This window comes from Aedes albopictus, chromosome 3 (assembly GCF_035046485.1).
Source record: "Aedes albopictus strain Foshan chromosome 3, AalbF5, whole genome shotgun sequence".
Lineage (NCBI taxonomy): Eukaryota > Metazoa > Arthropoda > Insecta > Diptera > Culicidae > Aedes > Aedes albopictus.
In genome coordinates this window covers 85,979,518-86,051,606 of record NC_085138.1, presented here as the reverse complement: position 1 = coordinate 86,051,606, position 72,089 = coordinate 85,979,518, and the positions used below count along the sequence as shown (strand labels likewise).

The 72,089-nt window shown below is 40.6% G+C and overlaps 3 protein-coding genes across 3 annotated transcripts; 2 read left to right on the top strand and 1 right to left on the bottom strand.

The window, feature by feature from the left end:
• Window positions 1-15,050: 15,050 nt before the first annotated feature.
• LOC115266378 (probable cytochrome P450 28d1) lies at window positions 15,051-16,956 on the bottom strand. Its single transcript, XM_062856211.1, has 3 exons — window positions 16,511-16,956; window positions 16,203-16,449; window positions 15,051-16,146 (listed from the first exon to the last, which is right to left on the bottom strand). Exons 1-3 carry the CDS (start codon window positions 16,693-16,695, stop codon window positions 15,079-15,081), a joined length of 1,500 nt encoding a protein of 499 aa, XP_062712195.1. The 5' UTR covers window positions 16,696-16,956; the 3' UTR covers window positions 15,051-15,078.
• An 8,416-nt stretch (window positions 16,957-25,372) lies between these two features.
• LOC134290271 (uncharacterized) lies at window positions 25,373-26,011 on the top strand. The gene has a single exon (XM_062857370.1). The coding sequence runs from the start codon at window positions 25,373-25,375 to the stop codon at window positions 26,009-26,011; it is 639 nt and encodes a 212-aa protein (XP_062713354.1).
• A 1-nt stretch (window position 26,012) lies between these two features.
• Window positions 26,013-31,466, top strand: LOC134290270 (uncharacterized). Its single transcript, XM_062857369.1, has 2 exons — window positions 26,013-29,723; window positions 30,711-31,466. Exons 1-2 carry the CDS (start codon window positions 26,013-26,015, stop codon window positions 31,464-31,466), a joined length of 4,467 nt encoding a protein of 1,488 aa, XP_062713353.1.
• Window positions 31,467-72,089: the final 40,623 nt, after the last annotated feature.

Below are 72,089 nucleotides of genomic sequence, written 5' to 3'. Positions count from 1 at the left end.
ACGACATATGAAACTTCATTATTTTGAAAAATAGGTCAGCACTTAGGGATTATTTAAAACCTTCATATTAGTTATTCAGGGGATACTCAAAATAACTGGGATAGGTAAAATTTTCACTTTTCAAAAAAATGTTCAACTAGCTGTAACTTTTGGAAAAAGGCATCCAATATTCTCAAATTTTTACTGTGAGTTCATCAACTAGCCATGTATTAGTGGTCCAATTTTGGAAAAGATCGGGCTTTTAAATATGAAGTTAGAAAGATTCTAGAAAAAGGTATAATTATCCGATAGCCAACTTTGAGCTGTTATATCGCCGGATCCAACCAACCGAATGCAATAAAACTTTGATCATTTATTACTAATATAATGAGCTTTCAAAAGCATTTGACTAAACTTAAAAATCTTTACATGAAAGAAAATTAAAATGATTAGATTATTTTTCTAATATAACACCAATTAATCCGAAAATTCATCCTTGTTTCAAAATTATGGATAGTAATTATAATTCATTTCAATTCCCTCTAATTGACTTAAATATATTTATGTTTCGAAGGAAAGCAACAAAATTGCCGGCATTAAATTGAAAAAGTAATGGGATGGATATGAAAAATAGATAAATTTACTAAAAAAACATAGAATAAATGAAATCGCTATAACTTTTTTTCTTATATATAATTTCAAATAAAGTCAAATGTTTTTCAAAGTTCATTATATAAGTCATAAGCGATCAAAATTTCATTGCATTCGGTTCATTGATTCCGGAGATATAACAGCTCAAAGTTGACTATCGGATAATTATACCTTTTTCTAGAATCTTTCTAACTTCGTGTAGAAAAGTCCGATCTTTCCCAAAACTGGACCACTGATTCACAACTAGGTAATGAACTCACAGTAAATATTTGATGCCCTTTTCGAAAAATTACAGCTAATTGAACATTTTTTTTTAAGTGAAAATTTTACCTGTCCCAGTTATTTTGAGTACCCCTGTAGCTAGTTATAGCAGAGGCTCGAGTATTCTTTTTCTTTTTCTTTTGACGTTTTACACTAGCGACTCCTACTGATGTTGATGCACAACGGAGTATTCCGTGAAACATGTCCACAAGATGATGGTAGTGTGAACTGGACGAAACTTCTGGATTTCGGAGGAGTCTTTCTCCAGAAGCAAGAGAGTTCTTCTCAGGGTTCCAGAGAATCCCTCTCAGGATTCTGGAGTTATTCCTGTCAGAGGAGATTTAGGGAGGATTCCTCCAATAATACTGGACCAGTATTCTGGGATAATCTCACTCAGTCTTCTGGGAGAGCCCTTCTCAAGAGTCTGATGAAATTTCTTTCAGTATTCTGGGAAAAGCGGGGAATACCAGTGCTTGTGGGAATGTGAGAAAAATATGAATGTAGAATAAAGTTGGCTTGAAAGGAGTGGTTATCACCCAAATGCGCAATGTTTGGCAGTGCGCGAAGTTTGGTGTCTACACGGTACGTCTCTGGATTCTAGGATTCTCCTCTCAAGAATTTAGGGGTATCTCTCCTAGGATTCTGGGAGGAGTCCCTCTGAAGATTCGATGAGAATTGCTCTTAAGATTTTGCGTTTGACTTCGATTTAATTTGGCCATAACCCAGGGATGCCAGGTGAAATTTTCAAATGTCTTCCTAAGCCACGCTAAAATGTCTTCAAACTCCATATTATTGCTTTAGTATAAAATAAATGCTAAAAGTCAAAATTAATGCTATGTTCTCACTGCGCTCTATATCAAGTAATATTGTGTGTGATGGTCCTATATCAAGAAATAAGGCGTTCATACTACGCCGACATTATATAGCCTAACGATTATGTTGACAAAAAAATCGTTTGCGCGTAAACTTACAGAAAAAGTGTAGGTATTTCTGTCGCTATGGAATTTTCTTATCAGAATCCACAAGAAGGGATTTATCTAGGACTTTCTTTTGTAATTTCTCCAGGAGTCTGGAATTCCTTCAATAGTCAATGTTTGAATGCCTCCAGTTTTTTTGTGATTCCATATAAAGTTCTTTCTGAGATTTCTCCAGGAGTTTTCCGATAATTTCCCCAGTTCACGGGAAGTACACCTGGAGTTTCCCAAGAATTAGTCTTGGTGCTCTTCAGGCATTCGCATTTCTCCAGAAAAAACCCTGGCAATTGCTTTATGAGTTTCCAGGCAATTTCTACAGAGGCCCCCAAGAGTTTAACTTGGACTTCTCAGGGAATTTGTACAAGATTTTCCGGGATTTTTTCCAGTAATTTCCTGGGAATCCCAAAATGGCTCCCCCATGAATACCACGAGAATTCATAAAGAAGCTTCCGAAGAATTCATACAGCATTTGTAGTAAAATCCTGGATTTACCTGGGAATTTCCTAATATTTTGACTGGTAACTATCCGAAAATTTCATCCAGAATTTTCACGAAATTTATTTTACTAGTTCACCAAAAAATCCTGCAGCAATAATGCATGGTTATCTCTGGATTTCCCTGGGATTTTCCAGGTTTTCCCGGAAAATTCTTAAAAAAAATTCCTCGGATTTATTTCCATGAGTTCCGGGAATTCCTCCAGGAGTTCCTCGGGTATTTCTCCAGGAATTCCTCGGAAGTTTATTCTGGAGTTCGTCGGAAATTCCTCCAGGAGTTTCTCGGAAATTTCTCCAGCAGATTATCGAGAGCTCTTCTAGGAGCTCCTCGGAAATTCATCCTGGAGTACCCCGGGAATTCTTCTAGGAGTTCCTCGGGATTTTCTCCAGAAGATCCACGAAAAATCCTCCAGGACTTCATCGGGAATTTCTCCAGGATATCCTCCTAGAGATCCTCGGGAAACCCTCCAGGAATTCTTCAGAAATTCCTCCAGGAGTTCCTCGGGAACTCCTGCAGAAGATCTTCGAAAAATCCTCTAGGAGTTCATATGGAATTTCTCCAGGAGGAGGAATCCACAGTTCCTTCAGGAGATCTACGGTTATTCCCACAGAAGTTCCTCGGCAATTCCTCCAGGAGATCTTCGGGAATTCCTCCAAGAGATCCTCGGGAATTCCTTCAGGAGTTCTTCGAGAATTCCTGCAGTAGTTTCTCGGAAATTCCTCCAGAAGTTCATCGGGAATTCCTCCCGAAAATCGACAAAACATCCTCCAGGACTTCTTTGGAAATTCCTTCAGGAGATCCTTGAAAGATACTCGGGAATTCCTCCTAGAGATCCTGGAGAATTCCTCCAGGAGTTCCTCAGGAATCCCTCCAGGAGTTCCTCGAGAATTCCTCTAGAAGTTCCTCGAGATTTCCTTCAGAAGATCCACGAAAAATCCTCCAGGACTTCATCGGGAATTTCTCAAGGAGACCCTTCCAGAGATCCTCGAGAAACCCTCCAGGAGTTCTTCAGGAATACCTCCAGGAGTTTCTCGGGAATTCCTCCAGGAGATCCTCGGAAACTCCTGCAGTAGATCTTCGAAAAATCCTCTAGGAGTTCATATGGAATTTCTCCAGGAGGAGGAATCCACAGTTCCTTCAGGAGATCTACGGTTATTCCCACTGAAGTTTCTCTGCAATTCCTCCAGGAGATCTTCGGAAATTCCTCCTAGAGATCCTCGTGAATTCCTTCAGGAATTTCTGCAGGAGTTTCTCGGAAATTCCTTCAGAAGTTCATCGGGAATCCCTCCAGAAAATTAACAATACATACTCCAGGACTTCATTGGGAATTCCTTCAGGAGATCCTTGGAAATCCTTCACGAAAACCGCGAAAATTCCTTTGAAAGGTCCTCGGGAATACTTCCACGAGTTCCTCGGGAATTCTTTCCACAGTTTCTCGGAAATTTTTCCAGAAGTTCCTTGGGAATTCTTTAAGGAGATCCTCAGGAAATCCTCGAAAAGGTCACCTAAAAATCCTCCAGGAGATCCTCAAGAATTCCTCCAGGAGATCCTTGGAGATCCTCCAGGTGTTTCTCAGGAATTCCTCCAGAAGATCATCGGGAATTCCTACAAGAGATCCTTAGGAATTCCTCCAAGAGTTTTTCGGGCATTCTTGCAGGAGTTTATCGAGAGTTCGTCCAATAGTTAATGCTCCTGGAATTCTCTTTAGATTTTCTCGTGAATTCCTCCAGGAGTTAAGTGCTTCTCAGGAAGTTTTTTTTTAGCAATTATGGGGTATTCATAGGATCATTAAGGAACATCCAGATGAACTTCTGATAAATTCCTGGAAGATTTCCAGAGAAAATGCTAGAAGGGATTCCCAGGAAGGATTCCCCTAAACTCTTTTTGAAATCATCGAAGTGTACCCAACAATCTTCGGGTGGAATTCCCAGGAACTCCTGGCGGGATTTCCGAAGAACTCGTGGAGAAATTCCCAAGGATCTCCTGGATGAATTTCCGTGAAACTCCCTGAAGAATTTTCGAGGAACTCTTGGAGAGTTTACCAATGAATTCCTGGAAGAATTCTCAAGGAACTCCTTGAAGAAATGGCTAGGAACTTCAGATGGAAATCCCGAGGATCTCCTGAAAAAAAATCTCGGCAAACTCCTGGAGGAATTCCCAAGGAACCCCCAAAACAATTCCCGTGGAACTTTCAAAGAAATTCTCGAGAAACTCTTGGAGGAATCCCCGTGGAACTCCTCTAGCAATTCACGCGGAACTCCTGAAGAAATTATCAAGGAACTCCTGGAGGAATCGTCATGGAACTTCTGAAGGAATTCCGAGAAATGCATTAAAGAATTTCGTAAGAACTTCTGAAGGTATTCCTGATGAGCTCCTAAAGGTATACCGAGAATCTCTTGAAGAGATTTCCGCGGAACTCCTGGAAGAGTTGCCGTTTACCCGAAATCTCCTGTTGAGGTTTCTAAGAAACTACCTACGGAAATCTTTCAAAAATTCTTGTAGGGGTTCGTACTTTAATTCGTCGGGTAACTTCTTCAGCGATTCCCCCAGTAGTTTCACCACCGATTTCTCCAGAGATTCTTTTATGAATTTCTCCAAGGATTCCTTACTGGTTACATTCCAGTCAGGGATGCCATATATACAAATTTATCTGTATTATACAGATTTTTAAGCATCCGTACAGATTTCGTTTTATATGAGATACAGGTTTTGAGCTAGAGGGCTATTTTATTTTTGTATGGGGTACAGATTTTTCACCAAAATTTTGTATGGGATACAGATTTTTGAAAAGTGCGATACAGACTTCTCAAAAAATAATCTGCCATCCCTGATCCCAGGAATAAGTGCTGGGGATGTTTTTGGCTTAAAACGCTTTCCAAATTTGAAGCATAATGACAACTTTAACGGAACCAGTTCAGGCAGTATGAGTTATAACTTGGTTGATGGTTCATTTTCATTTGTTGACAGCAAAAGCAAGGAGTTATGATTCAAGCTGCGCTAACCGGTTCCGTTTCCACTGCCATCTACTGGCTTCTGTAGACCATAATTACTGCAAGCGGTGAAAAGGATGTGCTCTAGTCGGGATGCCATGAAGAGGAAAAAAGTGAAAGATTTAATGGCTCTGCTATAAAATGCAAAACAAAAATAGTAAAACTATAGGTAAAACCCATTTTTGTTTTGTCGTCAACACCCACACTTTTTTTTACACAAATCAACCACTTCCCTTCCCCTTTTCTCTCCGGCCCTACTCACTTGCTGCTATTTTCATTGACGCGCTCAGAACCATTTTTTATGAGATAGGAATTAATTTAAAAAAAAAAAGAATTTTAAAAAATGTCCTGATTTAGTCAGCCCAAAATGCTACCAATTCAAATAAAGTAGTGTATTTTGGTGTCAGTAATTTTCATTACATAATTGTATAGCATCAATTTTTAGCCAGAACTTGTAAATGGTATGGATGAAACAAACTAAACTGCATTTGGAGTTTAGGGGTTTTCTGCAATTTTCATAGTACTTTTAGAAACTTTGCTGTACATTTTGTGTGATGCACTGTATAATAATGGGTGATCCTGGCAGCCCTGGTTGTTGCTGCTCTCCAACACCATTGTTCGGTCAAACTGAATGCCACCGTTCCCAATATCCCAGCATGAAACCCCGATGTGCCAAGATAGCAGCGAGAATGGATCCAATCGTTTCAATGTTAGATGAGGCGAGCGTGTGAAACTCGTTTGGAAACTGTTTTTCCTCCCTCACACGGGATCCAATAAGCTTCAATTATTGTAATGTAATATTGTTTCGTAAACAGTAAATGTAATCCGAAGAAAGTGATAAGATCAGAATCATTATCTCCTGGATTGGGCGGCGAAAGAGGAGAGATAAAAACGAAATCTTCAAACATTGTTGGTGATGATGATGATGATGTCTAATACGGTTTGTCTAGCTTTTTCGTAGAAAGCTCAGAAGTCTTCCGGCCTGAACCTATCCGCTTTTCTTCTTTGTCCCCCGCAGTAGACATTCTATCCGGAATCACCCGGCTGCTTACCATCAGCGCACAGAGATATACGAAAGCTGTCGGCAGTCGAATTAGTTTCTTATCGTTTGGCCCACCACCCACGGTGCAAACAACGACACCAAAGAAGGCAAATCCTGGCCTGGCTTTGCAGCTCGTTACTGCCGGCGATGATGTTTAGTGCCGCAACCACCCACAATGCGGCGCGCGAAATATCCAGTCTCGGTTTTGCTGCGGACTTTTGGGGGAGGGCCGTGGTGTAACCTAATCCGGGATGCGTGTTGTCCCACGCGTGTGGAATTCAACCGGTGCGGTGCCGGAGAGGTGGCGTGCGGGCTGTTGATTGGCATCGGTCGAGCTTTAGACAGTTCTCGGCAGGCAGACAGGCAGACCATGATGCCGCCAATTTTTTGGGAAAGCGACTCCGGATGACGGGCCCGTAAAAAAGAATTGCTTTTGACAGCTAGGCTAGCCTGCTGCTGGGGGTTGTAAGAGATTGGAAAAGAGAGGAAAAAATCATAAGGAGACCCAAATGATTATGAAAGTGTTGGGGTAAATCCAAGGAGAATTTTTATGTGATAATCTGAAAAGTGAACTACAGACTATGCAAATAATGTTCTGACTCTTTGCCGTGAATGAAGCAAGTGTGTAAATTCCGTGGAAATTATTAGAAACAACCTTTATAACAAGTTTTATTTTTGTGTTAAATGTGCTATTTTAACTTGTAAATATTCCCCTAGTATAATTGCACATTTATAGGGCCTGACAAGAGGCCCGCAATCCTATTTCGATTGCCAACATTCAGGCCATTTCGGGCCGTGATTAAGTACTAGAGATGTAAACCTTTCCCTGATACAGACTTCAAGTTATAGAGCTCTAGTGATGAAACCCGAATCGGGATGCCCCTTAGGATTAGAAATTCTTAGACCAAACTCAAGATATGAAAGTAACTGATGCTGCGAACGAAAGGCAACCGCCAGAGAAAATACGATTACAGGATTGACTGATGGACCAACAATATTTATGAAACCTCGTCGTCATCCTGTCATTGGAAATTGTTAGCCACTACCCAAGTAACCACAAGCATTATATCATTGCACGAATTAGACTGAATATCAACATCTGCAATGCGAAATGCAGTAATTCCACACTTGGCATGCAATAATCCTTTAGATTGGCATTATCAATGTAATGATGCATTGCATTTTTCTTTACATTAGGGCTCATTAAAAGGTGATATAAGATAATTCAATAATTCAACACTGCAAAAACTGAATAAATGCAATGTACAAACTAGCAAAGTTTGCTCTAACAATACAATTATAAAAGCTTGACTCTAATGGTAAACAAATCAAATCAAGAAGATTTAACAACTTCACGGTCAACTCCATCAGTATTCAACATTTCTGGTTCGACTCCCGATCAACTTAATCCCCATTTGAGCCACCGATCGACGACAGCAAAACCTTGTTAGAGATGACCTTTTCTCTTTTCTGTAGGCTGCTATCACATGCCAATGATGATGGAAATCACAATTAGCATATGAGCAGTATGTGAAGGGTGTTTTAATCGACGTTTCAATTTTCTTTATTGAATATCTTCTAAAATGCATTATGTATTTATCAGTAATTTATCAGAATGTGATAAATTACTGTATTCTATTCATATGACATAGTCGTTTTGGCTTCTACTGCAATGATTGAGACAGAAGATCAAATTCCTTTTAGTTAATGAAAAATCTGTTGTTATCACTGCAGAAGAAACGGCCCAAGGCGCCAGTGCGATGGAACTCATCTACCGGTCTTCAACACTTCTGGTTCAACTCCCGACCCGGCGACAAAAAATAATGGTTAAAACAGTCATGTGTGGGGGGCATCAGTACCGTCGATAACGAAACGGTGCTAAAAATAGATTTTTGTTTTGGTTTTTCGTGTTGCACGTATTATGCATGTGCAAATGCAAATGTACAGCACATGCATTTATGTTACTTTAGCAATGGCTGTCAGCGTGCTGCAATATGTGGCACTAACTTGATTTTAGTGGGGCCCTTTTCGACTTTAATATTGCTTCAATGAGGGATTTAAAGTAATGCAGCATTATACTGATAATTTTAATTATCAATATATGGTATAATTGATGCACTTATATACGGCTTCGTGGTTACTTGGGTAGGGTAACAGGGCAAAATATATGTTCTGTGTTGTATTTGTCCAAATGTGATGTCCTATTTTATTACGCATTTGTAATGTTCCAGTACAATATGTTATATTATAATATGCATTTGTAGTGCTTCGTTATTTTTCGTAATACCTTGCCACTGCAGAAGTTTTATTACGATTAAGAAATCCTTATAAAATTTTACCAAAAATCATCAGGTATAATCTCCGAATACCCTATCCTAAAACATTGTCCAGTTAGAATCCGGACGCAAACGATAATTTATTGTGACGCTCTAAATCATCATAATAATATTTTTTTCACTGCAGTCTGGTCATAAAAAGTCCTCAATTGATGGTGAAATTTCATCGATTTTCTTGCTACGAGTGGAAAGTTATTTCAGATTGAAGACATTCGAAGGAAAAAATCTTGCACAAACATGCTGAAAATTTGGGGTGGTCAGGTACGACAGTCGCGAAAAATGTTAAAATCTTCAAAACCATTATGTGTGATACGCCCAGATTTTGTTAACCATGCCATGAGGAAGTGTTCAAGGAAGATTGAAGTTTATGTTCATGGATAAATCTGCTTGGAATTCTAAAATTGGTAGTTGGAGCTCTGGACATCGTTTTCTCACATCACGATTTTGACATCAAATGTGTACAAAGATGATAACCTCAAGAATCGCGTGCTGCTTTTCAAAAATGCCCACAAGGGATCTGTAGAGGTTTGAGCTACTTTGGTAAGCTATCACGACAGCCTGAGATGTGCAGTAGTGTCATCACTGTTGGATAGTGTTTATTAACGAAAAAACACACAAATTTCGCTTCTTTGGAATTCACTGAATAGTCCTTAATTTCGCAGGAAGAGAAATATTTGGCAAAGTTTCTTTGGAATCCTAATCAGACTGGTAGATGCACTAGCGTGCGCAGGGTCCTTGGTGAGGGGGGGGGGGCACTTTAATAATGGTGCAATATATGTATGATCATGGTGCAAAATTGAATTATGGTGTTACACGCAATATGAATTCCCAAGTAGGGGTTTCAACATGTCGTGGTGCTTACATCGCCAAGAACTTCATATTGGGATTCTGGAGACGGCTTCGGATGGTGATGATTTCAAGGCAATGTGTAACTTTAATATGAAGTCATTATGTCGACTCTTATAAAATTTTATAAACGTACCAAATACAATGGAGAATATCGAGAAAATTATCAATTATAAAAAAAAATGTTGGCGTTGTGAATTTTTTTTTATCCTGGACAATTAGTGATCGGAATCCTTGTTGCAATCTACAGAGATTCCTCCAGGATTTCTCCAAAGATTCGTGCATGAGTTCCTCCAGGAATTCCCCCAAAAAAACTTCCAATAATTCCTTTAGTAAATTCCTCCAGGAAGTCTGATATATTTCTCCTGAAATTCCTCAAATAATTCCTCCAGGAATTCCTCCAGTAAATACTCCAAGAATTCTACCAAAATTACCTCCAGGAAGTCCTCCTGAAATTTCTTCTAAGAAAAATCCTCTAGGAATGTCTGCCAGAATTCCTCCAATATTTCCTCCAGGGATTCCTCTAGGAATTGCTCCACGGGATCCCCCAGAAAATCTTAAAGGAATTTCTGAAGAATATCTTCCTGGAATTCCTCGAGAAATTCCTCCAGGAGTTCCTTCAGAAAATTATCCAGAAAATTCTCAACGAATTTCTTCAGGAAATCCTTCAGGGATTTACCCATAAATTATTTTAAAATATCCTTCTAAAATTCCTCAACAAATTCCTCCAGAAATTCCTTTAGAAATTTCTCGAAAATTAACGCCAGAAATTCCTACAGGAATTTACAAGAAAAAACTTCTCCAAGAATTCCTCATAAAATTCCTCCAGGGATTTCTCCAGTAAATCCTCTAGGAATTTCTGCCAGAATTTCTCCAGAGAGTTCTAAAATAATGTCGCGAGGAATCTCTACAGGAAATCTTCCACAGATTCCTCCAGTAATTTCTCCAGGATTTTTTTCAGGATTTTTTTTTAGGAATTCCTCCATGGATTCAATAATGAATTTCTTCTGAAATTCCTCCAGATATTCCTTTAGAAAATCCTCGAGGGGTCCCTTAAGACATTTCTTTAGAAATTCCTCCAATATGCAACCAGAGTTTTCTTTCAGGAATTCCTCCACGGATTCCTGCAGAAAATCCTAAAGGAATTTCTTCCAAAACTCTTCCAGGAATACTTCCAGGAAATCCTCCACGGAATCCTCCAGGAATTTCTTTAGGGTTTTTTCCAGAAATTTCTTCAGGAATTTCTCCAGGGATTCATTACTGAATTTCTTCTGTAATTCCTCAGAAACTTCTTCCAGAAATTCCTGCTGGAATTTCTTCAGAAATTCCTCGAGGAGTTCTTTCAGACATTTCTCCAGGACGCCTCATATATTTTTCCAGAAATTCCTCAAATAAATCCTCCAGGAATTTCTCCAGTAAATGATGATGATGATGATGATTTTGTTCTACCATCTATTATAGCAAAGCATCTGTCTATAGCACTGGAATAATCTGAAAAGCGATTTGATCAAGATTGTGCTGTTGTTAGTGATCAGTCATTCTCCTGTATGAAGGGCCAAAAAGGGTTGTGCGGACCCGCAAGCAGAGACACTTGGGCGAAACCCGCGTCCAGGGGAAAAGAATCTCCTTCCAAAAGAAAATTTTAACGAACAACTGCAAAATCAAGCCCTCGATTGACAGAATACTCCCAATAGATGGGGTCGAAGAGCCCGCCCTCAATCCACGAATTGTTAACAACAAGGAGGAGGCAGTCCCAGGCTCCTGTCCAATTCGTTTCAATCGGGTGCCCTGATGGTCCCTCCCTTTCCCAATATATGATATGATATGTGTTTTTATGTGTGATTGTTTATTATATGATAGAACACTCTTACCTTTTTGTTATCTGAAAACTAAAGGAATTCCTCCAGTAAATACTCCTAAAATTCCTAAAGGAATTTCTCACGGAAATCTTCGAGGTATTCCTCGAGAAAAATCTCCACGGATTCTTCCATGGATTCCTCCAGGAAATTCTCAAACAATTTCAACAGAAATTTCTCAAGGGATCCATCCATGAATTTCTTCAGAAACTCCACCAGGAATTCTTTCAGAAATTTGTAGAGGAAGAACTCCTGAAATTCCTCCAGCAATTCCTCCAGGCATTCCTCCAGAAAACCCTCTAGGAAATTATGCCTGAGTTCCCCAAGAATGTCTCCCGGAACCCTTCCAAGAATTCCTCTAGGATTCCACGGATTCCTCCAGGAATTTCTTCAGGATTTTTTATCCAACAGTTCCTGCAGGAATTCGTTCATAAATTTCTTCAGAAATTTCTCAAAAAATCTTCCTGGTATTCCTTTAGAATTTGCTCGAGTAGTTCCTTCAGACATTCCTCCAGAAATTCCTCCGAGATGCCTCCAGGGATTTCTCCCCGATATTCATCCATGGACTCCACCAGGAAATCCTAAAGTTATTTCACCCGAAACTCTTCCAGAAGTTCCTCAAAGAGTTCCTCGAATAATTCCGCGAAAAATTCAACCAGGTTCCTCCACAGAATCCCCTAGGAATTTCTTCAGGAATTTTTCCTGAAATTTCTTCAGGAATTCCTCCAGGGATGCAATAATGAATGTCTTCAGAAATTCCTCCAGATGTTCCTTCAGAAATTCATCGAGAAATTCCTTCAGACATTCCTCCATTATTTTTTTCCAGGAAGCCTAATCTATTTCACCAGAAATTTCTCAAATAATTCCTCTGGTAAATACTCCAATAATTCCAGAGATTCCTCCTGAAATTTTCTTTTAGAATGACTGTCAGAACTCCTACAATATTTCTTCTAGGTATTCCTCCAAGAATTGATCCTCGGATTCCTCCAGATAATCCAAAATAAATTTTTAACAAAACTCTTCCAGTAATTCCTCCTAGAATTTCTTGAAAAATTCCCCCATGGATTCCTCCAGGAAATTCTCAAGGCATTTCTTCAAGAAATCCTCCGATGATTCATCCATGAATTTCTTCAGATATTCCGCAAAAAATCCTCCGGCAATTGTCTTAGAAATTTCTTTAGAAAGATCGCCAGAAATTCTACCAGGAACTCCTCCAGGGATTCCTCTAAAAACCCTCTGGGAATTTTCATCAGAACTACAGCGATTTCTCCTTGCATTCCTCAAAGAATTTCCCCAGAACTTTTTCTATGAGTTTCTCAAGGAGTTCCTGCAGGAATTCGTTAAAAAAATTCTTCAGAAATTCTTCAAAAAAATCCTGCAGAAATTCCTCCAGAAATTCCTTTAGAAATTCCTCGAGGAGTTCCTTCAGAAATGTCTCCATGAAGCCTCATATATTTCTCCAGAATTTCCCCAAATAATTCCTCCAGCTGGTAAGGATGGTATCGCAGCTGAACTCATTAAGAAGGGCCCAGAAAAGTTGGCCACCTGTCTGCATCGGCTGATAGTCAGGATCTGGGAAATCGAACAGCTACCGGAGGAGTGGAAGGAAGGGGTAATCTGCCCCATTCACAAGAAAGGCAACCATTTGGAATGTGAGAACTTCAGGGCGATCACCATTTTGAATGCTGCCTACAAAGTGCTATCCTAGATCATCTTCCGGCGTCTGTCACCTAAAACGAATGAGTTCGTGGGAAGTTATCAGACTGGCTTCATCGACGGCCGGTCGACAACGGACCAGATCTTTACCGTACGGCAAATCCTCCAGAAATGCCGTGAATACCAGGTCCCATCGCATCACCTGTTCATCGACTTCAAAGCGGCATACGACAGTATCGACCGCGCAGAGCTATGGAAAATGTACTGATTTATCGACCGTATTCTATAATTAACTTGATGATTTTGTGGCTATATCGGTCTCTTTCTACTGATAAGTATAAGGGAGTAGAGATCAAAGTGGATAATGAAATGATAGATATGATAGAATTCGCTAGGTAGCGAACAAGTGTGAAAATTTTATAGAAGGTGAAATTAGGCAAGTAGGCCGTGTATTGAACGAATACATCGAATGCGTGAAACTTCTGCCGTGCGACCTGTGCTTTTAAACAGATCGGCTTGGTTGGTGCCTGAAACTTTTGCCAGTCTTGGTAACGTGGTATGAACTACCAACCAAGCCGATCTGTTTAAAAGCACAGGTCGCACGGCAGAAGTTTCACGCATTCGATGTATTCGTTCAATACACGGCCTACTTGCCTAATTTCACCTTCTATAAAATGTTCACACTTGTTCGCTACCTAGCGAATTCTATCATATCTATCATTTCATTATCCACTTTGATCTCTACTCCCTTATACTTATGAGTAGAAAGAGACCGATATAGCCACAAAATCATCAAGCTATGGAAAATCATGGACGAAAACGGCTTTCCTGGGAAGCTGATTAGACTGATTGAAGCAACGATGGACGGTGTGCAAAACTACGTAAGGGTTTCGGGTGAACTATCCAGTACATTCGAATCTCGCCGGGGACTGCGACAAGGTGACGGACTGTCATGCCTACTCTTCAACATCGCTCTGGAAGGAGTGATGCGACGAGCCGGGCTCAACAGCCGGGGAACGATTTTCACAAAATCCGGTCAATTTGTATGCTTTGCGGACGACATGGACATTATTGCCAGAACATTTGGAACGGTAGCAGAGCTGTACGCCCGCCTGAAACGCGAAGCAGCAAAGGTCGGACTGGTGGTGAATGCCTCAAAAACAAAGTACATGCTGGTAGGCGGAACCGAACACGACCGGATCCGTCTGGGTAGTAATGTTACGAAAGACGGGGATACTTTCGAGGTGGTGGAGAAATTCGTCTACCTCGGATCCTTACTGACGGCTGACAACAACGTGAGCCGTGAAATTCGGAGGCGCATCATCAGCGGAAGTCGGGCCTACTACGGGCTCCAGAAGAAACTGCGGTCGAAAAAGATTCACCCACGCACCAAATGCACCATGTACAAAACGCTAATAATACCGGTAATCCTCTACGGGCACGAGACATGGACCATGCTCGAGGAGGACCTGCAAGCACTCGGAGTTTTCGAGCGACGCGTGCTAAGGACGATCTTCGGCGGTGTGCAGGAGAACGGTGTGTGGCGGAGAAGAATGAACCACGAGCTCGCTGCACTTTACGGCGAACCCAGCATCCAGAAGGTTGCCAAAGCCGGAAGGATACGGTGGGCAGGGCATGTTGCAAGAATGCCGGCCAACAACCCTGCAAAGTTGGTGTTTGCTAACCATCCGGTTGGTAGAAGAAGACGAAAGGCGCAGAGAGCACGATGGGCGCAGGTGGAGCGTGATCTGGCGAGCGTTGGGCGTGACCAACATACAACGTTGACCTTAATATACACACAATAAAACATTTCCATCTCCCATTTATACAATAGTAACTTAAAATAGTAGTTATACGATGTATTGCGTGCATTCATATGCGACTGCTGGTTTTCTAGCCATAGATGAGTAGGTCAAATTAAGTAAAATTCTTGGACGATCACACTAAACAAAATAACATTTCAAGAAGCTTAAACTGTACTTTATTCTCTAGCTATGACGCAATCGGCTTAAAATTCAACCAAATTCCGCTCAGTCCTAGCGAAATGGCCGGCGAGGAAACGATTTTCAGCGGATCACTGGTACAAGGAGCAACCGACACTTCAAAGTTACGCAACAGTTCGTAGATACCCCGTTTGACCTGCATTCGTCCAAAGCGCATCCCCAGACACTGTCGAGGTCCATCACCAAACGGCATGTAGCAACCCTTTTCCTTGTATGGGAAAATACCTCCCTTTTCCGGAGCGAAACGATCCGGGTTGAACGTGAGCGGATCCTCGTAGAACTGCGGATCCCGATGTAGGGACCAGTTGCTGATGATGGCACACGTTCCGCGCTCGATGGACACCTTGCGGGTTGACGTTAGATCCAATTCGATGGGATCGGTGCATACCTTGGACATGAAGGTTACCGGCGGCCAGAGGCGGAGTCCTTCGCTGAAGACCTGTTCGAGGAACGGTAGCTCCGAGAGCGTTTCGTAGGAAATGGTGCCATCTTCGTTGGTTGCGTTGAGAAGTTCTTCTCTTAGGCGTTGTTGGATGGCAGGCTGTTTAGCCAGTTCGTATATGTTGAGGGAAAGGGTGGCACTAGAGGTCTCGTTTCCATCTAGGAAAAACGTAACGCCGTGGGCAGCCATGTCCAGTTCGGTAATGTTCTTCTCGTGTTTCAGAGTAGTCAAGTAATCCAGAAAGTCCAGTCGCTTTTCGGAGCTTTCTTCTCGGTGACGAATTGCTTCAGCCATCAGATTGATGAAGAATTTCTCCCTGGGCTTGGAAACCAAGCTCATATTAGCGATCTTGGCCACATTTGGAAGGACAGTCATGATGGCCATCTTCAGCGCAAAGGATAGCGATGAGTCCATCAACTTGCTTCCCATGTCACGGATTTCGGCGTCATGATGGATGAACGACTGGGCATCGGCTCCAAAGATACAGCTGGATACGACATCAGTGGTGAATTTATCTCCGAGTTCTTTCATATCTATCGGTGACCCGGCATGCTCCTTGACGTATTTGGTCATCTGAGCGCACACACTTTCCACGGACGCGTACAAAGCCTTGATCTGCAATACATTTCAAAGTGAATGAAGAATTACTTCACTTATGGCCCTCTACTTACCCTAGAGGCGGTAAACGCAGGCGTGATCTCCGCTCGTTTCGCTTTCCACGCGGCTCCTCGCATTACGAACGGGTTTCTCCCGAACAGTGGATCTAGTTCTTTATTGGTAATCAGCCCAATTTCGTTGTCATGGAAGTTCTTGAAATACTTCACCAAGATATCTCTCGCCAAGGTTGGTGATGTAATGAAGATCTGTGGCGATCGGTTGGTGAAGATTCCCACAAAATTGTACTTGGGGCTGTAGTCCCTGTACGAAAATCAGAATGTTACACTCAACACACCTCCATAAGCCCCAAAATCTTCCTCACTTGTAAATCTGATACTTCTCTTCCATCACCGGTCGGTTTCTCCTGAAGAACGCCGGAAAGTTCCCAACCAGTGGCAGCGGATCCGGTCCCGGAACATTTCGCTTTCTCCAGTAGTCAAAGTGCCACGTTAGGTACAGATACAGAACAGCGAAGGCCGTCAAAGCCAATCCCACTGTGATGAGCATGGTTCTTCTTTTCTACGCAATGATCGACGATCGAAGCGTCACTGATCGACTGCTTGCTCGTCGCGTGATAGGTAAGTTCGATTTGCGCGGCCCGTTGACTATCGCGGCATCCTTATCAATGACCAAAAATATAAACAACCAGCGCAGCTGCGTACTCTATTCGCAGGCAAAAACCTGATGATTATTATTTTCGGAAGATGCCCATGGGGGGATCATTCGCTTTGGCACGATTAAATTTAGCACTTTTTTTGCTCATAACGGCGCAAATAAAATGGGCACGAATGCGATGCTATTTCAAAACGCAATGATCCGGAGCAATCTAGAAAGTAGGCTAGTATGAGGGCCTGATTGTGCGAGTTTGCGTCCTTCGCGTTACGCAACATGCTGCTGTTATTGAATGAGATGCGGAGTGTGGCTTGCAGCTGCAGTGTAAGGCATCTGTGATTACCACAGTCACGGATGCCTTACAGCTGTGGGTGTATTGAACAGGTGATATGATATGCGGTATAAAAAGTGATGCAATTGAATGTTCGTAGCGAGGAAGTGACCTTAAAACAATTAGGAGCAAATTTTTTTTCTTCGTGCCTTATCTCTTAAGAGGTTTTCCTTTGAGGCCACTCAGAAAACTACTTATTCTAATGATGACAAGCATGTCCAACGCAATAAACTAATAACCTCAATGCGTTTTTCTCCATCTTATTCGAGAGTCCTGTGGTTCTACAAATTTCTCGCCAAACGGGAAGCTTCATATCTAAAATCAAATTTACGACAGCTTCTGCACGCGCGCGGGCATCTTCCCTAGAACACTAGCTGGTGAAAGTGCTAGTAGCAAAAAAAAAAATACCCATTATAATTCACCACTAGCACATAATTATCCGAAAAAAATAATGCTATTATCTACCGGATCAAAGTTTTCATATTGTTCAATTTGCATAGACTCATGGTGTTAAATCCACCCATTATGCTTATGTGGCTTTTCGAAGTAAACCCATTACGTACATAATGTTTGCAATTATATTGGACAAAAGGTAATAATGTTGCCTATAAAGACGAACACTTTTTTTACATGATCCAAGATCTTTGTTGACATATAAATTATCACTCACACTTAAATTATCGGATTGCCTGGTTCAATTACAAAACCTACAGGGGTTCACGGGTTTTCATGAGAATCCAGGCGGTATCAGGGATGCTACAGGGTTGCAGGGGCTTTGAGGGGCATTCTAGGGTGCCTCAAGAACACTTTAATCTCATGAAGATCCAGGGGACTTCAGAGGGTTCAAGAAATTCTTCAGGGAAGGCTCTGGGGTGTACGATCTCAGTGGCATTTCAAAGGGATCATGGGTGGTTTCAGGGAATACCATATGTGATCTCAGGGGCGTTCAGAAGCATTTCGGGGGTTCTCTGGAGTTTTAGGGAGTACCGTGAGGATCACTGCTGATTGTATGTTATCAAGTCTATTCGGTCTCGATTTTTTTTTCTTTATTTTACTACGTGTAATCCGCATCCTAAAAACAACGCTTAGTTTTTCTATGTCTGGTGAATCTCCCGTGAATGCATAAAGTATTTAGTTGTTTCTGCTTTTTGTGCCGTTGTGATATATAATCACTAATTGACGGGTGATTCGTGTTTTGATTGCTTTGATCGTTTGTAAAAACTTTCACTCCCTACGCCGATTCATTTAACCGAAGCAACACCTGGTTTTGAGAAAAGCAAACTCCCATTGCAAGCTTTGAAGGAGTCGACTACGTTTGCGATATGACCACTGCTTGCGATCGTTGCGCTAAGGCGATTAAACGTACGGATGATGTCATCACTTGCATGGGTTTTTGTGAGCATGTTATCCACCTTAAATGCGCAAGTATTGACAAAAATGTAGTCAAATCCGTATCCGACATACCGAACTATCACTGGATGTGTGACGAATGTTCGAAATTAATGAAGGTGATACGATTCCGCAATGTAAAGTGACCAGATGATCAGAGCTCGAACGCGGGACATTAATTTGGAAAGATGCATAGTAACGTGAATTCATGATCTACTTTTTTTTTGTTGACGAATACGTAACGATTTTTTTTTTGTTCTTAGAATACGAAGCACTCATTCCTTCTACCAAGCATATCTTTCTGCGTTGTGAGCTTCGCAGAAGTGGGACAAACTCATAAACATTTTTTCTACAGTCTTCAAAAGCAACCTGATAATTGAATCTAGCTGTCAAAAATGGTTTTAATATTTCAACTCTCAATTGCTTTCAAAATTAAAATTAAGGTGCTTCGTACATAACTGAAACAAAAATCGTTTATTACAGCATTTTTGGCTGACAAGCATGACGTGAACTCTACAATTTTTTGAGGTTATTTTTACCCTCAAATTGCCTGAAAATGTTAACCAATCTAGCTTCTGCTTGTCCAATTTTGTCATTTGCCTACTGTTTTCTTAAGTAGCTTGGATGCTTCTCTGTCAACATTGATTAACTTATTGGATGAATTTAATTTACGAGCGTACTCGTACCAGTCAATGAAGGTTTTGATATTCACCCATTTGAAAAAAAAAATAACACTGTCAAAATAAATTTCCAATAAAAGTTTACTATACTGGGTTCGGAAAGATTTTAACTTCGGGCAACGAATTCCCTCCAGATTTTTCATCTGACTGTGCGCAGTGCGCACTTACATAGTTTTCTGCCCTGAAGTTTGAACTTGAGAAAGTTTCGTCTATTACTTTTGTAATTGTACTCTTGTAACTCTCTATTTTCTTCACCGAACTGTAAAATGATGCTGTCTGACTGTGCATAAAAATCAACCAAATATTCGATTTTTTTTTCTTTTAAAATAAAAAAATGCTAGGACTTTTTTATCGCTCGATAAAAAAAGCTTTCAATAGATCAAACTTTACTGTAACCCACAAACGTCATGTACTTTCTCGCCAAAATCTTTCAGTTTTTGAACTCTGATGTTGAAAGTTCCGTTAACCTTCTTCGTGCATTAGCTTGCGCGCACCTCGCTGACCTAGTGCACGTTTAGGGGTCATAATGACCCTAACACACGAAGAGGGTTAATATGTTTGATGTGATTTGTGCTTTGTACAAAACCGGTTTGACTATTTTGGCTTTGAAGTTAGTACATACAATATTTTGAATGCTTGTTGAATTTTTTTCAAACGCGGGACATTTTTACGATTTGAGACGAACGCGGGACATTTCGCGGGACATAATTTGTCGCGGGACATTTGGTCAAAATGCGGGACTGTCCCGCGAAACGCGGGACGTCTGGTCACTTTACCGCAATGCCATGTCTTCAGTTGGTAATGCGATATGTGAACTGACAAAGAATCAAGAAGCTGCTAATGCAGAGCTGAAAAGTGAACTTGCTAAGCATACTGAACAAATTGCGCAGCTTTCGAACGTCGTCGGATTGATGATAATCATGAAGCCCACCCTGCTAAGCCTCTCATTGGGGGGACAAGATCAACCGATCATACCAGCGCAGTTGCAACCGTTCCTGTGCCTACTGTTATGTTTTGGATCTATCTCTCACGGGTACATCCTAGTGTAAAACCAGATGCTGTAGAAAAGTTAACCAGAGATTCCTTACAATGCGACATAGCGAAAGCTATTCCTTTGATAAAACAGGGAACCGATGTGAATTCTCTGAACTTCATTTCATTCAAAGTAGGCATCGATCCCATATTCCGTGAAACCGCACTTGATCCTTCGTCGTGGCCGAAGGGTATTCTTTTCCATGAATTTGAAGATACTCGTGTAGGGAAATATTGGATGCCCGATGCATGCACTCCTTCGATCACTGTTACACCGGACCCTGGCGAATCATCCCAGTTTGCCTCTGCTTCGATTGAACCTGTGGAATGCTGACCCCTAGATATTCATTTAACTGGAGGAGAAATTAAACGCCGGATTGTGTGGCCGATGTGAACTTCTCTTCGGATCCATTATTACCCGTTGATCCTCTTTCGGACTATTTGCTAGCGGTAAATTGGAATGAAATTTCTAATAACAACGATGTGGATGATATGGCCGAAAGCTTTTCGAACGTTTTAAGATGAAACAAACCATCATCGTTTAGCAAAAAATTATAAGCAGTTTTCTCGCTTAAATGTTTTTCAACCAATGTTCATAAAAAAATATCATTGCACTCTAGTCACCATCTGGATAACATTGAAACCATTTTCAATGACGGTTTTGTGATTTAGAGCAAGAAAACTGCTTTTGAATAATTGAATATTGCTGATGACTGAATGATGGTTATTTCTAGCGTAACATGTGAAAAACAAACATGTTTCGGTCGCTGTAGGACTCATCTTGATCCACCCACGGACAACAACACACTTAACAGTTAGCCCGAAGATTACTCTTTCTGATAAGCGTGTTGATGTGCATGGGTGGGATCAAGATGAGTCCTACAGCGACCGAAACATTTTTGATTACAAAAAGCCTTTAGGCCCTTTACACATGTTACGCTAGATTTGAGCCTTAAACGAGTGGCTTGTATCCCATGTACCTCGGATTCGCCCACCTGTTTCTCCCGCTTGGAGCACATCCTATTTACGAAAATTGAAGCGCACACGCAATGCGTGTCAAAGAAAGCTACGTCGCCAACGAACGCCTATCAATAAACGCAACTTCCATCGTGCCAGCAATGCATACCGTTACAATAACGCCTCCCTATACAAATCGTACGTTTTGCGTGTTCAAATGGATCTAAGAAGAAATCCTCGTGGCTTTTGGCGCTTCGTTAATTACAAAAGGAAAAATGATGCTATCCCATCAAACGTACATTTGAACGATGCATATGCGATGTCCTTGTGCAGTCATTTATTTGCTGAACACTTCGAATCTGTATTTTCCCTGAACGCCGCTTCTGAACGGGAGATTGCAGACGCTGTCCGTGATGTTCCCGTCGACGTCGTTGATCTAGGAATGTTCACTATAAACCCGGACATGGTCTCACTGGCAGCTAAAAAACTAAAACGTATTTTCCCGGTCCAGATGGATTACCTGCAGTTATCATCTGCCGTAAACCGTGTAGCTGCCGGCTTAGAATAGCACTACGGACCACCTGTTCCGGGGGTAAAAGTCCACCAAACAGGTAACCCCAATCCAAGGTGTCAGGCGACCCGTGCTGAGGGATGAATGGTTGAGGGGGTTTAAAACATGCTCGATCTTTAACGGAGCCCGTAGCGTGGGTAGATCGCCTTTTTGGGCTGCGTTGCGGTGTTAGATCTACCAAACCGAAATCTAGTGTCGTCCTATTTTTCAATTTTGGAATATGTGTTCTGATAATTATAGGCATTATAGTATTTAGTCCTTGCTACTGGTGTTGTGATGACTTCCAGTCTTTGAATAAAACTAAGTTTACCAACTTTACTTTGCATATAGTTAAAAACCTCACCATCTGAGGCTAAACTCAATGCAAAGGAAATCAAATTGGGTTAGGGATCCATGTATGTACTAACTCTTCGAAGACTGGAAAGTGCTAGTACGCAAGGAACATACTAGAATCCTTATTACTGAACACATGTCCCATTATTGAAATGATATTGCTGCTAATGTTAAAACCCGGGTCCTAAACCTGGGGAGAATTTAGCAGTAAAACAAGGGTGATGCTAGGTTTCCGATGCATGGCCAATATCAGTACTCTTGTTTTGTTTTCTAAGAAAACAAAACAAAAACTGTATCAAAATCGATACTTTATTGCCCCTCAATGGCAATTGAGTAATGCGACATGCACTACACTAAGGATACGGGTAATGTCACAATAGATCTAAAAACTGGTCGCAGTGACAAACCCGAACAGGAATAAAAAAAAAATCATCTGCCGTTGTATTTCTGCATTGGCACAACCTTTGTGCGATATTTTCAATCGCTCACTCCAGCAGGCCAAATTTCCACGCATATGGAAACAATCGTATATGACACCTGTTTTCAAACGTGGTGATCGCCATAATGTCGCGAACTATCGGGGAATCACTAGCTTGTCAGCTGTCTCCAAACTGTTTGAGATAATAGTATGTGGAATCATCTTCGATGCCACAAAAAGCTATATCTCCACTGAACAACATGGGTTCATGCCTAATCGATCGGTCACTACCAACTTGCTGACTTTCACATCAAAGTGTTTGAGGGGAATGGAAGCAAATGCCCAGGTGGACGCTATTTACACCGACTTGAAGGCAGCGTTTGATAAAATTGACCACGGAATACTTCTACGAAAGTTATCTCGCCTCGGTGTCGCTTCGCATTTGGTGTCTTGGCTGGAGTCATACCTTACAGGACGAGAGCTTCGAGTGAAGATCGACGGCTGTGTATCATCATCATTTTCCAACAAGTCCGGAGTTTCGCAAGGAAGCAATCTTGGACCGTTGCTTTTCATTATTTTCTTCAATGATGCTGCTTTGGTTTTGGACGAAGGATTGAAGCTGATCTATGCGGATGACCTGAAGCTGTTTATTGTGGTGCGTTGTATAAATGATTGCAGACATCTTCAGAACTCGCTGACACTTTTCGCAGATTGGTGCCGTAGAAATAAGCTGACTATAAGCGTGGAAAAATGTCAGGTGATTACTTTCCACCGCACAGTACAGCCGATTGATTTTCGATATCATATTGAAAGAGATCCCCTGAACAGAGTGACTAGTGTGACAGACCTAGGTGTTCGTTTGGATACTAAAATGACTTTCGATCTTCATCGCTCTGAAATAGTATCGAAGGCATCGCGTCAGTTAGGCTTCATTTCCAAAATAGCCAAGGATTTTTGTGACCCGCATTGTTGGAAATCTCTTTACTGTGCACTAGTACGCCCAATTTTGGAAAATGCCTTCGTCGTATGGCATCCGTACCAAGTCACGTGGAGCCTAAGAATTGAACGAATTCAGAGACGGTTCATCCGCTTAGCCTTGAGAAGTATGCCTTGGAGAGATCCTGATAACTTGCCACCCTATCCAGACAGATGCCAGCTACTAGGGTTGGAGACCTTGGAGCGACGGCGAAAAGTACAACAGTCGCTACTTGTAGCTAAACTACTTAATAGTGAAATCGATGCTCCAGCGTTGCTTTCTCCATTAAACTTCCGTGTTCCGACCATACATCTTAGAAATTCGACGTTACTGCAACTAACTTTCCACCGGAGAGACTTTCTAAGAGAGACAATAACTTGTACTTTCACATGCGTAAAAGGAAATTTGCATATAATTGCCTATAGCTAAGTTACATATGTTTGAAATATGGCCCAAAAAACTATAAAAACCGTTATAACTATTTTATTTTTGAAATTAGCGGGATGTTATGTTCGGTAAAATTTATTTTACCATTATCTATAACATTGTAGAACATGAGAAAAATGTAGAATCAGTTATTAGAAAGTTATTGCGAAAAAACCCTTTTCAAGGGGCTTGTTTAGTGCACTGTTTTATTGTAGTTTAGACCCAAACCAATTTAGATCGCTTTCGCACAGTTCAGTATAGGTAAAATTTAGACGAGCTATGTTATCCATTTCCCACACCAATACCAGCCTAGACATGAGCCCGCAAAATTACCGCTTTCAATAGAGCCGACTATCATTCGTTACACAGCCGCCATAGAGAAGACCAGCCAATAAATTCCAATTCGAAATGATCGTTAGTTTCACCGAATAAAGTAGTTAAGTGTTTTACAATAAATCTTGTTGGTTTGTGACTATTAAAATGTGTTTATTGGTGGTTTAATGTGACGATTAAGTGGATTGGACTATGACGACTCTTGGTGGACTTTGAAGTGCGTACAGCATACTGGACCCTACGGACCCAAAACGGATAAGAGTACGTTTTTTTTTTTTTTTTTTTTCTTTTTTTTTTTTTTTTATTTTTTTTTTTTTTTTTTACCGCTTTCAATAGAGCCGACTATCATTCGTTACACAGCCGCCATAGAGAAGACCAGCCAATAAATTCCAATTCGAAATGATCGTTAGTTTCACCGAATAAAGTAGTTAAGTGTTTTACAATAAATCTTGTTGGTTTGTGACTACTAAAATGTGTTTATTGGTGGTTTAATGTGACGATTAAGTGGATTGGACTATGACGACTCTTGGTGGACTTTGAAGTGCGTACAGCATACTGGACCCTACGGACCCAAAACGGATAAGAGTACGGATTCCCCCCAACGCTGGCCACTAGACGTAACACAAAATTGGTGCCGTGACCAGGATCCGGCGTTTGGACCCCCAGAAGCTCTTGGAAGGACCCCACGTATACTAAAACCGCTAAACTACCCGATCGCCATTGCACATCCCATCCCATTGTTCTTGGTCGCCGACCAAAGAATCGGACATCTTGTGACCCTACTGGCAGTTTCGGACCACCAATCGGCGCCCATCAACTGGCCTTTTCAAACTGATCCAGTTCAACGGTTTATGAAATTCCAAGGCATATCTTTGTCCTTGACAAGGTTAGTGTGGTTCCAATAAACTTACGTTTCTTTGCGTCTCTACCGGGTCTTAATTTGAAGGGACACGTTCTACTACGACCATCCGCCAAGTTCTGGATTTGAGGATCTCTGTGATTGCTGGTTCCGGATATTGAAATACAAGGCAATTTTCCACCTTGTAGAAGGTGAGTAACGTTCCAACCAATCTACGTTTCCCTGCGTCTCTACCGGATCTTTGTTTCAAGGGAACCTCCGGCCAGCATGACCAAAAAGAAGATGCTACAACTCGAGCAGAAGCGCACCAACATCCTAGCGGCGCTGGATCGGTGCGAGGAATTCTCCCAGAACTGCGATGCTGAAAAGGACCACTATGAAATCACCCTTCGGATCGAAAGCATGGACAAATTATGGAGCTCGTTCGAGGATGTGCAATCTGACATCGAATGCCACGATGAATCCATCCAGGGGGAACCTCAACATATGGCTACGCGCGAGAAATTTGAATCGAAGTTTTTCCGTGTAAAGGGCGTGCTGCTGTCGAAAATACCGGATACGCCGAACCCACATAGCACGCATCAGCAATCTCAACCGAATTCATCGCATCTAGCTGCAGTCAAATTACCGACCATCAACCTTCCTGAATTCAGCGGGGACTACAACCAGTGGTTAACGTTCCATGATACATTCATCGCCTTAATCCACTCTTCCACCGAACTTTCGACCGTGCAAAAATTCCACTATTTGCGGGCGGCGGTAAAAGGCGAGGCGGCTCAACTGATCGAATCGCTCACCATCAGCTCCATGAATTATGCTGTGGCATGGCAGGTTTTGGTCGACCGGTATTCGAACACCTATTTGCTGAAAAAAACGCCACCTTCAGACGATGTTGGATCACCCTAAAATGAAACGAGAGTCAGCTAATGGATTACATGGCCTCATCGATGCTTTCGAGAAGCACACGAAGATCTTGAAGCAGTTACAGGAACCTGTCGACGGTTGGAGTACAATCTTAGCACATCTGCTATGCGCTCGCCTGGATGACGTCACACTGAAGTTGTGGGAGGATCATGCTTCTACATTGACAGAGCCGAACTACACTGCATTCATCGAATTCCTGCAACGGCGGACACGTGTGCTCGAATCCCTCTCGGTTAACTCTTCCCAAGCAGCGCAATCAACTTCGTCACAACCCCTGCCCTCAAAGCGTTTCGGCCCTGCGAAGGTGTATACTCATGCTGCTTCCGATGAGCGAATCTTCAAATGCGTAGCGTGCTCGCTTAATCACCGTTTGGTGGAATGCATCGAATTTCCCAAGATGCCACTGGAGAAACGGCTGGACCTGGTGAACTCGAATCGGCTGTGCAGCAATTGCTTCAGGACGGACCACTTCGTGAAGAACTGCCAATCGAAATTCCGTTGCAAAACCTGTAGAGGAAAGCACCACACGATGATTCATCCAGGGTTTCCCAACTCGAATACAGTTTCGAACGTAGCGACGTCAAGAGGATCGGAAGACAGCAAGAACGGGTCACCCTCAACAATAGTCAACACAGTAGCGGTCGGTTGCAGTACGTTCTTGATGACAGCGGTTGTAAAGGTCGTCGACCGCCACGGGAATGAACTGTTTGCTCGTGCAATGCTAGATTCTGGATCCATGTCAAACCTGATGACGGAAAGGCTCGCTCAACTGCTGCGTGTGAAGGGACAGAAGGTGAAAATCGACGTACATGGTGTAGGCACAGGCGTGGTAAAATGCTCCCAAACCGTATCCGTGGAGGTGCGGTCTCGATTGACAGACTTCGCCATGACTATGGAATTCTTGGTACTGAACAAGGTCACTGCCAAGCAACCCGTCGAAAGTATTTCCACGCATTCATGGACCATCCCTGAGAATGTATCATTGGCGGATCCTAAGTTCAACGTACGAGGCGAAGTGGACCTAATTCTCGGAGTGCAACACTTTTTCTCGTTATTTGGCCAAACCCCTCCGATTCATCTGGGACCCAACCTTCCTTTGGTCGTCGAAACCGTATTTGGATGGGTCATCGCCGGAAGCGCTTCACTACAACCACACTCTCGGATCACCATCTCTAACTGTGTCACAGCTGAACCATTGGGTCGTTTGATAGAACGTTTCTGGGAAGTTGAGGAACTGGTCGACCGGAAACAACTATCTATCGAAGAGGAGGACTGCGAGGAGCTCTACAACACAACAACGACGCGAGATGAAGAAGGGCGATACGTCGTCAGAATGCCGAAGAAACCGATGATCGATCAAATGTTGGGAGAATCCAAGTCATCGGCCCTGCATCGTTTCAACCTACTGGAGAAAAGGCTCGAAAGGAACGAGGAACTTCGAACGGCATATCACAAATTCCTGCGAGAGTACCTTGATTTGCAGCATATGGAGTTGGTTCCTGATTCCGAGCAGCAATCCAAACGAAGTTTCTACTTGCCCCATCACCCTGTCCTGAAGGCTTCCAGCACAACTACAAAATTGAGGGTTGTCTTCGACGGATCGGCGAAAACTAGTACCGGATGCTCCCTGAATGAAGCACTGCTTGTGGGCCCTGTCGTACAGGATGAACTACTGCACATTGTGATTCGTTTCCGGAAGTATGCTGTAGCTTTGGTCGGAGACATTGAAAAGATGTACCGTCAGGTGACGGTCCACCCTGAGGACAGATCTCTTCAACAAATCTTGTGGAGATTCGACACATCCGAACCTATTCGTACCTACCAACTTCGTACCGTTACCTACGGACTGGCTCCATCATCGTACCTAGCAACCAAAACACTCCTGAGACTCGCCGAGGACGAAGGACAATATTACCCGAAGGCAGCACCACTGGTTCCGAAATGCTACTACGTCGATGACTTCATTGGGGGAGACGACACTGTGGAAGGAGCCATCACTTTGCGAAATGAGATGGGTGATCTGATGGCCAAAGGCGGCCTTCCCTTACGAAAATGGACATCGAATCGTCTGGAAGTTCTCCAAGGACTTCCCCAAGATCAAATCGGAACACAATCCTCTATCAAATTCGATCCGGACGAAACCGTTAAAACGCTGGGCATCACCTGGGAACCAGAATCCGATTGCCTGAAGTTCGACATCAGCATCAAGGAAAACGATGGCTCACTGACGAAGAGGAAAATCCAGTCCTGCATAGCGCAACTCTTCGACCCCCTAGGACTCATTTCTCCGGTCGTCATCTCTGCAAAGGTCATCATGCAGCGTTTGTGGCTCATACCCATCGGATGGGACGACGAAGTACCCAAGGATCTCCAAGAATTGTGGCAGGAATTTCGTCCTCAAATCAACGAACTGGCAGCTTGCAAGGTCGATCGTTTCATCTTTCTACCAAATGCAGTATCGGCGCAGTTGCACTGCTTCGCAGACGCCTCCAAGGTAGCATATGGCTGTTGCATCTACGCACGCTCGGTAGATGAACATGGTACGGTGAAGGTTCAACTGGTTTCGGCGAAATCCCGGGTCGCTCCCTTGAAACGACTCAGCATCCCCCGACTGGAACTGTGCGCCGCACAACTCGCCGCTCGTTTGTACACCAAGGTCACTCAAGCACTGGAATTGGAATTCGACGCCGTACACTTTTGGTCGGACTCGACCGTAGTCCTAGATTGGTTACGGGCCCCATCATACCACTGGAAAACCTTTGTGGCCAATAGAGTAAGCGAAATCCAAACTACAACCCACGATGCCCCATGGAAACACGTCCTAGGAACCCAAAACCCGGCGGACCTGGTCTCAAGAGGAATGCACGTCAGCGACTTCCTGGAAAGCAGTCTATGGCATCACGGTCCGGAATGGTTAGGTACATCGGAGGAGAATTGGCCACAACAGAAGGAATTGGAACCTACACCGGAGGATCAAATGGAGAGGGAAACGGTGGCGGCTGCGGCAGCCTGCACGGTCAAAATCAACCCTATTTTCTCTCGCTATTCCCATTTCACCAAACTCATCCGAGTGACCGCTTGGATATCCCGGTTCCGACGCAATTGCCAATCGCGTCATCTTGGTCAACACCTGCATTTGGACACAACCCTGTCTGTGGAAGAATTGGAAAACGCAAAACACCAACTCGTCCGACTCGTTCAATCGGAAACCTATCAACAGGAAATTAAGGACCTCTCCACTGGCAAACTCGTTTCTCCCAAGTCAACCATCCGCAACCTGCTCCCGTTCTGTGATGAGAAAGGCATACTTCGAGTTGGAGGCCGTCTACGACACTCCAACGAACCGTACGAGACGAAACACCCAATCCTTCTACCAGGAAACCATCCGTTCACCAAACTGCTGGCTCGACACTATCATCATAAGCTTCTACACGGTGGACTACGACTAATGCTGGCTGTAATCCGGGAAAATTACTGGCCGGTCAATGGAAAACGTCTGCTGCGAGGAATCACCAGAAGCTGCTACGAATGCACACGAACGAATCCGGTTCCAGTACGACAACCTATGGGTCAACTTCCAGCCTCACGGGTAACTCCCAGCCGAGCATTCTTCCACACCGGAGTGGATTATTGTGGTCCAATCTATCTGCGTCCACCTCATCGGAAAGCTGCACCAATCAAAGCATACATTTGCGTATTTGTGTGCTTTACTTCAAAGGCGACCCATCTGGAACTCGTGGGGGATCTTTCGACGGCATCGTTCATGTCGGCACTCCGCCGATTCATTGCACGACGGGGAAAACCAGCTCACATACATTCCGATAATGCACATTGGTCGGGCTCCATACAAAGGGGCGGCCAAAACTCTCAAAAAACGTAATTGATATTTTTAAGCCTTTTTTCGCCTTATAACAAAGATAATGTATTGTAGTTTTATGATTCTTAATTAAAAGCATACCAGCTTTTGTATTTCAATGACATTTTCACTGCCAAAGTGGCCTAAGTCATAAAATTGAAAAATGAATTTTTCGAAAAAAGTAAAATAATAATTTTTTGAGAATGGAATATATGTTTAATGTTATCCAGCATATAAAAGCTTGTTATTGGACTGTTTGAATGCACGTATGGTGCAAAATTAATATGTCACAAAGCTTTTCAAATTTTTATATATTGTACCTTAGGAATTTTGGTTATTTTTAAGTTAAAAAATGGTTCGTGTCGTCACGTGTCGCCGAAATTTCCAATAGTACATCTTAAACATCATGCTCAGGGCTGCATAAAAACATTTAAACTTTTTGCAGAAATTTGCAGTTTTTCAAATTAGAGCTATTTAAAAAAGTCATGTTTTTTCATATGTTTTACGTTATTTTTCCATTTTTGACTGAAATAAAATTTATCTTCCCACATTTTTCACTCGTTTTGAACAAACTTGATTGGATTTGATCGAAAGATGATCATTTAATTAAATTCAAAAAGATTTTCTAACAAAAAACGCAAAAACTGTGGGGTTTGCTGATTTTTACCATTTTTGAAATTATTGAAGTTACGTAATTTTTGAATACCCCTTTTTAAACACTAAAAATACTATATAACATATCTAGACAACCTATAACTTCAATTAAACACATAAAAAGAGTTTTGGCCGAACTTTATCTTTTTCCGACCATTGTGTAATGGTAAGAACTTCATCGGGGCTCGGAATGAGCTCCACGAAATCTACCAACGTCTGCAAAACCAGTCCGACCTAAACCACATCCGGGACAATCTTGCTATGGTAGGAATATCGTGGCCCCTAATCCCACCGAAGGCACCTAATTTCGGCGGATTGTGGGAGTCCGCGGTCAAGATCGCAAAACGTCATCTGCAGCGGCAACTTCGAGATTCCCTACTCAGCTACGAAGAGATGTCCACAGTACTGGCCCAAATTGAATCGTGTATGAATTCCAGGCCACTTTGTGCATTATCGGAGGACACTTTGGATCTCTCTGCCTTGACACCAGGCCACTTCTTGATTGGCACCTCCTTGCATGCTCTGCCAGATCCGGATCTTCGAGAAATCCCCATCAATCGGCTCGATCGATTTCAGCGGCTTCAGGAGAAAACACAGCAGTTCTGGTTTCAATGGAGGAACGACTATTTGAAGGAACTGCAACGCGATTCCAAACCCTTTCGCTGCCCTAGCACGACGCTGAGGACGGGGACAATGGTGATTCTCCGCGACGACTCACTACCTCCTACGAAATGGCCTCTAGCACGAATTCTCGAAGCAAATCCTGGCGGCGACGGCGTGGTGAGAGTGGTTGTTGTTCGGACGAGCAGCGGGATATACAAGCGACCGGCTTCCCAGATCTGTCTTCTGCCTGCGGATGATCAGCAATCTTTTTCAGCAATCAGCGATACAGCGAAGCACGACGTGGACGACGATTCAGAATGCTGAAGAGAAGATTATTTGTAAATGTAAACAATGAATGTAAAATGTGACAAGTCAATATTGTAGTAGTAGTAGTTCAAGGAGAATACATTTTACTAAGGTGGCGCAGATAAACATTGCAAACCACTGGTTGTCTCTTCCACTCTTCTGGTGTTCTTATGCAACTAAAATAGTGACGTCACTATTTCAGTTCCATAAGAACACCAGAAGAATGGAAGAGACAACCAGTGGTTTGCAATGTTTATCTGCGCCACCTTAGTAAAATGTATTCTCCTTGGTAGTAGTTAGTTTGAAACATGTTTCAAGGTGGCGGCTATGTTTAGTGCACTGTTTTATTGTAGTTTAGACCCAAACCAATTTAGATCGCTTTCGCACAGTTCAGTATAGGTAAAATTTAGACGAGCTATGTTATCCATTTCCCACACCAATACCAGCCTAGACATGAGCCCGCAAAATTACCGCTTTCAATAGAGCCGACTATCATTCGTTACACAGCCGCCATAGAGAAGACCAGCCAATAAATTCCAATTCGAAATGATCGTTAGTTTCACCGAATAAAGTAGTTAAGTGTTTTACAATAAATCTTGTTGGTTTGTGACTACTAAAATGTGTTTATTGGTGGTTTAATGTGACGATTAAGTGGATTGGACTATGACGACTCTTGGTGGACTTTGAAGTGCGTACAGCATACTGGACCCTACGGACCCAAAACGGATAAGAGTACGGATTCCCCCCAACGCTGGCCACTAGACGTAACAGGGCTGATGATAGAAAACGTAATGTATCTTGAAAAGTAACGGAGTTACAAACTTGGCGTCTTCGACAAAGTTGCTCCAAACAACATTTTCTACAACTTTTGTGAAGAAGTCAACCTTGTATCTTGAAAAATTCAAAAAATAAATTTTCTATCTCACTTTTAGGGGGATTGATCATTTTCCACAATAGTTAAAAGAAGCTCCTTGTGATAGTGAAAAACTTTCTCGAAGACACCATGACGCTAAACGTCATAGTTGAAAAGCTATTAATTAAGCGCGCTAAAATGACGAAATCAGCCACTGTGCACCGCCTCTGAAGTTGAAGCCTCTTTCCTTCACGAAAGCGGGTGAGAAGAGAATAAAAATTCTCTTGTCGCTCACATCGTGGCGACGCCGACGGCGAGATCCAGTAACAATATTTTCCCTGTCATCGGTACTCAAACGAGAAATTTCAACACGTTTGCTTATGGACCAGTCGCCTTCATGCGGCCGCTGTTGACATGAAGCAGAGCGTGTGATGATGATGATGCAGTCATTACTTCCACGAAGTTGTTGAGTTTTCTGTGTTCACTTTCAAGTATCTCACAGCGGAGCTGAAATTGAATGCAAAAACCTGCGCCGCTGTGTCTCTTTCGTGACAAGTGAAACCCCCTTGAAACGCCCCTGAACCCATGGAGCTATTCTGAGACCCGCTGAAACCCCCTAAAACCATCTGAGACGTCCCAGAGACGACTATGAGACTCCCTTTAACACCCCTCAGTTCTCATGTGGCCTCCTGAAACGCCCCTGAGACCCTGTGAGGCGTTTCTTAGGCCTCTTGGAAATCCCAGAGACTGCTTGAAGTGGCTTTGAGGCCCCTTGGAAACACTGAGACCTGCAGTAACACCCCTGAAACTCCGTCACACCCTCTTGAAGGCCTCTGAACACACCATTAAAGCCCCTGAGATCACCTTAAACACCCCTGAGACCTCATGGTAGCCTTTGAAACCACATGTGACCCTTTTGAAACGTCCATGAGATCCGTTTGTATCTCCTAAATACTCTGAAACTCCTTGAGAAGTATCTCTGAGGCCAAATGAAAGCTCCCTTAAACGTTCCTAAAACCCACTGAACCACCCTTGAAACGCCTCTGAGATCACCTGGCACCATCTGATATTCCCTAATACGGTGTCACCTCCCTAAAGAAAGTTCGCATGAGACGGAGACATTGAGGGGATGGTACGAAGAGAAAGTAGTGACATTGACTCATTTATCATTTCTTCTAAGACAGAGATTTGATTGGGGAACCCTCATGAAATCCGCTTAGTCAATTCCGTATCAAGATAAAAGCATGAGTTTACAATTTACATGCAAGCAGAGTTGCCACATTACCTACTTGTTTCATTGATTTGTGGTTCAAAAATAAACGAGGGGTTGCCAATTTGTTTTTCGCATGCCACCCTGTAATGTGGCAGCTCTGCAAGCAAGAAATGAGTAAATGGGTTTATTAAAACTGTGTACTTAAATCTATTTCGCTAACTTACAAACAACGTTAATACTTAAACATTGTGTTGAGCGGCATCGGTGTCTCAGTGTATTCCGCGGTGGCAGGAAAGCAGAAATCCTTCCGGACAGAAGAACACACCGACGCCATGCCAGTAACTTCGCAGCAGAAAACACTGGTCTGGCCGTACACCAAGGTACTGAGCCACACCGTAATGACTCCTAGGCTTCAAACTTCTCACCCCTTACCAATCTCCAGCAATCACTAACACACTACTACATCGTGCTGTTCATGCTCTTTAACATGATCTCCTTAGTAGACCTATGCTGTAGAGAGAACACATATTTTTATCACTGCACATTACCCGACAGGCATTTTAAAACAACTAAAAATAAACCACATTCACCAACGATTAGCATTTGCTTCGTAGATTTTTTGGCCGGTCAGGTGACTAGAACAAACTTTGGCTAATCAGTGACGATTGATTAAGGTTGGGGTTTACAAAACCATATTATGGAGATATTGTCGGTGTGATCCTTCCCCTTATCCATATCCAGATAGATACACTCCTCCGTAGTTGACCTTCTGCGCCCAAGCCCAAACACCGTCGTAGGAAATAGATGCATCTCCATAACTTGTGTGGTCAGCTGATATATACGCTAAATGACTAGATTGGTATCAGCCATTTGGTAAACTCAGAGAGTTAAAATGTTCTGTTGTCGTGGCCAAGGGCAGAACATTGATTGATTTGTCTTTATTTAAGAGACTTTCACTTAAATAAAGACAAATCAATCAATGTTCTGTTGTTGTGTTGTGTTTTTCACATTAGGAGCAACAATCAAGCTCTCACGAACTAAGATCTGCGATGATGTGAAGGTTACAGTACCTCTGAGCCTCCTCGAAGCACCCCTGACCCCACATGGAATATGAAACGATCTGAAACGCCCCTGAAATCCCATCGGATTCCAGTGAAGTATATATATTTCTTGTTTGTTGATTTTTTTCGGTGAAAGGCCTCTGAAAACCCCCTGAAACAACCCTTAGCTCTCCAGGTACCGTGCCTGAACCCCTTGGGGACAGAATTGTTTCAGGACTTTCCTCCTAAGATTCCTCCAGGGAGTCCTCCGAAATTTCAGGCTTCTTAAATTCCGTCAGGGATTTTCTTAAGCATTTTCACCTGAAGTATATCCAATTATTGCTTTCGAGAATCTTCCAGGAGTTCCTGGACCACGGTCCATACAAAGTTAAACTTGTTTGTATGAACGAAAGAGCACGCGGGGGGGGGGGGGGTGGTTGAGGTTCAGAATCTCCCATAAAATGACCACGTGGTTAATGGAAGCACCTTGGAGGATTTTTTTATTCTTCATTCAATTAACTTAACCTAATTAATAGCTCTTTTGCCCACTAGGGCACTGCATGAGCGATTCCAATTGGCAGCTGCACTTACACACTATACAGCGCATAAATGTATTCTATTCTAATTCTACTATATCGAACTGGTTGCCTTTGTGTTGCTATCACTTTTCTACCCTGTTCATGGTAGAATGTTGAGCACGTATGTTAGCCGTTAGTCGATATCCATGTTTCCGGGTCCGTTGCCCTACCAGGAGCACATAACAAGATCGCAACAAAATTATGACAACTGTTGTAAGAAATAACAATAATTGATAAAATTCTGTTATAAGGATTTTTCCATGTGAATATCCGTAACAAAATTATATATACTTTTGTTATAATTTTAGTAACAAAATTATAACAAAACTTGTTTCATTTGTTCAATTTGTTATATTATGCATGTTTGCCAATTTATTATATTATGCATGATAATATAATTGCCTCTAACATAATTTCGTAACACGTTTATTGCAATCTTTGTTACATCTTTTGATAAGATTTTCTGTGTTGTCGCTTAAAATATTGATATGTTTTGTTATTTTGGTCACTCGAGCCAAGAGATTTATAACAAAATTTGTAACAATTAATTTTTCTGAAATATAACTTGTTATAAATTTGTTATGATTTCGCATGTTTGTCTAACTAAATTTGATTTAATCTTATTATGATTATATCTCAACTTGTTATGTTTGTTTTAATTCGAACGAGTTTCATCAGATTTTTTGTTTTTTAACTACTAGCGGTAAATGTTTTATAACAACCGATGTTACAAAAATCATTGTAACAAAATAACACAACCTGTACTAATTTTGTTTTTCTCATCTAGGTGTGACACGAATGCCACAATAATGGTAAAGTGTCGTTAATAAATACTAATAACCATTAGCGGAGCCAGCTTTTTCTTTTTTCTTACTCACTCTCCTAAACAAGCAGGAGAATGAGCGAGATGAAAGAGGAGGCAAGCTGCCCCCTCTTCCATCTGTTTCTCTCTCGTGTATGTTTGGGAGAGTGAGTAAGAAAATGCTAATAACAATAAACATCTAGTCGGGTAGAGTAGATCCTCAGAAGAGGGTCAGGTGTCAGCCGCTCTCGGGGGAAAGAGCAACTGACGAAAAATTGCAATGGGAGCGAACCCATGACCATACACAGACGCGCAAACTTAGTCAAAATATTGAGGGACGAAGCTTATTTTTTTCTGATTTTTGTATGGGAAAATTGAAAAATTCTCAATCATTGGGGGGGCAAACCTATGATTGCCCCCTCCCTAAGTTGGCGCCTATGACCATACACTTATGAAGTGAACCTATGCCATGGGCCCCGCTTTGAGGATTTTCACCAGAAACGTTTGGAAGAATCCCTGTAGCAGTTCTACAGCAATTTTAGCAGGGGTTCGTGAAAAAAATCTCAAAAGGTTTTCCAGTAGTAATATGTACTGAGATGGATTCTTGGAGGCATACCTGGGGTAAACATCTTGAGATGAATTTTTGGAGACATTCATGGAATATTGCAGCAGGAATTGCTGGGGGAATCATATAAAAAACTTCTAGAGCTAATCCCAATGGAATTCATCGAGGAATCCGTGGAAAAATCTCTTGGCGAATTACAAAAAGAAATTCTTCAGGGTTATTTTTTTTTAGAAAAATATTAGAAAAAGCCCTGTTGGCATTCTTTGGGACAATCAATAATTTCAGGAGAAATGCATTCTGTGAAAATCACAGCCTGAACTTTTGCAGTACAATTCCATTGCGTATTCTCAATGAAATTCCCAGAAGATTTCCTGTAGGAACCCTTGGAGAAATGCTAAGAGGATATTTTGGAGGAATTCATGGAGAAGTGGAGGAGTCACAAGAAGAATTTCTGGGGAATTCCAGAAGCAGCAGGATTTCAGAGAGCTATTAATGGAAATCCTTGGAGAAATCACTAAAATAAATTTAAACTGCAATTTTTAGAAAAATATTTTCTGGAGGAATTTTAAAGAATCCTTTGAAGAAATTCGGGACAATTCACAGAACCAATGTTTGGCGAAATCTCATCAGGAGTTTCTTGAGGAATTTTAAGAGAAATTTCCTGAGAAATCCTCGATAATGGTCCAGATGTTTTTCTAAGAAATCGTTTCTTTGATTTTTCCAAATAATCTTGTAGAATAATTCCTCAAGCATTACTCTATGACTTCCTTCCGAAAAATTTCTATAAGGATGTCTTCAGGATTTCTTCTTTCTGGGGTTCTCCAGTAATTGCTCTTGGGAGTCCTCCAAGAATTTTTGGGAGATTCCCAGTAGGATTTACTTGAGGAATCTCAGCAAGACTTCCTGGTAGACTTCACCAGAAACTTCAAAATAAATTCCAGTATCAATTCTGGAGTAATTGCGGCAGCATTTCTGAAGGAGTCTTAAATGGACTTCCAACTGGATTGACGGGGAAAATTCCAAGATTTTTTTTAAAGGAATCATGACAAGATATTTTTAAAAAAGCTCTGGAGGAATTACAGTAGTATGTATGTGTAGGAATCTTAGCTGTACTTGTAAGAGAAGGGATCCTAGGTTTCACCAGGAATCAGGAATATCATTAAGAACTCCTCCTGGAAATCTGGAAAGAATTTCTATCTCACTTCCAAGTGGACAAATCACATTGAAATATTGAAAATGATTTGTATTGACTCTTTTAATCCAAACCTATTGAGTGTCCATTATTCGCCAACTGGTTGCCTTGTCGGACGCAGCTGTCTAAACAGTTTCTATAGATACAAGTTACCATTACCCATCTAGGGCGAAAGAAACGTACTGGAACTGAGAATAATAAATTCAATATCTTGGCTACACCCATCTGCGAAAAAGCTAGAAAGTATACGAACTGCTTCCGAAAGCGCTTCGAAAAATGCTCATCAATTTTCCGTGCTAGGTGCGCCACGATGAACACATTATATGCATGAACGTGTCCGCGGTTGTTAGTCACCGGAAAACTATAGGTACCGTGGAACGGCGTAACATTATCCTCACAAAATGGTAAAACAAACGATTCTCATTGGGTTAGCTATCACTCATGAATATCGTTTCGGTATTTGCACTTGGGAATACATGAATCCATGATTTTTTTTTATCTTTCTTCTTCATATTTCAATTCTTCTGCTTGGCCTGTTCTATGAGCCCAATGCACGCAGACTCCCAGTAGGTATTTGTTGGAAAATAAGTTGCATATTTTGACAGATGCTTCCATACAGGAACCAACCACATTGATCAATGTTACCCCGTGTTCCAGTTCGGAAAAAAACAGAGGCCACACTTAAGTTAGTCGAACACTTAGCTACACAACTTCTATGCAACTATGGTATGCAGCAGCCGGGGTTCGGTGGTAGGTACGGATGGATATGATGCCGTGTGGTGGGTTCATTAAATTTTCAAATTAAACTTTACCGCTCCAGCGAAAATGGTGAGGATGCTGAAACTTTTCGACTTGATGGATCTCGTAATGGCGGCGACGACGACGACGACGATGAAGTCGCGAAAATTACGGTATTAAGGGATTCTATCGACAGAATGCAATCTGATCGACGACACGGGAAAAATTACAAGCCATGTAATATGGGTGCAACGTGGATGTGGGTCTCCGTACAAGAACAGAGAGGTTGTTTTTTTTTTTTGGTTTTTAGTTTACTTTTGGATTTGATGGTCGATGGTTGATAGGGGAGGCACGTTATTGAATATGCCTATTCAGTTAGGCAAAGAATCATAATACCCACTCTTTTTGAGAAGGGGATTTTTTTGTTATTACCGTACGGGTTTTGGGCCGAAGGGTCTCAGATTTTCATTAAACTTTTTCCATAGGCAGGGGTCATGGTTATATGAACAACACAAATTGAGAAAAATTCAGGGTCGCCTATTTTCCCGGAAAGCTCAGGTGGATTTTTTTTTTGTTTTCCCCTAACACTACTTACATTGAAACACCATAACTCAAGAACGAAGCACCATAGAAACAAAGTTTTCTAATAAAAATGAAAGCAAACTTTCTCAGGAATCCAAAAAAAATATATGAAGTGGAAAAAGTTTTTCACAAAATTTTTCACCGTTGAGAAAATTCATAAAGAAAAGCTGGAAAAAACTATGTCCAAACTCGTGGAAAAATATCAAAAAAAATGTTTTTTTGAGAAGGTTTGTTCATAGACTTTGATCGCTGTAATTTTAGAATGCACATAATTTTAGTTCCTGACTTATGGCAAATTATGTGAAAAATTACCATATAATATAGGCTTACATAGTCATTTTCACAAAATTGGCCATAACTCAGCAACGAAAAATAGTACATTCCAAAAATTTCAGCGATCATAGCTTATAAAATTACCTTCTCAAAAATGTTTTTTCGAAAATTTTCCACGAGCTCGGGCATAGTTTTTCCGGCTTTTCCTTTCGAATTTTCTCAACTGTGGACAATTTTGTGGAAACTAACTCCAGTTTATATTTTTTTTTATTCCTGTGAAAATTTGCTTTCATTTTCTAAAAAATCTTTGTTTTCACGTTGCTTTATTCTTGAGTTATGATTTTTCAAAGTAAGTAGTGTCAGGGAAAACAAAAAATTCCAACCTGAGTTTTCCGGGAAAATAGGCGACTCTGATTTTTTCTCAATTCTTTTTTTGTTCATATAACCATGACCCCTGCCTGTGGAAAAAGTTTCATGAAAATCGGAGACCCTTCGGCCCAATTTGTACGATAATTTAAAAAAAAATGCCCAGAATTGACTTTCTCACCATACAAAAATTCAGCTCGTTACTTCAATTCTAGTACTTCACCAATAATGTCCTATTGCTTTCATTATCTCTTTAGGATCTCTTAGGCTCTTTCTCAATTGAAATATTAAAATTGATGCAATTTTCTTAAAAAAAAAATCGGGAAACAACTAAAAAGCTTTATCGAAAATTTCTTCAGCAATTTATTTGAAAATTCCATCGGTAATATACGAAGAAGTGCACCCCACACATATAGTAAAACAAAAAAAATCGAAATATGTCAAGTCTCACCTCTTTAATCAGTGGTTTCGGACTCTCAAAAACTACACACTTAGAAAAAAACATCGACGAATGTATGCAGAAATTTTCAGTTTTCGATTCTTGCCTCAAGGGTGCACTGTATGCGTCCAATAATTAAAACCTTTGGTCTTTTTGTAGGTGACTATATGACAAACAACTTTGTCGAAGACTGCAAAGTTATCCGACGCCTGTTAAAAAAGGTGTACCCTAGATAAAGTGAGACGAACCATTATTGTAGTCTTTCCAGTAGGAATAATATCGAGTTACGTACAAAAGGCTGAATTACGAAAGGCTGAAACAAAAAAGGCTGAATGCATCAAAAGGCTGAAACAACATAAGGCTGAATAGTGGTTCGACTAGTTTTCAAACGCACCAGCTTTGAGATTAATCTCAATTACTAACAACTCAGAGAAACAGACGTATCACTCCAATTGGGAATAACTACATGCATTCATTGATTTTACAATCTATTTGAAAATTTACTTGTTGGTCGATTACCCAGCCGTGGCACTCGCATTGGTTTTGCTCGAGCTTGACGTTTGACCGTCCTACCGTCCCCTAGTTCATGGTTGGCCAAATTAACCTATTTTGGGGCAACATGCTTCAGTTACTTTGTTCTGTATAGGAAAGTTTTACAACTGGTCATAATCCTATGCACTATTGAACGCCTACATTACTAAGACAGAATTTCTCAAAATAATAGCATGTATTTTAAAAAAGGGCAATTCTCTGATGATATTGTTAGTAGCCGTAATGACAATAATCTCCAAAACAACATGACTCGAAAGAAATTAAAATATTATCAGTACCTTTTTGTGTCCATTGGTATGTATCATCATGGCTCACTAAGCGTTCAGGCCAAGAACTTTTCATTGATTCGGGCCAAAATTTTCGTAACTTCCTTTGGCATTGAGTATCTTTGTGCCTGTTACATGATAGGCCATGCTGAGAAGCCGGCTTTATCGCAGTTGGAGCGTAAATCAAAAAGGGAAGAAATACTGTAGCTTATATGTGAATTTTCGTAATTTCAGCCTTTTCAATTTTAAGCCTTTTGTAATTTCAGCCATTTTTTAAGAAACCATAAATTTTAGCCTTTCGTATTCAGCCGTTTGTGCATTCAGCCTTTTGAAATTCAGCCTTATGTTATCATCCTTCGGCAATATATGTACATACCTTTCAGATTTCCTTCAGCGCATTGTTTAGGAATTCTTCAAAAAATTCTAGGAAATTCATTTAGGCAACTCTTTTAGCAATTTCGTTTGAAATCATGTTTTAATTGATTTGGGCAATTTATTAGAAAATTCCTTTAAAAACACCATTAGCGAATTATGTCGGATTTTTAGAATAATTTCCACTCTGCGGTTACCGCCGAGTTTAAGCGCAGCTGTCAACGTCCTACCACAGCTATGAAAATCATCAAATCATTGAATAATAGGGATTGTAACATAAGGCTGAATTTCAAAAGGCTGAATGCACAAAAGGCTGAATACGAAAGGCTGATATCAAGAAAGTGTGACATAAGGCTGAAATTACAAAAGGCTGAAAATTGAAAAGGCTGAAAATACGAAAATGCATAGATAAGTTAGAGTACTTCTTCCTTTTCTTGGAGTAACGCCCCAACTAAGATCGAGTTTGCTTCTCAGCTTTGGCATATCGGCACGAAGATACTCAATGCCAAAGACAGTCAAGAAAGTTTTCATAATGAAAAGTTCTTGGTCCGAACGCGAATCGCACGCGTCTGAGGGTTACGCGGACCCTAGTTTCGAAACTGAACTTATAGTGAAAAGGCTAATGGTGCATACCAACGAACGCAAAAAGGAGCTGATAATATCCATATCGTTAATTTATCCTTCTTTAAACTATTCTTTCGAGTCATGTTATTTTGGAGATTGTTGTCATTACGGCTGCTAAAACAACATCATCAGAGATTTTCTCTTCTTTGAAATATATGCTATTATTTTGAAAAATACTGCATTCAATAATCCATAGCATTATGGCCAGTCGTAAAACTTTCCGATTCAGAACATAGCAATCGAAGTATGTTCCCCTAAAATGGCTTAGTTTGGCCAACCATGAACTAGGGACGGTAGGACCATAGACTAACTTGAAGACCTGAAAGTACCGAAGAAAACCATTGAGTTTTGTGTGTCCAACGGCGTACAATAATATTTATTACCTTGTATTTCTTCCGCGTAATTTGCACTAGTGTAAATTATTTTTAGTGTGTTACATTATGACGCCGCTGGTAGGACGATCAATCATCAAGCTCAAGCAAAACCAATGCGAGTGCCACGGCTGGGTAATCGACTAACAAGCAAATTTTAAAATAGAACGCAAAATCAATGAATGTATGTAATTATTCCCAATTAGATTGATCTGTTTGTCTAAGCTGTTAGTGTTGAGGTGAGCCTTTAGGCTGCTGCGTTTAAAAACTAGTCGAATCACAATTTCAGCCTTATGTTATTTCAGCCTTTTGATGCATTCAGCCTTTTGTTATTACAGCTCTTCGTAATTCAGCCTTTTTTACGTAACCCGAATAATATGGCCACATGAATTGCTCTGGAAGGCAACAACAAACAATTATCATTGGCAAGTTTCCCCAGTAACAATGTTTAGTAAATTAGTCTAGAAGAGGTCCAGAGACCCATCATAAAACCAAAATAATAGGTATTAGGTTTAATGACAGTTCTAAAAACCTCTTCAAGACTAATTGGCCATCAAAATGTTACTTGGGTTGGGTCTATTGATGATACCTCAGTGAAAATGGTTTTTGGTAATTCTTTTGGTAATTTTGTAGGAAACTCAGTTAAAATTGACTTCGGCAAATTTATTTTTTAAGGTTTTTCCGGGAAATTGATGGAAAATTCTTACGGAAATTGCTTAGAATTTCATATCTACGGGTTTTCTGGTACATCGTTCCACAATTTCCATTAGATTTCATTTGAAATTCGCATTGCCAATTAGCTTGGATTTTTTCTCTCAAAATTTCTAAGATTTTTTAGTTTCACTATTATATAACTCTTCATAATTTTATATTTAACTATATTGAAATAGACTTCTGCGATTAATTTGGAAATTCTTCTGTGATTTCTATTTCCACGGAAATTTCTAGGCTATTTTTTTGGTAATTCCTTCGGTAATACCTTCGGCTATTTAGTAGGCAATTCAGTTGAAATTGATCTTGTCAATAAATTTGGAAAACCCTTTGCAATTTTCTTTACCAAATTATTTGAATAATCTTTTTTTTCTATTATTTATTTTGGTTATTTCTTCGACCATTGCGTTGGAATTCAGTTGCAATTGAACTCGGTAATTTATTTGGAAATTCTATTTGGAAACCCTACCGAAAATTTCTGAAGTTTTTGTTTGTAAGTGATTTGTACTTTGTTCGTCGATTTCAGCAAAGCAAAGATAACCGTACCCATCGTAATTGCTACTCCGAGATTGACCAGAACAATCGAAGTAGCACAGAGAACTAATAAACTGAGCTTGGAACTAGCTACACACTCTCAATGTGCACAATTCGAGAGTTCAGTATTTGAAAGCCAATAACGGCGCCGGCCACGTCCTTACGATCATCGGGAAAGGGAAGGAATGTTAGTTCGACAACCGTTGTTACTGGAAACCGTGAAATCCACAGCATCCCCAGAGTTGTCTCGGGAAGGAGTATTTGTTAGTAGGGTAGAGTAAAGTATGGATCTTGGAGCCACCTTTGGTAGATGATATAATCCACTAGTTATATAAAAGTATACGTCGTGATCTTCATCCCGATTATGATTTATTTGCTCACGATGGTCACCTCACGCAATAGTAACGGTATTGCACATACGCCAATGGTCGCTCAATATTAAACGTGTCAGCGCATTGATCGTTCAAGGTGCAGGTCATCAGCGTCCACTTTCCAAACATCGCATTTTGCCTCGCATTTTCGTGAGCACAAATCAGGAGGTGTATCAACAAATTGGTCTGAAAATTCAAACATCGTTGTAGCATTTTGAGATCAATGTGTTTGATGCATCTTCAGATTTGTGCTCGAGAAAACTCTAGTAAAATGAAAGGCGGCCATTGTGGCGGCTATTTTTGTACCGAACAATAAACGCAAATAGTCAAGCGCCCAGTGAATTGAAATTGAACTCCAGCATTTTTATTTATTTTTTTTAATTCCCTTGATATTTCCTTTGACAAACTATGTAAAATCTATATCGGTAATTTCTTATGTATTATTTTTTTCATCTCTTGGTAGGTCCTTCGGCAAGCCGTTTTAATTTAACTTCTGTAATTTATTGGTTTATTTCCTTGGGGATGTCCTTCAGCACTTTATGTGGGAATTTCATCGAAAATTTCCATTTATTTTGGTTATTCTTTTTATGATTTCATCGACAATGAAGAGAGGATTCAGTTGGAATAGACTTCGGAAATTCATTTGAAAAATCTTTTGAGATTTTTTCGACAAATTGTTTGGGAATTCCTTGTAACATTTGATGATGATGATGATGATGATGAAGAAAGTGTACCCACCATCAGCGCAAGGATTACCTATGGCTGCAGAATCATTCCCGAAGGGCATGATCTACCTGATGGTTTGTTGTAGCAGGGTGAGTTAAAATCCCTGAATTCCTTCGGTAGTCAACATTAAGTTGCTAGCTCATGACAAAAGACTGGCTATTCCACGAACTTAAGTCCGGTCATCAGTTCATTTAACTCCCTTAGGCTACCCCCCCGTGTATGTGTGAACCCCGCAAAATAAAAATGGAAATTATATAATATAATACATAATACATAATCAATGGAAGGTAAAGTAGGATAGATCGTGGCGAGCCCATAAGTACAGTAATTCACGCAAAACCTGTGGAATTAAGAGTGTCTTCTTCTCGTGGTATGGTCCAACTGGGCTTACAATAAAATCTTTTCTACTGTCTGGTTGTAAGAGTAGAAGTGCGTCAAATACATTACAACTGTTGGCGTTGAAAAATCCATCTTCTAGTACGTTATGATGTCCTCTCTCCCAACTCTGGCGGAAAATCCACTCCATTATCCACTCCACCATCTGGTGCGCCATACTGACTGCATGTAGTTACATAAACTTACATTTATTGCTAATATCTCAACTAACTATAATGAAAACTGATATTGAAGTATGCTATAACCAATGAAAGTAATAATAAAATATCATATAACAAAACATTATGTAACGACATGATATAAGGTAGCAGTTTATCTGAATGACTATTATTCGCTGAGATATATCATGACATAGTTATGTCCATTATCGGTCTGTTATACAACTTCTTCAAACTGTAAGGAAATTTATAGTTAGGTGATATGTATACCAAATTACAACAATATTTGGTTGTTCAATAATGACTTCTGGTATACAGCAACAAAGATATCCGTTAACAACAGTAGAATTTATTATTATTAACCCGGGAGCGGTCGTGTCGTGTACTGAGTACACGCACTATGAAAAAAGCTCGCTTGTGGTACATAGTGTGTGCGCGGTGTCGATGAGGGTGACCGAAGACGCGACTGCTCGAGGGTTGAATATAATATTTAGAAAAAAAAATGCTATGATCAATAAATAATAATATTTTTGATATATATGTATTGTAATGAACTAAAATATTTGGCACTCCGTCGTACAGTTACAACTTCAATGATCCCTTGATACACCCTCTCAACCTCATTTAGTTATATAGTCAATAGTATAAATTATTATGATGAAATTTTATGTGGATATATGGTATTATCAATATAATGGAATTATAAAATATAATGCAATGAACTTTAATGTACCGAACTGAAATAAGGTATCAATTTGTAGGTAATTTGAATAAGTATTATTTGATGATAAGTAGGGTAAAGAAATGTTATAGTTATAAAATGTCAACGCGAAAGCTGAAATATAATCAATAATGGAACATAATTTAAATGAATATATTATAAGGGAGGAAAGATAATAAAATAAACATAACGCAGCATAATGGTCCAAAAAGGGGTGTGGCTGATCCTTAAATATACCTGAGGAATTAGGAGAATCTTCTTCCAGATGTATAAGGGGCGAATAATAATATCTGCAGCACTCGGTATGGTTTGTAAGAGTTAGTAAGAGTTTAAGAATCCATCTTCAAGTATGAAAAAAAAATCTCTGGAAGGCAGTTCATTTCATCTTCCGGATATAAGTCCAATAATGCCATTGTCCCATGTGCCTCTCTTGGGTGATATTGATCCCAACATCTTACTAGCGTTAATTATGATGAAATATATTATTAAAATATGATATAATCAAATATGGAAAATCAATAATCAAACAAAGCTGAATAGAGAACGTAAATGCAAAAGAAAAGTGTCCACAGTAAATCAAACCTTACAATGATCAACAAAAATTTATAAATCAAAATACATAAATTTGAACCTTGAACAGTTGTTAGGGAAAAAAATTTAAGAATATGATATTCTCATTTGTTTTGACGTAAAATATGTGTATCTAATAGTATGACACAAACAATAATCATAAGATTGAACTTAAATTGAAATGAACTAAAATGACTATTACTAAAGCAATAGATTAATACTATTGCATCACTATCATTTTGTAATATATAACGAACACAAAACATTGTAAACCGAATGCATTATAACAAGGGGTGAGATGAGGCTATGTGATCCAATATTCTCTTTTGTAGAAGAGATATCAATAAAGAGACATTTTTCAGTGTGAACTTGAAAGCCTTACTAGAAAAACGTACTTCCTGAACTGTTAAATCGAAACGCCATGTATACCATACGCAGCATACTCCGTTCGCAACAGTTTCGTGGTCGTAGCATGGCTCGGTTGTAACAGTATTATATAGACGTAAATTATCTAAAACTAAACTAAACTAAAAATAGAATGCAAATAGAATCTGCATACAGGAAGAGACCAACAAGGAATAGATTCACCGGATAATCATATTCAGTTAGCTCTCCAAAGCGCCACTCAAGCTTTTACTAAATGTTCACTCGTTCACATCACTCGCTCGGTCTCTTACACACACTGATGCACGTTGGGCTGTCGCATTCGCTAACTCCAAAAAAAGAAAACTCGTTCGACTACGGTACCCGCGACGAAAGGCTATTACACACCAGGAATCATTCATTTTTCATAAGACCGGTCATAAAAGGATCTTCATCCGACCACCAATAACGACGCTCGAAGGATCCCATGAAAATGGAAGAATGGCCTAATACGCCGGCGAACGAAATTCACCCGGCCCAAGAAACCTAACATCCGAGCCCACCTGCAATAAGAAAGTTCAAGATTATGTTTGGAGATAGTCATACTCCAAAGGTAATGCTCCCGAGCCGAGAGAAGCAGTCCCACAGTGGGTCAGTCCTATAATCCAATTATACGACATCCACCCGTAACAAATCTTGCGCACTTCACCTTGAAAGCACAATACACTTGCAGTCTGTTCCCAAAAGTCCTGCAGACGGAGTAGCTGTCGCCTCCCCCACCACACGATAACAGAAATCACTCACTCCCATGTACGAGCAAAACAGCCCTCCTCCACCCCTATCAGTATCCAAAATACAAATTCAAAAAGAAAATATGACTTATAAAAATACAAAAAAAAAATGAACACTTAGCTGTTAGGCTTCAAACAACGTAGACTTCACGGATGAAATCTTGCACAATGCAACCCAATCACCAACACTTGAATTCCACCAACAACACTTCATCCAACTTCAAGGCGATTTCTCCAAATTTGAACTCCAGAATCGTCCAACCAAACAAAACGGCAACGAAAATCAGTCGAATCGTAATGTTTGAGAATTCCTTGTAACATTTCTTCAAAAAATGTGAGTGGTTATTCTTGTTGTAATGTCTTGGAGTATTTTTCCACTAGTGACAGTTGAAGGAGACTTCAATGTATTTTATGGCCTTAGGGAATTTCATGGTACCGTCAAGGCGCCATTCACCGTGGGGGCTCCATTCACCGTGTGCCTTCGAATATTTTTTCATTATTTCCATATTATAATTGAATGATATGACAATTTCCCTTCAATTTCACCAATACAACACTAATGTATTGTTACCATGTCAAAACGCTCACTAGAAACATTTAAAAGTATTATTTTGACACTAAACTGTGTTTACATGAAGCGGGTTTCTGCTCGTTCACTGCATTCATAGTGAAAAAACGGAAACTGCGCTAAGGTGATTTAAGCGATAAACTAAATGTAGTATCGTTTTTATTCCACCAAGAAGCAATTAAATTCACATATCAGGTATGTATTTTGCATTACCGAAGTAAGTTTAACAAGAAAGTACGACTACTCGTACTTTTTAATTGAAACAAAAAGGCACGGTAAATGGATACCCTAAAAATCAATGGTCTCCATTCACCGTGCCCCATATTGTCCCATATATCTAGAAAAAATCGAAAATTTGAACATTCGTTTTTCTAATAAAATCTTGCAAGTTATTACTTGAAATAAATTTAAACGAAGAAAATTCCCTTGGCTGGGTTGTTTTGATCATTTTTAAACAAAGTAAAATAAAATTTCTCATACACGGTGAATGGGTCCCTACTACCACGGTGAATGGTGACCTACCACGGAATTAGGCGACCCTACTACCCTTTACTAATTGTACTATATCACCAAATTTTGTGAAAAAAATTCTACTTCTGTGGATATTGCTTTAATTTTAACCTATAATGAAGGCAATTAAAAGCGGCACCAACAATGTTTATAAGACTGGTGTCTAATGACAGCCCTTTTTTGTCCCGAATCCTCTTAGATCCACGGTAAATGGTGCCTTGACGGTACGAAGTTTCAAGGTAGAGAATTTAAAGCAAGTTAACTCTTCAAAGAATTCTTAGTTGAATTGCAAGGCATTTAAAGGCGTTTGAGGGGGTTTCAGAGTGTTCAGAAGAGCTAAAGCGGGCTTCAGGAGAGTTTGAGATAAGCGCACATGGGTTTCAAGGAGATGTGTCAAGCATTCCAATAGGTATAATAGAGCTTCAGGGGAGTTTCGTGGGTTTATTGGATCAGATAGGAGTCTTCAAATTCTTCATTTTTCAAAAATATATTTCTTTTTTTTTCGTCAGTCACAACATATTAAATTGCGACCGTTTCACAAAACCTAAAGGAGCGCATTCGGATAACAATGGCTATGGTTTCCCCATTACCAGCAACGATGATTGTCGAGTCCCAAATACACATATGTAGTTCAAAAGGCGAATGGAACCAAACAAACAAAGTTACCAAATTTCCACTGAATTTACTTTTCAACCATCCCAACTAGGGCATGAATCCTTTATTCCACAAAAACCATCCCAATCGCCTCGAGCATGTGTGTCCAGGTCCACACACACACTAACCAGCACCAGCAGCGTTACATATGACATACCCTTTCTAGTTGAAAGCTAGTAAATTAAATGTGTGTTCTATTTCCTTTCACCGACTGGCTGTTTATTCAAAGACACGATTAGACTGAGGCTGGGAAATCTTGTTAAACCACTTCGAATAGAAAACACGCACGAAAAATGTTCACCTCCGAGGGTCCACATCAGGTGCCACCAAGAAAAGGGGTTTTCTCGTAAATTGGGTTCGTCAGGGTAACCAACTATCGATGTTGCTGGCTGATGGACAACCCACTTTTGGGAAGGTGTTTGTTCTCAATTTCTTGGACGTTCACTCGGTGTTTTTTTTTATTTCTGTGAACTGTGTTGAATAGAAAGATCCGCAACTTTTACACAAAATAATGTCATTCTCTGAGAGCTGTTGTACTAGTACCCTAGAAAACCAATTTACATGTTTAATGAAGTTAATGAACGTGTTATGCGTACTTTTTCCATGAAAGTTACATCTCATAAGATGCACTAAACGGCCTTTATGCGTACAAAAGGCAATATACGTGCATTGACGGGACAATAATAACGATATATGACTTGAAGTGTTATCTTATGCGATTTACAGCGTACTCTATAACGATACAATGAAGCATAACATCTTGGGTGGTAGTTAAGTAGGTGATATAATGTCAAAAGATTCCCGACTCTGATTTGCTACCCACACCAGCAGGAAAGTGACCTACATATTCATCTGATTTGAGGACTACTGCCCTATATATAATCCATAATCAATACACTTTTCAAATCGTTTTCCTAAAGCTAGAAATTTCTTCCCTGGCCCGTTACCATAATTCAACCGACCCCATTGGAAAGACCGGGTAATGGGGTGGAAATGCGCGTCCCTTTGTTTTCCCTAATTTCAAAACAAAGCGTCAACAGCGTCATTCAAAAAGGGAGAAAAACTATCCATCCATCCACAGAATTGCCCATTCCGGGAATAAATCGCTCGCTCGCGTCCTTTCAAGCGAACCCGAAAGCTCGGATGATGTTTACCTACTACTGGCACCAACCAACCAACAACCGACGAAAGTTCCCATCATAAAACAGCGGAGTAAAAAACCCCAAACAAACAGGAGGACACCCGAAACTAATTCACAACTTTGGCAATATATGGAACTTTTATGCTACATACACACTTGATCGGTTTATTTGAACAGGACCCGACCCCAGAGGCGGCGTGCGATGCGGTGGGTGGAACAACAGCGCACATCGTTTCGCGTCTTTCTACGTCCCAGCCACAGGAATAGTGTTTGCTCCACTTGATGGCTAAGCACTGCCCGGGTGAACTTATCACAACACAACAAATGAAGCGATAGCGCTTCAGTAAAAAAAAAACCGGGGTCGGGAAGGCAAGCAACAGTTCAGCGAGTGTTGTGACTCGTGTTTGGTCCGGGCCATAAAGTATAGCATGACATAGCTTAACCTCGTTTGTTTTTGGAATTTGAACTCGGTGTGTCCATGAATAGGCAAAATGAATGTAGTAGCTGCGTACCTAATGTCTCTAAGCCAGTAATTTACGCAGTTTTAATATTGCCGATTCGTACCCAGTTTTTCGTTTGAACACACTAACTGACATTACATTTGTTTTTGGAAAAGAGCTTTTGAGCTTGGTATGAGCACTTGCCTCGCCTTGACCGATCCGGACTATTTTTAATGGCAAACAAATTGATCAATGGAAAGTACACTTACTATACGAGAAAGGCAAAAACTTTGAGCATGATTTGGGTGAATTTTATACATAAATGTTTATATGTAAACTTAACCCAAAGATGCAACATTTTCTAAAAAAATTAATTGAAACTTACGGCAGTGTCGCTGGAAATTGGGTTAACCAAATTTTAAGATGAAAGTGGTAATGTAACCTAATTTCTATGAGTTTTCATCTGCTTTTTTCGGAAATAAGCTAAAAAAATCTTAGAAAAAGGTATTGAGGTAATTAACTCTTGGTGTCATCGATCAAAAGTTTGGGGTCACTTTAGCAAAACATGGAAAAGTAATTTGGTGATATGTTCATCATCTTTAGTTCAATTTTTATTGTTTTTGGCTCACTTTAAAAAAAAATAAACTAATCTTACATACGTATCATACCTTTGATTTAACGTATCAAATGATTTTTATATACAAAATGTCATGTAAAGTCTACACATTTCACTACTTTTCACAAATTAAGTCAATTTTATGTTAAGTTTAAGTATAGTACAGCGGGGCCTGATTATGTCAGCTTTTTGATTCGATTTTGTCAGCCTTTCTTCAAGTAGAAAAATAAAAGTGTTTTATAAAATTTAAATGCTGAATATTTTATAATCAATATCAATTCAGTTGATTTATTTGGGCGTCATATCAAAATTACGCAATGAACAAACTTGTAACTTTTGAAAACAACCAAATTTTTTTATTAGCAAACTAACACTTTTATGCCATTTTTGCACCCAACCCTAGCTAATGTCTTAAACCAATATCGTTTTAATTTGCTGAAAGATTCCCGCTCTCCCTTCTTGGCGTAACGTTCCAACTGAGACACAGCCTGCTCCTCAACTCAGTATTTTATGTGAACATTCACAATTACCGTCTACCCCCGTTGGTTTGACCTCATCTAATTTGAACACTTTTTAATTTGACCCCCTAAACTAAAAATGGTTCAAACGTCATTTTGCTCATGGAACGGGGTGAAAGGGAACGCAGAATCAAAACAAAACAGCAAAAAGGGTTACCACCAGTGTGTTTCTCGATGTCCTCAGGGTTACTAGAAGTTCAAGTTAAAAAATAAACCCCGTTTGTTTGCATGAGGTGTCGTTCAAACCAACGGGGGTAGACGGTATTAACTGCCAATGTCTATTTTGCATACGTATTTCATGTGGTAGTCATGAATATATTTCATTCGCAAGGTAGTTAAGGAAATGACTATTATGAAACGTTTCTGGGCCAACTGGGAATCGAACCCGCCACCATCAGCATGGTTTTGCTGATTGCACGTGCGCTTACCACATCGGCTATATGGGCTTGAAGACTATTCTTCTTAATTTACTTTGGTGCAGAACAAACAATAAACGCTGCCTGTTGTTGTGATTACAAGTCCACCAAATTACTTCTTTTTGCCGGCATCTCTGGGATTCCTCCAGATGAACTTGATAGAATTGATTCATAAATTTATTATGAGATTTATGTTGTAGATTTCTGATTGGATTGATTCAAAAATTGCTGTCGAAATTATTCCAGGGACTTATCCATTAGAAACAATTAAGGAATTCGATGTGGAATTCTCCCAGAAATTTTTGTTGGGTTCCCTTCAAGAATCTTTGCTTCGTTTTTTGTAAATATTTTTGCTGGTATTTCTCCAAAAATTCCACCGGAAGTTCATGAAGGAATTCTTTCGGGGATTTGATAACGATTCATTCAGATGTTTCTCTTTAAGATTTTTCCAGGCATGCCTTCTGTAATCACAGAATTTTTTCTTGAGATTTCTGCAGAAACTTCTGCTAGGGTTCGTGCTAAAATTGTTGCTGGTATTCCTGCTGGACTATTTCCATTAATGCTACATGAACTCATTGCTGTGTATCCGGAGTTTCTCCAAGAAGTTCTCCTATAATTACGTGGCTTTATCCAGAGATTTCCCTAGCGATTCTTTCAAGAAATCCAGCTGGGATTTCTTCATACATATCTGCTTTGATGGTCCTGGAGCTTCTGCTGGAATTCCTCCAAATTTTTTTCCGTAAATCTATATTAGAACCCTTTCAGATATTTCCCTAAACATTGTTAATGCATTCTTCCTGTAATGCAAGGATTCCTTCAAGAACTCCTGCTGAAATTCCTCCAGAAATTCTTGCTGGTATTCCTAAAGGACTTTATCCAGTCATTTCTATTCCTCAAGAGATTTTACTATGATTCTTCTATAAGACTCCCAATGTTCTATGGATTTTCCGGGGGTCTCTATTGAGATTTTTCCAGGGTTACCTTTTGGTATTCCTGTACAAAAATCTCTTGGTATTACTTCTGAAATTCCTTTAGATAATCTTGCTGGAAATTTTTCTGGAATTTATGCTGGAATTTATCAACCCATTTCTGCTGTGATTCCTCCCTCAACTGCTCCATATATTTACCCAGTACTTTTTTCAGGAATTTTCCATGGATGCCTCTAGGGATTTCTACGGAGAGTGCAGTAATAAACCTTTCAGAAAATACTTTAGGGATTTATCCGGAGCTCCTGTAAAAGTTTTTGCAGAAACTCTTACGGGATTCTTTCAGGAATGCCTTGAGGCACATAACATAAGTGACGACGGAAATAGTTGCACCCTTTTTTCAGTACGCGCCACTGGTATATCTAGTTTAGAAGACATCGATCTGTCACTGATCATGGTAAACAAAAAACAACTGACCCAAGCAGTAGTCCACTTTCAACAAAGACCACATTAACGAAAATTGGCAGCTGGGACATGCGCAAAACGCGCAAAACTTGCTGCTGGCAGCCCACTCACTCATTTAGTCATAAAATGTTTGAAATCTACGGAATAACACATCTACGTATCACATATCGATTTCAGTTTTTATTTGAGACTATAAAAACGTATTCCAGACCAAAGTTCTCAAAGTTTCATCACAATTTATGTTTCATCATTATTTCCACGTGCTGCCAGTCTAGATCTGTGAAGTCTTTGTTTTACTTCACATTACCACACTTCAATGAAAAATGGTATACATGTTGAATAACGATATGGTGATAGTGGTACACACTCAAACCATTTAATTCGACTCCATCTAGGTAAACTCTATTTAGGTCCTTCAATTTGGGTAACGTTACTTAAATGGAATCTGATAGTGTGAAGAGCAGTTGGAGTGTTTTAGATTAGGGTTAAGGTTGGTTTAAGGAAATTAAGTTGCAAGTGGAGTTAGGGTGAGTTCAGGGGAGGGATGAGGTTGGGTTGGGACTGTTTAAGGTTTTCTAAGAACTTTCTTGAGCATAAGTCATCGAATCTACATGCATAACTTGTGTGCTTAAATGATTTAATAAATGTAAGGCTTACACAGCAAAGTATTTTCAGAAACTGTCACCCCTTAACCACCCTCTAAATCCCCTGTAAAACCCCTGAGACCCTCCGAAACCCCCGAACACGCTTGTGTAACGTTTCTAAGACCCGCCAAAAATCCTCTGAAGCTTCAAAAACGCCCTTAAATTCCCCATAAAACACCCTCGGACACTATGTAACGCAACTGTGACCCTTCGAAACTCCCCGAAAATACCCTGGAGAACCCCCCCCCCCCCCGGTGCAACACCTCTGACATCCCCCCTTCATGAAACCCCCCTGAAATCCATCTGAAACCCCGCTTGGCCCTCTTTAAATCTCCAGGTCACTCGCCCTTCTTAAACATCTTTGTAATTTTCAAATCCATTTAGGTAAAAATTATATTTAGGCAGTCCCGACTCGTTACCTAAATGGAGGTTTTGGTGTAACGTACTTGACATGTCGGTGCCCAATGAGAGTCTAATAGAGGTGGGGAAGAAGATACTCCGTGTGCGTCAGATCCGTGTCTGGTGCAAAACATGTCACTACCAGGGCGCAAAATTTTCGAGTAGACGAGTTGAAGTTCATCGTGCTGCAATTTTCATTCACTTGCCTGCATATTCATATTCAGCTGCTCGATACTCGTTTGTCAACTGAATTAAAGTCAATGAATATTTGTAAACATCTTACAAAGTGTTAAATTGCTGATAAAATATTAACGTTTCGATTACATTTAACGGTGCTTTATACAGATCTTTTCCCATATGATTGTTGTGGAGTGTTTTTGGAAGGAATCGTAGCCATAAACGTAGGTAATTATGAAGATGTTTCTCGATCGGCTTCATATTCAATGACTACGAATTGACTGACTGTGTGAAGAGGGAGAGCGAAAATGAATTTGTTTGTTTTGAACATTCAGTGCAGAATCATTCAAATTTGTGCTGTTTTTAGTCAATGACTACTACCAGCAAAGCAAGCTCCCATAAGAACGCGTGTCAAATAGTGACGTCACTATTTGTGTTTACATTTTTCTTTTCTTCCCCACCTGTAATATATACTCTCATTGGTCGGTGCCCTCTATAGAGATAAGTAACATTTCAACACACGAACGCTAGCGTGATTTTTTTCCATACACAAAAATGCACGCCAATTCAAAGGCTATTCAGATTGCAAATTCAAATATTACATAATTGATTTGGGTAATACGGCTAAATAATGATAAAACTTACTACCGGGGTAGTTACAAAAGAGACACGTGTACATTTGAACGTGATTACCACTATACCAGCACATGCAATCGAAAGGGCTTCAACTTTTTGAGCCACAGTTCCACTTATGTTATGTGCTTGAGGGTTACGTTAAGTAATTCATCGGGAATTTTTTTTTCCAGAAATTCCCCAAAAAAATATTTAAAGATTTCTAGAGGCTCTGGAAATTGAAGGGGCAAGGCAGCGGAAACGTAGCCAATTCGGACAGTATGAGTGTCTATAGAATAATTCGAATGACCCCCAATTTTAGAGGAAATTATAATTTTCACACCATCTAAAATAAGATTTAGTGATTAATTTATTGCAAGTGGATTATAACCTGATATTTCTAGAACACATGCAAGTAGTTTTGCTGTATCTACATGCTTAACATGTTTATATTTTCTTCTTTATTATATCAAAAATGAAGTTTGGGAATATCTTCTGCTGCCGGGGCAAAATGGACACTTACCTTTTTGAAAGAAGCGGCAAGGGAAAAATATAACCTAAATCACAAACTAACCAAATTCTTCGATTTCAGTATATTTTCGGTTAAATGTTCACTATAGTAGACGTAGGGTAAAACAAATTGGTCAAAAAACGACAGCAGTGGAAAATAGTTGTTCTAGGCATAGCTGTACATGCCGTCAAAAACGAAGCTTTATCCAAAACAGCCTGAATTTAAATTAACTAAACAAAAATGAACTACTTCGGTGTATTATTCATCCACAATAGTTGTTTTGTAATGAAATGACTTTATAGGTGTAAATAATGTACGAAATTCGTAAAAGTCTCATGGTGTCCATATTGCTCCATGGGGGTGTCCATTCTGCTCCGTATGCTTGAAAACGGTCATGAAAAACTAACATTTTTCAAAAAGTTTTTTGAAGTGGATAAATAATTTTTCTTTGTGAGTATTCTTATGCAATAGATGCTAAATAGACTTTAAAAGGATACATGTATCAAAAAACTAAACTTTTTTGACATCTTGCCAGGTAAAGTTGGCAAAAACCTTAGGGTGTCCATATTGCCCCGCCTACCCATACTTGTCAATCAGATGTTGATTTATTTTTATAGGTTGACAGCTAAAGTTAGAAGTTATATTTTAAGCTACGCTAACTAGTTCCGCTTCCGCTAGGTCAATTGTCTTCTGTAGACCACAATTTCTATAAGCTGGGAGAAGGCTGTGTTCCAGTAGGGATGTTATGACAAGACGAGGAAGAAGCAAAAGATTTATTAGTTCTGCTGTAAAATGCAAAAAAAATATTCATTATGCCAAAGCACTGAATAATAACTTTAAATTTCCATTTTGTGCCTTTAACACCCATTCGATTTTTTTACCACAAAAAGTTCATTCAAATATTACGTAATGAAAAATTTGGCAACTTCAGACCCTCTCCTTCTCCTGAGTGACTATTTTTGTAAGGGAGCTTTTGAAATATTGTATCAAGCGTAACAATAACACAGCGCTGGATCTCTCCCTTCCACCTTTGCATTACGTAACATTTGAACGAACCCAAAGCACCTCTTCACCTATCTCCGTAACCCCTCACTCGCTGTTCTGTCTCTGACGAGCTCAGAACAATTTTTCATGAATAAAAAATTGTTTTAAAAAATGTCCCGATTTTGTCAGCCCGAAATGCTACCAGGGGCTGACAAAATCGGGTCCTTACTCTATAACTTTTAACAAATATGTGTGGTTCAATGCCTTTGCAGTAATTACTATTAATTATGTTTGAAATAAGTCAAGAAGAATTAATATTGAATGAGAGATGACGAAAATCACTTCTCTGTTTTACTAAAGTGACACCATTGTTTTGCCCGATACATCATTTTGAGAGGTGACCCCAAACTTTTGGTCTCACGGAAAAAAATCCATTCCCCTAATCATGAATAAAAAATCATGTTCTTATGATGTCTGCCAACTCATAATATCATAATTAAAATTCATAATATCATGAATGAGTTGACCAGAAATATGAATAGAAACAAGCATTTTCATAAATTATATTCATGGTCGCTTCCTAGCGTTACACTTATCTGCCATATGCAATTATATAAATCGCGCGGTCGTCCAGCACAGACATGTGGAAAAAGTTGAACCTGCTATTTTTGCAAAGTTTTTATTTGGTTAGAGTAATAAATGTGCATATATGAGGAAATGGAACATCGAAACAGTGTGCCCGTAAGATTCGGCAGGTTGTTGGGAGTTGATTGACTAAAAAGTAAACGCGCAAAAAGTAAACAGTGCCCAGTTCGCGTTTTCGTTGTGCCATCCGTCGTAGTTCCGAGTTTATGTACGGAGGGTGAAGCAAAGTGAGAATCGCGCGTTAATTTTCGGTAATTCTCTCTATTTTTCCGGTTTATCCGTCGTTCGACGAGTTCGGAGACTCAGCAAGTGATGTGAACTAGTGAACAATTGATGTGGTTTTAGGGCATCCTTAGCCTGTTGGATGTAGGTACCAAAGACAAAAACAATAAACCAGCTAAATATGATTATCCGGTGAGTTCGATCATTGTTGTTCTCTTTTATATTTGAACATTACATATCTTCACTAACAAGAGGCCAACTAAAAAGTGCTGCTTGCTCATAGAAAAAAGGATGATGGATAGGTCCCAAAATCATAGAAATGGGCTCTGATATCACGTATTTTATTTTCTTATGATTTTAGCTTGCATCGTTTTATTAATCTAATTAAAAGCATTTGGGACCGACGACGACGGAATCATAAAAGTAATTCTTAATTCCATGAATTCTATGCATGGTTCCATCTCCCTCAACCATGATTTTATGAATTTGACCGAGAAATTGAGGTCCGACGACGACGGAATCATAAAAGTAATTCTTAATTCCATGAATTCTATGCATGATTCCATCTCCCTCAACCATGATTTTATGAATTTGACTGAGAAACATTGAGGTCTGACGACGACGGAATCATAAAAGTAATTCTTAATTCCATGAATTCTATGCATGGTTCCATTTCCCTCAACCATGATTTAATGAATTTGACTGAGAAACATTGAGGTCCGACGACGACGGAATCATAAAAGTAATTCTTAATTCCATGAATTCTATGCATGGTTCCATCTCCCTCAACCATGATTTTATGAATCTGGTGGTAAAGCATCAGGATCTGCATCCAGGTTTATGAAAATTATTCTTGGCTTCATGAATGCTACTCATGATCCCAGCTTATTTAATCATAGCTTCATGATTATATTTTCCATTTTTGGTCGTCGAAAGCCAAAACAATAACGGGTGCATAGCGTTATGGTGAAATCAATCATAAGATCATAAAATTTAATCATGGTGTATATTTATAACATAAAATCATAAAAATATCGGGAAACTATGAGTCATATTCATGGTCTTGGGAATGGATTTTTTTCCGTTCATGATGCGGTCTTTGCTAATATTGCTGAGAAGCTGGCTTTGTCCCAGTGAGAACGTTATGCCAGGAAGAAGAAGAAGAAATGTTTCGAAGAATATTTTCAAGTTTTAGATATTATTTTTGGTTTTCAAAACAATGAACGTAATGTAAATATTTTATCACTACGAACTAAATAAACAACACGTAGACTTCAATAGTTATCGATTGCTCCCTAAGCCCCACCAATTAACCACGACAGGCCCAGAAATCAATCCTGACATGACAACACGATGCACTCTAACCGGGCCTTAATAGCATCCGGCCACACGCGCTGCGGCTCTTCCGATAACCAACTCATTACGCACCCAGCTCGCTGCAGTAAAGCCATCCATTAAATCGCCCGTTACTTCCTTTCAATTATTGCTCAAATAACATTTGTCCACCATTAGCACACGAACCTGTCGTCGGGCTAATTAATAGACTGGCACATGGACGTCACGGACCCGGTCGTCGGTCCGATTTCAAAGGGACACCTACGACCGTGTGCATGCATCCGAACGCGAGGACAAAGACGCGGGGAACTTCCAGGTTCCGCAATGGAGCGCAGTGCCACGTTCCTATTCTGGATGGAGCACATATCGTTTGGAAATGGGATACACGTTAGCTGAATCGAGACCTGCAACATGTTCAAAATCTAAATCCCAAGTCACAGCCGCAAACATGTTGTAGGTATGTCCCATTTCTGAATGATCCACGCATTACATTCAGTAATGATAAATATTTGCAAACGCTTGTAGCTGTTGCATACATCACCTCCATTCCGTTGTCCTTCGGCTTGATCACCTTCCGTGGACCCACACATATTCCCAGGAACTGCTGGATCCGGCTCCGATTATGTGTCACGCTTCGTCGCAAATAATGCGCTGCAAATGGGACGTCGTCGTCGTCGAACAGCGGAGGTGCACTCGTGCCCGGCTTGTATCCTGGTGCTCGCTCGCGTTAGTCAGTTGTTTGTATCCATTCCGCAGCGTGCCGTGCATAGGACCGCGTCATCCATTAAATAATTGCAAATTCAACAAAGCAACGCCAAGCGAACATCATTCCTACTGCCAACCAACCAACCGACCGTCCAGGTTTCGGATTTAGCGGGATTGCTGCCCTGCAGCAGATAATTGTGTAAAATATTAATTGTTTAGAGAATCCTTACCCAACGCCATCCAGGAGCCTCCCTCACCGTCCTGTCTGTTCATTATTCTTTTGCCGGGAAACGGTTGTGTCTGTACAAATGGAAACAGCTTTGGCGGTGCACCACGTTTTCCGAGGGACTGTTGCTGCGTAGCGGAAGTGATCGTTGATTCTGGGAGCAACGTGGAACAGGAAGTTTTGCGTTTCAACAAATAAATCATTGATGTTCTAGCTAGGTCATGCGACGACATATCACATAGTGAATAACGTGCGAACCGGTAGAACGAATGCTGAATCAGCAGTAAGTAGTATGCAACAATGCTGATCATGACTGGAACGTGTCGTGTAACTGGTAAGGGTATGCGGTATACCGAAAAGTTTCGCCAAATACACCTCGAAACGAAATTCCGCGGAATTCCACGGAATTCAACCAGGCGAAATTTATGATTTTGAATTTCGTTTCGTTTCGTCAAATTCTAAAAAATTCGCCTTCAAAAATAGATTTTGACGAAATTCAACGGAATTCCGCGGAATGTCTAATAAATTTCGAATACAAGTTCATTGTGTAAATGCCCTTTTTGAAATAGTTTAAATTTTTAGTGGAACTCTTGAAAGGGATTTGCCATTACATCTATATGACCAGGGCTGGATGTACGGGGGGAGGGGGAGTGGCCGGGGTGGTTATTCGGGCTCAGGGCCCGCACATTTTAGGCCCCCCTACAAAGACCTTTTTTGGTTATTACACATCAACTGTATGTTTCATATTGCTCAAATACTGTTTGAAAACAAAGGAATTTTTGTATGCTCATCACCAAGGGACCTTCGCATCCGCTCGGGCCTCGGGCAATCCTTAATCCGGGCCTGTGTATGACGAAACGCTATTCACGGTTAAGCTCTTATTTCTGTCGTTAATAAGAAAACCCGTAGAATTTGCTGGCCAAATTATACATGTACAATTCATAAAGCAACAGCCCTAGGCTAGTCCCGAATCAAATGACCTGAAGGTAGAAAACACTTTTTGATTTTTTTTTTATAGGAGTGGTTTTTTGATCCCAGGTCCTCGGTGAGAAGGGCATGCACATCAACCATAACATCAGGTCCTCTTAACATGTAGAATCTTGAGTCCAGATTTATCTGGGGTAATTCTCGCTGAGACGGACCCACTTACACCTTGTCTTCAAATATGTTTAAGGTAGCGATTTTCTGAAAGTCCTCGCTTAAAAAGTAAGGAACATGCATTTGGTTACTCAAATTGATGAACCCCCCGTTAGTTAGTGTTCGCGCCCAAAGCGCTCCGGTGAGCACGTGGCAGTAACATGTCATCGAGTCCACCAAATGCATCACAGCAATCTATTGAAACATGTAAACTTTGTTATGTACATCACACCGTCAATCATCTATTGTATATAAGACATTGAATATGGAGCCATCACCACAGCAACATCAGTGTTCTGGAAGGTTCCAAACAACCTTCTTGCCCTATAAAAACGGCACCCTTCCAGAGCACTGACATACAGTCCATTTCGACCTTTCAAAGGGTCAACAGTGAATAAACGTTAGTAGTGAAAACCCGTCATCTTTCTCTTACGAAAGACCACCCCTTCCCGTTATCTTTCTGAGGAAAGACCGTTCCCGCAAAACCCCTGACCATTTCCCTTGGGGCAACCAGGCGCCCCAACAGTTAGAGCCACAACAATTTTTGCAGACCCCTCGATTTTGGTCAAATGGTGGCTCATTTAAACCGTTATAACTCGAAAGTTTCTCCAAAAACCACCTCAAAACGAATTGTTGTTGAATAGAAGAAAGATAGAGCTACTATTTACAATAATAAAAAGTTGGGTCGGCCATCTTGAATTTTTATACCATTTTTTTCACCAAGATGGCAATCACCGATTTTCAAAATTTTTGCATCAATTGATAGCTGAGACACTTATGCATAACATATCAAAAAATTAGAGATGTTTTTTTCCTATTAAAAGTTATTTGCAGTTTTGTAAATCTAGCCACGTTTTCTCCATACATTTCCATGCGCACCGGCAACGACATGCAACAACATCCGAGTTTACGCCTGCATGTATACATAAAGGCACCTGCCGCAAAATTTGTTTTGAGGTGGTTTTTGGAGAGCTTTCGAGCTATAACTGTTTAAATGAGTCATCATTTGACCGAAATCGAGGGGTCTGCAAAAATGGTTGTGGCTCTAACCAACGGAGGGTCCATCAAATTGAGTATTCAAATGTATTTTCCATACTTTTTAAGCGAGGACTTTCAGAAAATCGCCACCTTAAACATATTTGAAGACATGGTGTGAATAGTGAGACGGTCTTAGCGAGAATTACCCTCTGGTAGAATTTTTGGCCTAATACCTAGAGATGATTGTATTTATATTTTTAGAATTTGCGGATTGCGGATCGAGTTTGCGGATGCTTCAATGATTACTGCATATATTTCATAAGCATTCTTTATGAGTTTTACAGGGTATTTACTGATAAATTCAATCATCTATCATTTCTTTGAAGGTTGTAGATTTCAAGCTTTCTTTAGCTTGATTGGTAAACATCTAGTAGTTGATGTTTCCACATCATATGCTTCATGCTTCTGATAAACATGATGCATGATGCAACGCATTGGTGTGATCTTGAGTCATTGGAGTAATCTTATTCGGTTATTGATGTGAATTTTGAAATTTTCAATATGTGTTGCTAAAAATTAAAAAAAAAATATCTGAGATCATTTGGGCACTTTGCGCTCTAACTCAGTTAATTTGACTTGATTTTTTTACGCAGTGAGATGTGCAAAACTCCAAGTAAATTGCTACAATATTGGCTGACTTACAGCTCAAAGTGGCCAGAATCGGTCCAGGGCCCAAAGGGGCTGTCCATAAACCACGTGGTCTTTTTTTTTGGATTTTTCAACCTCCCCCCCCCCCCCACCGCGTGGTCATTTGTCCATACAATTTTTTTTATTTGTCCATACAAAATGGTCATTGGCCGAACCCCCCCCCCCCCCCCACCCCTCATGACCACGTGGTTTATGGATAGCCCCAAATGGTCCTCCACCCTTGTTACGCAAAGTTGGGTACTTATCTGAAATGTTTAGACACATCAAATTATATTTGAACACCCCTAGTCATTCATTCTGCATAAGATGCATGCGAATAGGAATTCAATTGTTGGTTTTGTGAGGAGGTGTTTCCTAATTAGATCACCGTATGTGTGAGTAGTTCCATTTTTCATGTGTATGTTTGTTCTAATAAATGTATTATTTTAACATTTTAGCTTACCGAAGACAAATCCAATATCAGGTTTGATGTGAGAAACGGTAGAAAAACGGCAGCTCCAGCAACAAACCTATAAATGGAACTGTTGCAAATGAAGATGAGACTAAACGGAAACACCGCCATGCCACCGCTAGAAAAAAAAAATCAAACACGCAGCATCCATTTATTTTATTTTTTGCCTTTCTCGTACACCAAGGTGTACCGAAAGGCTATATGTTCACTCCAAAAACGAAATTTTGATAGAGCCTCCGGAGGGGTCAAGTCTTATATACCAATCGACTCAGCTCGACGAATTGAGGTGATGTCTGTGTGTGTGTATGTGTGTGTGTTTTTTTTTTTTTTTTTTTTTATTCTAGGAGTCCAAAAATCTTCTAAAGACGCTGTGTGGGATTCGAATGTGCGCCTACCCACTAAAAACACTCTCCTAGTTCACCTCCACCTTAAATTCCCCTCCGGTACCACCATGCAGTATTTCTTCGGAGGGGAGGCGTTATGTGCCTTGTGCACCATCACCAATTCGTTATTCTAGTCTTCGTACTGAGCCGTTTGGCTCCCGTGTAATTTGTTATTCTATTTTGATTAAAGTGTCGCCATTTAGCGACCTTCTACTGTGTTAGCCACATTTACCATGCCACATGCCGAGCCATTTAGCTCCAGTTAGTAATGTGTTAGTACTAATTTGTTCGCCATTTAGCGATTGATTACGGTTACTAACACTCCTCATGCAGTTCTCTACTCCGCTGATAAAACAGGTCTTCTGGAAGCGACAATGTAGCCTTTAGCACTCTCGCGTACTACTCGGGTAGTCCCCGGCGGTGAATCTATCCTACTCCGACGAAGAGTTCCCCGACAGTGGAAGATCTTCCGAAACCGAACTTCCCGGGTAGGTGCCGAGGTCGGTTCTGCGATTCCGGTTGAGGTCGGCTTCCGGTTCACAGGCGCCCCGACGACCAAGCTCCGGTGCTTTTTACGCGGAACTACTCGGTCTAGTCCCCGGCGGTGGACCTAGCCTACTCCGACGGAGACAACCCCGGCAGTGGAAGTTCTCCCGACACCGAAAATCCCGACCAGTGAAGTGCCGAGGTCGGTCTGGCGATTCCGGTTGGTGGTTGGCTTCCGGTTCACCAGCGCCCCGACGACTCAAAACCGGTACTACGCCACGAACTACTCGGTCATGTCCCCGACGATGGATCATGCCTACTCCGTTCGCGATCAGCCATCCTCTGATCCTCCCGCCATTTTCGCTGCAACGACGACATGATCTGTACAACTGACCTATTCACCGCGCTCCACGTAGCTTCGTTCTGGCACATCTCCGTAATGATGTTGTTCGCGTTCAGATTGCCAACGCTACTCGCTTGCATCTCGCTACGTTCCGCCATGAACCGTGGGCAGTAGAATACCACGTGCTCCGGTGTCTCCTCCTCGTTCGGACAGGCCGGGCAAAGTGGGGACTCTGCGTGGCCGAATCGGTGCAGATACTTCCTAAAGCAACCATGGCCTGACAGGAACTGTGTCAGATGGAAGTTAACTTCTCCGTGTTTTCTGTCCACCCATACCGAAACGTGTATGTGTGTGTGTGTATGTGTGTGTGTGTATGTGTGTGTACAAAAAAACTCACATCACTTTTTGGCAGTAAACCTCATCCGATTTCAATGACCGACGGTTCATTCGACGCGGAATCTGGTCCCATTGTTTCCTATTGAAAATGGTTCGGATCGGTTCAGCCGTTCCGGAGATATGGCCATTTAGGTGTTCCGGAACTGTACCCCAGGAAGGGACCAGATATGAAAATGCATCAAACCTATGCATGCGACACATCAAACCACGGCATTTTCGATAACCTGATGAGCGGTAAGCATAAAAATAGTCTAACACCGTATCTGCACCGGTAGTGTTCCGGAACCGGTTCCGGGTGTCCCGCCGGAAGTGGCAAATATCAAAGTGAACCAAACCCATGCATGCGGCACATCAAACCACGGCATTTTCGATAACCTGATGACCGGTAAGCAGGAAAATAGTCTCAGACCATATCTGAACCGGTAGTGTTCCCGAACCGGTCTCGCTGTAAGTGGCCAAATATACAATTGTACCAAACCCATGCAAGCGACACATCAAACCACGGCATTTTAGATGACCTGATGGACAATGAGCAGGAAAATCATCTCAGACCATATCTGAACCGGTAGTGTTCCGGAACCGGTTCTAGTCGTCCCGCTGGAAGTGGCCAAATATACAAGTGAACCAAACCCATGCATGCGACACATCAAACTACGGCATTTTCGATAACCTGATGAGCGGTAAGCAGAAAAATAGTCTCAGATCATATCTGAACCGGTAGTGTTCCGAAACCGGTTCTAGGCGTCCCGCTGGAAGTGGCCAAATATACAATTGAACCAAACCCATGCATGCGGCACATCAAACCACGGCATTTTCGATGACCTGATGGATAATGAGCAGGAAAATAATCTCAGATCATATCTGAACCAGTAGTGATCCAGAACCCGTTCCGGGGTTCCCGCCGAAGTGGTTAAATCTGAAAGAGAAACAAACCCGTACATGCGTCACATCAAATAGCGGCTTTTTAGATTACCTAATGAACGGTCAGCAAGTTTTTCGGAATCGGTTTTAAGTGGCCGGAAGAGGCCAAATGTAAAAGTGAACCAAATCCAGGCATGTGACACATCAAACCGTGGCTTTTGCGATAACCTGATGAACAATTAGCTAGAAAATAGCCTTACGTCACGGGTAGTGGTCCGGAATTGGTTCAGAGAGTCCCGTCGAAATTGTCAAACCCTGCATGTGACACCTTCAATTTGCAGCGTTTTTGGTTAACCGATGAGCAGTTAACAAGACAATAATGTTAGACCATATTCGGTTCAGCCGGTAGTTACCAGGAATCAGATCCGGGTAGTAAAATGTAAAATTTAACCAAACCCATGGATGCGGTACATCAAATCACGACCAGTCTTGTAAACATTCGACACTTTTCACTACCTTCATTTCGTTGCCGCAGTCGGGTGTCAGTCGGCTTTGTAACATTCGTGCGCTATCGTTACCTCTTACCTACACACAACACGAGCAGTAGAACGTAGAATGATCACGACTTATCGACAACCTGATGGAAAAATAGGGTCAGACCACATTAGATTCCCGGTAGTGTTGCGGGTTCAGCTGTGGCTTCGAAAGTGGTTAGAAGTAAAAGTGAAGCAAACCCATTCATGCGATACATCAAATCGCGGTGATTAGGTAAAGGTGAATAAATAGCAATAAAATATTCTCAGACCATAAGGCCGATACAAATTTTATTTAGACTTTTTGTCTCCCCTCCCCCTTCAAAAATTTTTGGCTAGATTTTGCATTTTGAGTGGGCAGATAAAAAATAATTATCAAAATAACGGGTCTTGCTAAAAATTCTTTAACAAATCCGATGAGTTTTTAATATTTTTCAGATTAAATGCTTTATTATTTTTATCCCCCCCTCGACCAGCCGAAGAGTGGTGGGACAAAAAGTGAAATAAATATTTGTATCGGCCTAATTGGGACAACCGGTAGTGTCATGGTCCATGACTCATGGAATCAGATCCGGCTATCCCACCGGAAATTACCAAGTATAAAAATGTACCAAGCCCATACATACGACACATCAGATCGCAGATTTTTTGATAATCTAATGAACGGTTAGCAAGAAAATAGCCTTAGATCACATTAGAGACTAGCTGTTGTGTAGCAGAACCAACGTTCATGTGAAAAATTAAATCGTGGCTTTGTTTAATGGCCTGATAAACATTAGGTACGAACAACAGTGACGAATAGGTCTAAGTTCTCATAGTATGAGAACAAAATATAGACAAAACTAAAGCGATCTCATCAAATCGTACCATTTCGGATTCCTAAGGTGTAAAGTTATAGAAGGATTGGTCAACGTTGAATGGAAAAATAAGAATTTGATCGCGTAAATAGAAGATGGTGGCTGTTTTAAGGAATTTTGAGCTCTAAAACTATGTTAAATAAGTGTATTTGGTATGGGAAATTTGTTTGAAGTCCACCAGAGTATCCAAAATAGCGGTCCAAAGTCCAAGATAATGGCCCAGTATTCATGTTAGTGCCTATTTTATAGGACTTTTAATTCTTGCATTATGGGCATATTTTGTATGAAAATATGTCCAGAATTCAAAATTTGTAATCAGAAAACCCAAGCTGTGCGCTGTTTCACAAGGTCTGGAATATGACTATAGTTTGAATGGGGAAGAATGCCGGTCTTCGTCCAAAACTGGTAATAAGAAAACCATAAACGACATGCCAAAATTCAATACGGCGACTATTTTATGTAATTTTAGGTGCAGAGTCCAAACATGAATACCAGAACATCAAAGATGGTGTCTCAATGATCAAGATGGTGGTTAATTCAGTTGGGGTAGATATCCGGAGTCATAAAATGATGACCGGAAAATCTAAAATGACGTTTCAAAATTTTGCGGCTTCATGACACTTGTTTGGTTTGAGTTTTGGATCGTTGTCTTATATTTTCTGAATATTGGATGTTATGGTAATATAAAATGTATCCATATTGAGTGGATTTAGCAAGCAGTTTTCATTTTGAATTTATGTCAATGTCATCAACATGTCGCTCGAGTTTTGTTGAAAGGATATTTTAAAGCACGAGAAAGGCACCATCACCGCTAGGTGGATTAATTAGGGTTTTTATTATTATTATTCTTCAACCACTTAACCTAATTTACAGCTCTTTTGTCTACTAGGGCACTGCGTGAGCGATTACAATCGGCGGCTGCAATTACACTTTGTACAGCGCCTAAATGTATTCTATTCCCATTTGAGCATATTCTCAGAAAGAGGGTCAGGTTGCAGCCGCTCTCGGGGGGAAGAGCAACTGGCGAAAAATTGCAAGTGCCGGGGCTGGGATCGAACCCATGACCATCCACTTATTAAGTGAACGTGTAGCCACTACGCTACGGGCCCCGGCAGCATCCATTTCTTGATCAATTTGATATAACTGCAAAATTCCGCGGAACTTTTTCGAAAATTTCGTTTCGTTTCGAAAAATACCGAGTGAATTCGGATTTCGTATCGATCTCACGAAACATTTTTGAATTTCGTTTCGTTTCGTACCGCATTGCATCAAAAATTTCACATATCGTTTCGTTTCGTTTCGCTTTGAAAAAATCTCATACCGCATACCCTTAGTAACTGGACAGTAACCTAGTAGAATGCTAGTTTAGTGAAAATTATATGGTTAATATCATACCACCATTTATGTTATTGTTATTGCTTTATTAGAGAAATGTTCAGCCCAATGCTGGTGTATCTCTTGAAATTGTAAACTTCTCACAACTGACGGCTTCGCAAGAGCTTCTGAGAAGCTCCCATGGCCATTCTTACTCATAGAGCTCAGATAGCCGCAGCGGTGAACGCGCGGATATTCAGCTAACCATGCTCAGATTGATGGATTCGATTCTCGGTCGGTTCAAGTACTTTTCGTAACGAAAATTTCCTTGACTTCCATGGGCATAAATAGAGTATCATTGTGCCTGCCACATGATAAACACATGCAAAATAGTCATTGACAGAGAAAGGGAGGAGGAAGTATTACCGGAGGAGTAGATGGAATGTATCGTGTGTCCCATCTACAAAAAGGGCGATAAGTTGCATTGCTGAACTATCGCGCGATCACACTACTGAGCGCTGCAGCCGTCTATCACCGATTGCAACAGAGTTCGTGGGGCAATATCAAGCTGGATTCATGAGTGAACGCGCTACAACGGACCAGATGTTCGCCATCCGCCAGGTGTTACAGAAATTCCACGAATACAACGTGCCCACGCATCACTAGTTCATCGATTTCAAATCGGCGTATGATACAATCGATCGAGACCAGTTATGGAAGATTATGCACGAATACGGGTTCCCGGATAAACTGATACGATTGATCAAGGCGACGATGGATCGAGTGATGTGCGTAGTTCGAGTATCAGGGACACTCTCGAGTCCCTTCAAATCTCGCAGAGGGTTACGGCAAGGTGATGGTCTTTCGTGCTTGCTGTTCAACATTGCGTTAGAAGGTGTAATAAGGAGAGCGGGGATAAACACGAGTGGGACGATTTTCACGAAGTCCAGCTGCTTGGATTCGCTGATGATATTGATATTATTGCTCTTAAATTTGAGACGATGGCGGAAACGTACATCCGACTAAAGAATGAAGCCAGTCGAATCGTATTAGTCATTAATGTGTCGAAGACAAAGTACATGATGGCAAAGGGCTCCAGGGAGGAATCATCGCGCCCGCCACCCCGAATTTATAACGACGGTGATGAAATCGAGGTGGTTGAAGAATTCGTGTACTTGGGCTCACTGGTGACCGCCGACAACGACACCAGCAGAGAAATCCAGAGGCGCATTGTGGCAGGAAATCGTTCTTACTTTGGGCTCCGCAGAACTTAACAATCGAATAAAGTTCGCAGTAACACGAACTTAACCATCTACAAAACGCTGATTAGACCGGTCGTCCTCTATCACGAAACATTGATCTTACGTGCAGACCCAGACAACCAATTTGCACGTATAATGAAGTTTATGTTCATGTTATACGTACTTTTATGCGTTAAAGTTACATCGCATAAGATGCAGCAAAAGTGCCTTATGCGTACAAAAGTGGAGGCGCTATACGTGCATTAACGGAACAGTAATAACGCTATATGACTTGAAGCGATATCTTAAGCGATGCACCGTGTGCACTATTGCGACGTAATTCAGCATCTTATGCGACTTGATAATATTGAAAAAAAAAACATTCTTGTCAGCTCGATATCGAACGAATGACCTCTGGATTGTCGAGCCGCACTTCACACACAACACCAAACGCTACTTATGAAACAAGCTGATTAATTATCATGATATTCTAACTTACCTCAGTGTTTGTTGGAATGCACTAGGTTTACTTGCGCTGTACGTCGAAGCACCATTTCCCGCACAGTTTTCACTGCCCCTCTCTGGCTAGCGCCTCCCATTGTTGGTTATCAGGCCAACAAAACAAATAATGATTTCTTTGCAACCATAATTCTGGCTTTTCACTTTCTGGTAGCTTTTTGGCACTGCATCCACAGTCCAACAGAAACTATTTAATTGTTATCACATATCAAATCGCATTATGTCAACATAAACGCTTCTAGCTTATGCGAGATTGTATGCACACTTTAACGAGTTTATTTGTACTTTTATACGATTTTATCCATACATTAGTGCGAGGTAAACTGACACAACAAGAAAAGTACCAAGCGAAATCGTATAATCATCGCAGTACGCAATTATGCGAATTCATTTAACACTGCGAGTTTCCACGCACGCTTTTGCGTATAAGGAAAGTTCATCGCAATAAAACATCAGAATATCATCTATTACGATGTACTCCTCCCAAGTAACAATCCTTATTCTATTTGGTTTTATTTGTAAAACCACATATTGATGAAGAATAGTTGTGCTCAGCTAAAACTCCGATAAGATCAACTAGAATATGCAATGTTCCGATAAAACTATCATAAAGTTTTATTGGAACATTGCATATTCTAGTTGATCTTATCGGAGTTTTAGCTGAGCACAACTATTCTTCATCAATATGTGGTTTTAAAAACACCTCCAAGAATACTTGAGGTTCAGTTCATAAAACCATAAACACAACAAGAACTGTTAAACTTATTTTCAGTTTTATAAGGTTCTTGTAGTTATCTTCAATCATCCGTTCTTGATCAAGAGCAACTGTTCTCGCATGAGAACAGTTTGGTACCTGAAAAATACAAGAAAAAACTCAAGCATCAGATTTTGATTCTCATCGTTCCATTATTGCTGCCAATCAAGAACACCTACCCGGAAACCCAATCGTGACGCGGTGCAGTGCCAAGTTCCTCGGGTTGCAGCATCCGAAATGAGGTTGGTTTGGTCATCCAGGACGTCGATTCCCTTGTAATCGGGAGTTAAATAATCGACCTGCAAAATCACTTACCTGTTGGAAATGCTGACCGGAGGAATAAAGCGCTGCACCACATCAAGCCCGGTTCCCGAAAAAGGTCTGCCTGGTTGGCAACGGTACCGGGCTGATGATTAAATTTATCGCACGAAGTTCATAAAATCCACCGCGGTGCGATAATTTGTTGTTTGTTTACAATTTGGCGTACATGATTTATGACGTTCTCGGCGTTATAAACCTGAGTACTTTTGAGTAATACTTCTTACCCTTGCATAAGATGAAATAAATTTAAGACGTTCTTGATGGAGGGCAACCAGGCTGCATTGAGAACGTTATAAATCCTAGTATTCTTGAGTTATGCTTTTAGCTCTGGCATGAGTTGAAAGGAATTTAAGACGATCTTATGGTGATGTTGATTAAAACCATCGATGATGGACCGACCACACCGGCCTAGATTTCAATGGAAGCCATGTTGAGAAAACTCATGCATGAGCAATGTTCGCATGACCAGGAATAATAT

Excerpts from the sequence above, each read along its gene's own strand:
- LOC115266378 (XM_062856211.1), bottom strand. The coding sequence starts at position 16,695 with ATGCTCATCACAGTGGGATTGGCTTTGACGGCCTTCGCTGTTCTGTAT. Across the intron at positions 16,450-16,510 it reads GAGAAGTATCAGATTTACAA|GGACTACAGCCCCAAGTACA; the intron begins GTGAGGAAGATT and ends ATTTTCGTACAG. Across the intron at positions 16,147-16,202 it reads CTGCGTTTACCGCCTCTAGG|ATCAAGGCTTTGTACGCGTC; the intron begins GTAAGTAGAGGG and ends AATGTATTGCAG.
- LOC134290271 (XM_062857370.1), top strand. The coding sequence starts at position 25,373 with ATGACCAAAAAGAAGATGCTACAACTCGAGCAGAAGCGCACCAACATC.
- LOC134290270 (XM_062857369.1), top strand. The coding sequence starts at position 26,013 with ATGAAACGAGAGTCAGCTAATGGATTACATGGCCTCATCGATGCTTTC. Across the intron at positions 29,724-30,710 it reads CAATCAAAGCATACATTTGC|AACTTCATCGGGGCTCGGAA; the intron begins GTATTTGTGTGC and ends TGTAATGGTAAG.